The sequence below is a fragment of the Dasypus novemcinctus genome, chromosome 21 (genome assembly GCF_030445035.2).
Source record: "Dasypus novemcinctus isolate mDasNov1 chromosome 21, mDasNov1.1.hap2, whole genome shotgun sequence".
In the NCBI taxonomy this organism is placed as follows: Eukaryota; Metazoa; Chordata; class Mammalia; order Cingulata; family Dasypodidae; genus Dasypus; species Dasypus novemcinctus.
The window spans coordinates 63,733,749-63,795,730 of NC_080693.1; the positions used below are offsets into that span (position 1 = coordinate 63,733,749).

The 61,982-nt window shown below is 39.8% G+C and overlaps 1 protein-coding gene across 2 annotated transcripts; it reads right to left on the reverse strand.

Annotated features, from left to right (window-relative positions):
- Positions 1–1,035: 1,035 nt before the first annotated feature.
- Positions 1,036–60,224, reverse strand: GJC1 (gap junction protein gamma 1). Of its 2 annotated transcripts, none has more exons than XM_023588839.3 (3): positions 60,084–60,224; positions 7,630–7,705; positions 1,036–6,624 (listed from the first exon to the last, which is right to left on the reverse strand). In XM_023588839.3, the coding sequence occupies exon 3, from the start codon at positions 6,602–6,604 to the stop codon at positions 5,414–5,416; it is 1,191 nt and encodes a 396-aa protein (XP_023444607.1). In that variant the 5' UTR covers positions 6,605–6,624; positions 7,630–7,705; positions 60,084–60,224; the 3' UTR covers positions 1,036–5,413. The 2 variants fall into 2 exon arrangements, with proteins under 2 accessions (XP_023444607.1, XP_004458761.1); XM_004458704.4 differs by lacking the exon at positions 60,084–60,224 and adding an exon at positions 59,562–59,714.
- Between the last annotated feature and the right edge of the window lie 1,758 nt (positions 60,225–61,982).

Below are 61,982 nucleotides of genomic sequence, written 5' to 3' on the forward strand. Positions count from 1 at the left end.
AATAGGCTGGTCCATTCAGCCAGAGCAGTCCTGGGGAGCCCTAATCCACTATGAAAAAAGGCATCTTTTGAGCCCAAACCTCTATACGGAAATTTTTCTGCTCATGCATTCCCACTGAGATCAACTTACAGGTGAATATAAGAGAACAGATTTTGGTATCAGGCTCTTTGTATAAACCATTAAGCTCTTGGGCATTATTTTATACAAAGAATGGCATAAAATCCTCAATATGACATTTCCTGGCAGTTGGGTTTTCAATGGGTTTTAAGTTTTGCGAAAAGATGCACAGACCACAAATGAATTGTCTAAACTGTATTTGGAACTGACAAAACATTTGGAACTGACAAAATCTTCTAAGAGACAAGGCCCTGAGCATAGAGGCTGTCTCCACCATAAAGTCTTACATTAAATGTACAGAACAAAATCAGCAACGAGTGATCTTAGGCACTAGAATTGGTAATTCCTTACCTATTCAGCAATATCCAAACTCTGCACACCATACGACACTAGATTACTGGTTAACAGTTGAATTTTACATTAAGTTATCTAAAAAAGTTCAAAGTCCTAGCCAAGCTTTTTCAGTATTAATATGCTAACCATATGTAACAGTACCTGAGGTAGAGACTTCTGTAAAATATTTGCTAAAGAAAACACAATAAAGAAAAACATTATCAATCTTGGAAGCATTATGGCCAAATGTTTTCCCCTGGTTCAACAAAAAGAAATTATTCAACCCTGCAATGAAGAACTCCTTAATTCTTTAGTTTCCAGAGAGATTTTGCACTGGTGTAGAACTTTCTTTTCTTTGGACTCCTGGATTTCAGAATACTATGCATTGCTTCTTTAAAATGCATAATTAACATGGAATATGCATGAACCAAAACCACTAAAATAATATTACTAAAAACTGTTAGGGAAAACAGCAAATAAAATCTTTTAAATGCGCCATGATATGTGGCCAGAATGAGTGACAAGCATACAATTTAACCTAATTATTCTAACACTTGATTGACTACAAATTATTACAGATTTATAATATATAGAGAGGAGTTGAAATTTTATTTCCAAACTGCACTATAAGGTTTGGTTCTTTCATTTTACAGGGTCTTTATTATTTTCAGATGGTTAAGTTGCATGGAATTACATGATTTTTAAAAGGATAACATAAAAGATACCACATAGTTCTTTAGGTTCTCAAAAGAATCAGGATTCCATTTACAAATTCTTAATTTCCAAAAGCAAAATGGCTTTATATATAGGTTTAATTAGATTAATGTCTATTTAATCTAATACCTGGAACCTTTGAGTCAAAACGACCAGCAACTATGTATATTCAACTTCAGGTACTTTTCTTCACAACCAGGAAAGACCTTTCATTTACAAAAAAAGACATTTCTTTAAGTTCAAGTATAATATACTTGGCCTTTTAAAAATGAAAGCTGGCTGGCCAAAAATTTCTTCATTAACTATACAGACGTTATTTTTAGAAGAGGATATTCTTTTAAATGAAACATAGCATAAAGGATAGACATTTTGAAGTTTAATGGGTAAACCACAGGTATGAATAATAGGAATAACATTTAAGTCCATTCTTGGTATAAATCGCTTAGAGCAGAAGTATTTTAAACAATTACCGATTCCTGTGATAAAAAAGCACTGAAGGATATTTTACTATCATTACTCAATTCTTTCAACTATTTTCTTTGAGGCTCCAAGTTCAGATAAAAATGACCAATATACTTGATATTTTATCATTTTTTACCAGAAGCTCTAACTACCTCATAACATCTCTGAGTCAAGTGGCTCCTGAAACCTGGAAAGGAAAGTGATCTGATTTCACACCATAAAGAATTCACAAGAGTTGAGGAACCTAATGCTGACGTTTTCCCCCGTGAAAGATATAGGTGCCTCTCTGAAAGACAGATATGTCTCCCAAATTGTGACAACCGTTTCAGATTATAAAGTTTGTATTTATCAAGTGTAAGTATTCTACAGTTATTATTCAAGGGAAATTCCTAGAAAAACTGGCTTCAAATGAAATAAACTTACGGTTTTAAATGAACAAATATAGAAAGAGGTGAAACTAAGTCATAAGCAAAGACAATGCCACAAAAAGATTATTAACATTTCCTTAGGGAAAAATGGTATGTAACTCTCCTTCAAATTTGAAATAAGAAAGCTTATTCTTTCTACAAACCTCTCCTGAATAACAGATTAAAGAAAGAGCAAGGTGACATTATTAGAATAAATCCAACAGTATGCTAAAGAACATAAACACATTCTTGATCATATCTGGATTCTAGCAATATGATGGACTAAACACTCAACTTCTATTTAGAGGAGAAGCAAATGTCCCTTAACAGAGCATGTCTTATACAGCAATTCAAAACAATGAGAGTTTTTGATAGAAAAAAAATGCTGATAGGGTTTTTACAAATACCTGTAATAAATTCCAGAAAAATAACCAGGAACACTATTTTATAGATTCAAAGTTCAATGGGAAATTGATAGAGCCATTTTCTTAACATTGGTCCACAACATGTAGCTACAAATATTTAAAGGCGGAAAGAAATGTACTAAGAAGGGCTGTGAGAATTGGGAAATCTAGGTCATCATTAAAACTTTACCAAGAAAATAAAAATAGATGTTAAAAAGTATGTGTGCACACAGGAAGGTGACTTATCGACTTTCTTTATACTTTAAGAAGTTGTAGAATTATCCAGACACAAAAGATAACTTTCTCATTACAATAGGCCAAGATGAAGCCCCAGGGGCACTGTATGTAAAAACTAAGTGGGAGCTTCTGGCACCAAATGTCTTTGCCTGGTTCTTCCTGGCATTTCTGCTTGACTTCTACCCTCTCCATCACACTCAAATCCCCAAACTTTCTGCTGGCAAAGTCACTGTTCTTCCTTCAGGCTCAGAATAGACAGACATGAATGTATGTGTATTTTCTGTCCTTCAAGTAAGAAAACTGCTTGAAGCCCTAAATGACACAGGAATTAACTGCTGGTTCTTTATTATAGGTAGGTTAAGTGTTTAAATTTTTTCTTGTTTTCTTAGAATAATTATATGAATTTCCTAATGAAACATTTGTTTTAAAGGCAACTGTGCATTTCTATTAACTTCCATAATTACATGTATACTATTTCCTGAAAATTTCCCTTCAGTCTCACTTGAGTTTACTTTTTGCTTCAGATGTTTAGAGATCTGAAGGAGCCTCTCTAGGCTAAATTTTAAAGATAAAAAAGCAAAATAAATATAAACGGGGAAGCTGGTGTTTCACCAGACCCTGGTGACTGAAGACACAGTCCAGGTGATCCGTGGCCCTTTCCTATCCTTCCCCTGCCTGCCTTTTCCCTCTTCCTCTGGCAGGATGAGGTGTGCAGGCCTGGGTGAAGGACTATGTCCTGGCAACTATGGCAATGCTAATAGTGGGTATAGTGCCTGTGAAGAAGAAAATGAGAGGCTCACTGAAAGACTGAGAAACAAAAATAGAAAAGGCAAATGGGGGATGTAGCTCTCGTTGAGCGCCTGCTTCCCATGTATGAAGTCCTGGGTTCAATCCCCAGTACCTCCTAGAAAAAAGGTAAATGAATGGCTAGAAAATAAGCTTAATTTTTCTACCAAGTTTTTTTGGTGGGTGGGGGGCTTAAAGAAAAAAAAGGGAGTGGTGGTGGAACCCATACAATGTCCTATTATATGATTCTCCTGAATAATGGAGAATTGGCATTTAAAAATGAAGACACAGGGGAAGAGACATGGCTTAAGTGGCTGAGCTTCTGCTTTCCACATAGGAGGCCCTGGGTTTGATCCCTGGTACCTCCTAAAAGCAAAAAGCAAAAACAGCAAGCAAACAAATGAAAAAACCAACTCAGGGGAGCTGATGTGGCCCCGGTCCCCACCCTCCACCAAAAAAAAAGACATTAGAAAAAAAATACAACTTTTGAAATGTCAAAGCATTTGTGGCTTGTAATAGCTTTCTGTTAGAAAGGAGCGAAAACCCCCCCAAAATGCTCCCTGGTAGATGAAGCAAAGGCCCCTTTACATTTTTACTAAGCTTTACTCAGAAGCTTACAAACTATAAGATAAACAACGTAAGTATAATGAACAAGTAAAGCTAAGGCTGAAGATGGCAAAAAAATACTGCAGATTATCAGTGTCACATGAACATTAATGCTTGTCACTGACAAACAGATATGACTATAGGAAATAAATACTGAAATTCTTTTTGGGTCTATTTACAGTCAGAATCCCAGATCAGCTGCCTTCCCAGGCAGAAACGTACACGGGCATACCAAAGTTTCATGGTTAATTATAAAAAGGAATTTGGATTTAGGCCTTTTGCCATTTCTGGGATAAGTAGCTCTGAACTAATTCTTAGCCTACAAGGGAATTTTTGTTTTTCTAATGTTAACAACTTATAAAAACAACATATAAAAAGAAAATATCACAGGCTTATTAAAAACTCAGAGGCAAGATTTGGAGATTTAAGGAAAATCGAACGGGTTCACAACTAAATATTCTGTTAGGGCTCATTTTCCAGACATAGCTTTTGATAGAAGCAGCAGCTTAGTATCAACTCTAAGCTAGATTCTACACACACCGCTACTGGACTGGGAACACGTTTGTCTATTAGTCTTTTGAAAGACCTTAAATTATATACATACCATCAAAACATATACTACCAATGCTTGATATTTAAAGGAATCCTGCAGTGAACCATTTATCTCCTTTGAAAACACAAACAGGTTTTCAAAGATTGTTTACAAATCTGGGCACATGAATGATATTTAAAGATTTCTCAAGTAAAAGAGAAAAGACTCTAAACCTCCTTCTACTGTTAGATTTCTTTCCAAGAATTTAAACTGATTCCTCCACCTCAGTCTCCTTACATAGCTGAAATCTTCTGTTTCATGAGAGGCACTTTAAGTGTAAGGTCTAATAAATCTCTTAGCCAAAGGAAAATTTTGCTCAACAAAGTAATAACACTAGCCTAGAAGGCATACCTATAAGGATTTTTTTTCCTTTAATATAAAAGTGTATAACTACAGCAGTCCAATGTACAAATACAAAAAAATTCTCATACTAAAAAATGTACCATAATACTGTACATAAGAAAACTGTTCAACAAGAATGATTTAAATATATCTGTTCTTTTCCAGATCTGGAAGACATAAAAGTAAAGTTCTGCAACTGTACTATTGCTGAGAACATGTGCCTGGGAACACTGTGTTTCCCTTTCTCTCCCCCTTGTCCCAGCTCCGCCTTCAGCGTCCCCTGAGCTTGGATCATGAGCCAACAGCATCCCTGAAGATAAGCAGGGCCAATGTTTACTCAATGGAAGTCATTATTCAGTGAGCCGCTGCTTACTATAAACTACGAAAAGCACAAGTTTTAAGTCCACCCAAGCTTAAATCCACACAGAGGTCTTCCCATCCCCTGATTTGCTACTGGCACTGCTTTTGTTGGACCCAGCTTTGGATCCCACTTTGGCTTTTTTTTCCCGGGAACCATGGGGGTTGTTTTGGTGACTATAGGCTTGGATTGCTAGATCTAAGCGTTCCTGAGCCATTCTGATTTCCCGCTGCAGAGTCTCCAGGTCGGCTGGGAGGTTCTCCTCGTGGCTGCCATACTGCTGCTCCTGGGCAATGTTGGCCTTGTTTTGCTTGTAGGCGATCTTAGCATTAGACAGTTCGGTGTACTGGATTTGATCTGGTTTGACGGCAATGTTATAGCCAGGAGGAGCAGATGGTGTATTCCAAGTGAAAGGATAATTATAAGCACCCGGATCTTCAGGTTCCCTCCTTTTATTGTTTAATGAGTCTCGAATGGTCCCAAATCCTAAATGAAGCATCTCCCAAATGTTAAGCAATAGGCAAAGGCCTGTAACACCATACATTATCAGAAGGAAGATGGTCTTTTCAGTGGGTCTAGAAATAAAGCAGTCTATCTTATGTGGGCAAGGAAATCTGCTGCACACATAAAATGGGTGGACTTGGAAGCCATACAGAAAATACTGTCCTATCAGAAAACCCACCTCAAACATGGTCCTTGCCAGCAACTGCAGCACATAGATTTTCATAAGCCCATCCTCCCGAATCCGCCGTCGGCCATCATGCTTGGGTTTAGGCTGGCTCTGCTCTTTATTTTCTTTATCGCTTTCTAATTCCATTTCTGGGTACATCATGGGATCCTCTTCATGGTCCTCTTCTGTTTCTTCCAGAGCCCGGTGCTGTTTCCAACGCATTACATAGGGTTTGCTCCTAGCTGCCTTCTTGTCTGCTTCACTGTGCTCCATTTTGGCAATCTTATGAATGGCATAGCCCAGATACATCACTGAGGGCGTTGCCACCAGGATGATCTGGAACACCCAGAAGCGCACATGGGAGAGGGGAGCAAAGGCATCGTAGCAGACGTTCTCACAGCCCGGCTGCTCTGTGTTGCACACAAATTTGCTTTGCTCATCATAATAGATAGACTCTCCTCCTACAGCTGTAAGGACAATCCGGAAGACAATCAAAACAGTGAGCCAAATCTTCCCCACGAATGTGGAGTGGTTGTGGATCTCCTCGAGCAGGCGAGTCAGGAAGCTCCAACTCATGGTGACTCAATTGGTTTGTGCTGATAAAAATGGAAAAATACCAAAGAAAAATCAACAGATGAAAACCTTAAATTCATTTCTTACTTATGATAGCTCCAGGAACTACTTTGCATATTTGAAATCTAACTTCAGGGCTCATACTGAAGTGAATGTTAGAATAGGCAACATCATACTCTATCCTACACTTTGGTCTATTAGCACTTATTTGGGTTTCCAGAGTCACAGCCTGGTCTGCTTTCATATCTTCCCTTGTTTAAAAGATAAAATTGGAGTTACCATTTATTGAGAAGTATTTCTCAGAATGTGGTTTACTGAGTTCTTTACATATACTATTATTTCATGAGACCACCACAATGCTGTGAGATACAGATAATAAAATTAGGCACAGGTGTATAGGTATAGCTATTTGGCCCAGTTACAGAAAGACCAGCACTGAGACCATAACGGAAGCTTGGGCTGGATGCACTGAATTCACTGTGTATAACTTATCTTGTGTATTCCTTAGGAAACTCAAAATTTTGGAAATGTTGACAAAGTGGTAAAGAGAATTAAGGAGATGATACAACTGCAAACTGGCAATGATCAAAAACTAGGAAGACACCCATTCCCTCCTTACCTAGACTGTACAGCATAGCAGATTTTAGGATTCTGGTTTTGCTTAAAAGCCCATAGTAAATACCCTTACAAAAAATAATATAAACTCTTTGTCATATAACAAAATATACAAATTGTATTTATATTTTTAATGGTAGGTGTTAAAAAAAAGGTTTGTTGAATTGAACCCAATCAAAAGGAAAATCCATTTAAACATTTTGAAGAATAGTTTTATTCTAGTAGTCCTATATCTATATTCAGAATCCTGATAAAACCATCTAAATGACATAATGTATATAAAATCCCTAATAAAGTCCCTGACACAAAGTACACTTAGCTTTTCTCCCCCTTCACTTCCTCCCTCTCCCAGTTTACTTCTGTAGATTATAGGTCATTTATCAGTACCACCAAAAAGCTTAAAGACACTTTACCTGTTATCCAGAACTTGTGTTGGCCAAATTTTTCTTGGAGAACTGATATTTTGCTTCCAACTTTTCCAGATTTTCTCTGGGTGGAGGGGGGAAAAAAAAGGTCATACATAAGCTTCCACAGAAAATTGATCACTAAAATGCCATTTTCAGGAAAACGTTTTCTATACCATAGGAATCAATAAGAATGAGATAGAAATAGGCCTGACTTTTGAGTATCACTATTTTCTCCTCTCCATGCATGTGGTAAAATAAACCACTTAACAGTTACCCAAAGATGAAGTTATTGTAGTCTAAGAAAATATGACAGGAAAACAAGTCACTCAGAAAATCCAAAGCAGAGGAACCCACGTCTATAGGAGAAAGCCAAAGGAGAAACATCCTAGCTAATTTAAACGGGGTTACTAAAGGCCTTGTGAAAATCTTCACTCTGCACGCTTTATTCCTGCTGTATTCCATGGAGCAGCCAACTAGTAGTAAGCTGTTTTTTTTTTCAGCTAAAACTCCCAACAGCTGGCTCTCAGTCACTGGGTCACTCCATCTCCACAGAAGGTAATTTACAGATTTTACTGCTCAAAAAGAGTCACAGAAAGAAAACACCTGAATGTCTACTGTGATTAAAAAAATAAAAACTCTAGGATGAATTATTGCTCATTATCAAGTTCTGTCAACCTGGAATAGCTATAGCCAAGACTCACAATATTGTGTCAACTTTGTTCATTTACAATTAGTTTCATAGATAAATTTAAAATAATGATATGTGCTCACAGTAACTTAGCAAAAAGTTTACTTTGTACTTCCTGCATGTTTTTAAAATGACTGCCCTAATTAAAAAAGATTTTTTTTTTTTAAGATACAGGAAAAAAGCCTGAGTAATATCCAAAGGATCAGTGGAGGAAGCAAGAAAAAACTGCAGTCATCTATATGACATGCAGGTGCTAAGATTTACATACATATAATCTGACACAAAGATCTCATCACATGATTTTAAGTAAAACTCCCATTTTCAGCCCAGATCTCCAACTGACCTCACCCTTCTCACTGAAGTACACAGCAGTTAAAAACCTGCAAAACAAGAAGTAAATAATATGCAATCATTTATTTATTTTAAGGTTTATTTTTTATTTATCCCCGCCCCCCCCACTGTCTGCTCTTGTGTCCATTCGCTGTGTGTTCTTCTGTGTCCACTTGCATTCTTGGCAGCACTGGGAATCTGTGTCTCTTTTTGCTGAATCATTTTGATGCATCAGCTCTGTGTGTGTGTGGTGCCACTCCTGAGCAGGCTGCATTTTTTTTGTATAGGGCAGCTCTCCTTGTGGGGCGCACTCCTTGCACGTGGGGCTCCCCTATGCAGGGGACACCCCTGTGTGGCATGGCACTCCTTGAGTGCGGCAACACTGCGCGTGGGGCAGCTTACCACATGGGCTAGGAGGCCCTGGGTTCGAACACTGGACCTCCTATGTGGTAGGTGGACGCTCTATCAGTTGAACCACAACCGCTTCCTGCAATCATTTATTTAAATAGTGATGCAAGTCAGGTTTCTTTTCTTCTTTTTTTTTTTTTTTAAAGATTTTATTTCTTTATTTCTCTCCCCTTCCCCACACCGGTTGTCTGTTCTCTGTGGCTATTTGCTGCGTGTTCTTTGTCCGCTTCTGTTGTTGTCAGCAGCACAGGAATCTGTGTTTCTTATTGTTGCATCATCTTGTCGTGTCAGCTCTCCGTGTGTGCGGCACCATTCCTGGGCAGGCTGCACTTTCTTTCGTGCTCTCCGTATGGGGCGCACTCCTTGCATGTGGGGCTCCCCTACGCGGAGGACAACCCTGTGTGGCACGGCACTCCTTGCGCGCATCAGCACTGCGCATGGGCCAGCTCCACACGGGTCAAGGAGGCCCGGGGTTTGAACCATGGACCTCCCATGTGGTAGACGGATGCCCTAACCAAGTCTGCCTCCAAGTCAGGTTTCTAACACAAAACTCCATAATTATTCACATTCACAAATTTGAGGCTGGTTCAGATATTTCTCAAACCACCACATCTAAAGCTTTTCTCCTGAAGCCTGGAATTCTATTTATCACAGTAAGACAAAAATCATGAAAATGAAACTGTTAGTTGGTTAAAAATCTCATTATTTATATTTCCATCTACAGCATCAACAAATAGATACTTTTTCTTTTTTTTAAAAAATCCTTATTGCTATGAAATAATTTCTCAACAGTTCAGCAACTCATACAATAATGCAACTTTTGGGAAGGATTAAGGATAAACTCTTCAAAGCTTATGGAAGTTCTAAAGCAGCCATTTTAACACAACATGAAGTATGTCTTGTATACTGGTTAAGCTGAAAACCTAGAAAACACTGAGCCCTTAAGAGCCTGGTTTTCCATGGCATTCATAACAACCACAGCGTCCCATACCCATACCCCAAAGAATCTCAGGAATGGGTAGTGCTACAGCTTATGCCTTTGCACAAATGTCTGAAGGTGGGGTGGGATAATGGATAATCTAGTTCTCTGGATACTAGATGCATTTAGATAATTTTATTTCCTTCCTCTTAATAATTTTACTGTAGAAAAAATATTAAAAGAAAGAAAAGCCACAATTATGAGTTCTTGAAAATGTTCTGATGTTCCGTATTACCTTTCAATCTCTGTCCACGAATGAATATTCTATGTGTAAAATGGCATTTGTTTACAAAGCTGTTTAGTAGTGAAAATGAACTTGTTTACTTTATTGTAGTAAAAAACATAACTTGAAATTTATCATTTAAACCATTTTAAATGTACAATTCAGTGACATTAATTACGTTCATAATGTTGTGTAAACATCACCACTATTTCCAAAACTTTTCCATCATCCCAAATAGAAACTCCTTACCCACTGTATTAGTCTGCCAAAGGGGTGCTGATGTAAAGTACTAGAAATCTGTTGTTTTTTATAAAGGGTATTTATTTGGGGTAGAAGCTTACAGTCACAAGGCCCTAAAGAGTCCAACTCAAGGTTGCTTTCTCACCAAAGCCAGTTGCCACATGTTGAAGCAAGATGGTGGCTGATCTCTGCCTGGTCTCTCAGGGCTTCCTGTATCAGTCTCTGGCCTAAGGCTCCTTTATTTCTGGGTCTTCTCAGCTGCTGTTCTCTTCAGCTGCAAACTCTCAGGTGAATGGCTCATCTCTCCCTGGGGCCCAAGGATCAAACATGACAGAGCTCTCTCTCTTCTTGTGTCTTCTTGAGTGACTATGCATTTATATAGGCCCACCAATGGGAAGGGGACTCAACCTGAGTCACACCTTACTGACATGGCTGAATCAAAACACTAATGACAGGTAATTTAATCAAAGACATCTCAGGCGAATCTAATACAACCAAAGGGTATCACACCCTTACAAACATAATCTTTCCCTTTTTTGGGACTCATTAATAATCTCAAACTGCCATACCCGTTAAGCAGTAACTCCCGTCTCTGGTAACCTCTATTCTATTTCCTGTCTTGATGAATTGCCTGTTTTAAATACCTTGAATAAGTGGAATCATATAGTATTTATCATTTTGTGTTTGGCTTATTTCATTTAGCATAATGTTTTCAAAGTTCACCCCTGCTGTAGCACTTATCAGAATTTCATTCCTTTTTATGACTAATAGTCCACTGTATGGATATATTAAATTTTGTTTATCTGTCAGATACTTGGGCTGTTTTTACTTCTTGGCTGTTATGAATATGCTATACAAGTATCTGTTTGAATCCCTGCTTTCAATTCCTTTGAGTATATACCCAGAAGTAGAATTGATGGGTCATATTGTAATTCTATATTTGACTTCTTGAGGAACAAACTGTTTTACACAGGGGCTGCACCATTCCTACCAGCAATGCACAAAGGTTCCAATTCCTCCATATCTGCCCCAACACTTGTAATTTTTGTTTGTATGTTTTAATTAACAGCCAACCTAGTAGGTATGAAATGGTATCTCATTTGTGGTTGTGATTTACATTTCACTAATGACTAATGATGTTGAACATCTTTTTACAGGCTTATTAGACACTTGTATATCTTCTTTGGAGAAATGTGTACCTAAGTCCATTGCCCATTTTTAAATTGGGTTGTGTTTTTTTGTTGTTCAGCCAAAGGGATGCTGATGCAAAATAACAGCAATCTGTTGTTTTTTATAAAGGGTATTTATTTGGGGTAGAAGCTTACAGTCAGTCACAAGGTCCTTAAGAGTCCAACTCAAGGTACCATAAGAGGTACTTTTTCATCCAGAGTCTGGTGCCACGTGTTGGAGCAAGATGGTGGGCAATGTCTACAAGGGTTTGGTCTTCCTTCTTCCTCCCCAAGGCTCCATGGTCCCAGCTTCTTCCAATCTCAGCTGCAGGCTGGGACAAGTCTTGTCTCTTTCCCAGGGTTCATTTCTCTCTGGGCTCAGCTGCTGTGCCCTCTCCACAAGACCAGCTATAAATTGTCAGACGAATGGCTCATCTCTCTTCCCTGAGCCTCTGCTGTATCTAATGAGTCTTCTCTCCTTCCTCACGTATGTGATTCTCTTTGTGTTTACTTCCCAGGTCTCCAATATCAAAACTCCACTGTGATTGCTCTGTCTTATGGCGGGGATTCAACACCCTACTGACGGTGGCCCAAACAAAGTCTAAATCATAATTTAATCAAGTAAGAGTGAAACTTCTGAATCCAATATAATCTAATGTACCCAGTAAAAAAGACCAATTTACAAACATAATTCAATATCTAGTTTTGGAATTCATAAAAAATACCAAACTGCTACACTCTTGGATATTAATCCCTGAACAGATATATAATTTACAAATATCTTCTCCCACTGTTGTCTTTTCACTTTCTTGACAGTATTTTTTTTTTTTTTTAAGATTTATTTTATTTATTTCTCCCGCCCCGTTCCCTCCATTTTCTGCTCTCTGTGCCATTTGCTGTGTGGTCTTCTGTGTCTGCTTGTATTCTCATTAGGCAGCTCTGGGAACTGACCCTGGGACCTTCTGGAGTGGGGGAGAGACAATTACTCTTTTGAGCCACCTCAACTCCCTGTTCTGCTACATCTTATTTTCTGTCCTCTGTTTGACAGTATCATTTTATGCACAAAAGGTTTTAATTTTGATGAAGCTCCATTTATGGCATTTTTTTTTTTGCTACCTGTGCCAATTCAAAGTCATGAAGATTTCCTCCTATGTTTTCTTCTAAGCGTTTTATCATTTTAGCTCTTAACCTTAGGTTTGATCCATTTTGAGTTAATTTTTGTATTTGATATAAAGTAAGGGTCCAACTTCATTCCTTTGCATGCAGAGATCCTGTTTTCCCAGCACCATTTGTTGAAAAGACTCTTCTTTCCCCTGAATGGTCTTGACATCCTTGTCAAAAATTAATTGGCCAGGGAAGTGGACTTGGCCCAATGGATAGGGCATACGCCTACCACATAGGAGGTCCATGGTTCAAACCCCGGGCCTCCTTGACCCGTGTGGAGCTGGCCCATGTGCAGCGCTGATGCGCACAAGGAGTGCCCTGCCACGCAGGGGTGTCCCCCGCATAGGGGAGCCCCACGCGCAAGGAGCGTGCCCCATAAGGAGAGCTGCCTAGTGCAAAAGAAAGTGCAGCCTGCCCAGGAATGGTTCCGCACACACGGAGAGCTGACACAACAAGCTGACGCAACAGAAAGAAACACAGATTCCTGGTGCCGCTGATAAGGATAGAAGTGGTTACAGAAGAACACCCAGTGAAGGGACACAGAGAGCAGACAACTGGGGGTGGGAAGGGGGGAGAGAAATTTAAAAAAAAGAAATCAATTAACCAAATATATGAGTTCATTTCTGGACTCTGAATTATATTCCATTCATCTTTATGTCTATCCTAGGGCAACACACTTCACTGTTTTGATTACTATAGCTTCTTTTGACTTGCTAAGTGAAAAAAAGGTTACAAGAGACAAAGAAGGGCATAATATATTAATACAACATTCATCAAGAAAATGTAAGACTTAAACATATATGTGTTTAACAGAGACCCAAAATATATGAAGCAAAAATAGAATTTAAGAGAGAAATTAGGCAGTTATAAAAAAATAACTGAAGACTTTAATATCTCACTTTCAATAATGGATAGAACAATCAGACAGATAAGTAAGAAAATACAGGACTTGAAGAACACAAACCAATTAGTTCATGCACCCAACAAGAGAATACACATACTTCTCAAGCACATGTGGAATATTTCCCTGGGTGGACCTATATTTGGCCAAATAAATATTAAAACATTTTTAAAAAACTGTAATCATACAAATTTTTTTCTGTTCACAACAGAATGAAACTAAAGAGCAATAACGAAAGGAAACCTGGAGAATTCAGATACACTGAAATTTTAAAAATACTCTGAAACAACCAATGGATCAAAGAAGAAGACATCACAAGAGGAATGAGAAAATGGAGACAAACGAAAAAAATTACTAAAATTTAAAGAATGCAGTGAAAGCAAGGCTAAGAGTGAAATGTATAGCTAAAAAAACGTACATTAAAAAAAGATCTCAAACCAATAATCTAATGGTACACCTTAAGAACTGGAAAAAGAGCAAACTAAAGCCAAAGCTAGCAGAAAGAACAAAATAATAAAGATTGGCATGGACATATAAGAATTAGAGAATAGAAAAACAATACAAAAGCAACAAAACCACAAACTGGTTCTTTGCAAAGATCAAGAAAATTGACAAACCTTTACTAGGACTAAGAAAAAAGAGAAAACAAATAACTAAACTCAGAGACAAAGTGGGTAACCCCTATTACAGAAATAAAAAGAATTTTAAGAAAAGGATTGTAGAATAGTAAGAATTGTATGTTAACAAATTGGACAACCTAGATGAAATGGACAAATTCTTAGAAACAAACTAATAAATCTAACTCAAAATGAAATAGATTGTGTGATCTACATATCTTTAAAAAAAAAACAACAACAAAATGGTGGAAAAACAAAAAAGATGAAATAGAAAATATAAATAGACTTCTAACAAATAAGGAGAGTGACTCAGTAATCAAAAGCCTCCCAACAAAGGAAAGTCCAGAACCTGCTAACACCACTTCCTTTCAAACTCTTCCAAAAAGTCTGAAAAGGGAACACTTCCTAACTCATTCTTTGAGGCCAGCATTACCCTGATACAAAAGCCAGACAAAACAGCACAAGAGGGAAGCAGATGTGACTCAAGAGATTGGGCTTATGCCTACCACATGGGAGATCCTGGGTTCAGTTTCCGGTGCTTCCTGGAGAAGGCAAGCTGGTGGGGCAGGCAGGCGCAGCAAGATAATATGCAACAAGATGATGCAACAAAAGGGACACAAAGAGGAAAGACAATGAGAGACACAATAAACCAGGGAGCTGAGGTGGCTCAGGTGACAGTGCCTCTCTTCCATATAGGAGGTCCAGGGTTCGGTTTCTGATGCCTCCTAAAGAGAAGGCGAGCAGACAGAGAGCACACAGCAAATGGACAAAGAGTAGATAATGACTGCAAACAACGGGGGTGGTGATGGTGGTAAAAAAATAAAAATAAATCTTAAAAAAAAAAACAGCACAAGAAAAGTACAGACCAATGTACCTTATAGTGATATAAAAATTCTCAACAAAATGCTAGGAAACCAAATTCAGCAGGATTATTTCCACCGTGACCAAGTGGCTTTTATCCCAGTAATTGCAAGGGTGGTTCAACATATGAAATATCAATACAATGAACCACATTAATAGAATGAAGGGGGGAAAAAATGATAATCATCCCAATTGATGCAGAAAAAGCATGCGACAAAATCCAACAAATTTTCATGTTAAAAAAACAAAAAACAAAAAAGACTCAAATTAAGAATAGAAGGGAATTTTCTCAATGTGATAAAAGTCACACATGAAAAACCTACAGCTAAAATCATATTCAATGGTAAAAGACTGAAAACTTTCCCCCTAAGAAGAGGAACAAGTCAAAGATGCCTACTTTCACCATTTTTCTTCACAATGTACTGAAAATTCCAGCCAGAGTAATCAAGCAAGAAAATAAAAGGCACCCAAATTAGAAAGGAAGAAACAAAAAACCTGTTAAAGCTAATAAACGCTTTCAGCAAAGCGGCAGGATACAAAATCAACACACAAAAATCAGTTGGTGGGGAGTGGGTGTAGCTCAGTGGTTGAGCACCTGCTTCTCACGTACAAGATCTCGGTTCAATTCCCAGTACCTCCTAAAAACAAAAAAGTCAGTTGGGGGAAATGGATGTGGCTCAAGCAATTGGGCTCCTGTCTACCATATAGGAGGTCCAAGGTCTGATACTCAGGGCCTCCTGGTGAAGGCAAGCTGGCCCATGTGGTAAGCTGGCCCATGCAGAGTGCTGCCGCACAGGAGTGCTGGCCCATGCAGACAGCTGACGCAGCAAGATGACACAACAAAAAGAGACACAGAGGAGAGACAATAAGAGATGCAATGGACCAGGGAATGAGGTGGCACAAGAGAATAATCGCCTCTCTTCTACTCCAGAAGATCCCAGGATCAGTTTCTGGAGATGCCTAATAAGAATACAAGCAGACACAGAAGAACACAAAGCAAATGGACACAGAGAGCAGAGACAATGGAGGGAAGGGGGAGAAATAAATAAATAAATCTTAAAAAAAAAAAATCAGTCAGTACTTCTATACACTAGTAATGAAAAATGTAAAAAGAAAATTTATAATAACATGAAAAAAAACCAAAATATTTCGGAGTTAAGTTTAATCAATGAGGCAAAAAACATGTACACTGAGAAGTACAAAACACTGTTGAAAGAAATGAAAGATCTATTAAGTGGAAAGATATCTCATGTTCATGGATTGGAAGATTTAATAGTGTTGACAACACTACAGAAAAAATCTACAGATTCAATGCAAACTTTACCAAAATCCAAGAGACATTTTTTTTGCAGAAATAGAAATACCCATTCTAAAATTCATATGGAATTTCAAGTGACTCTGAATAACCAAAATAATACTGAAAAAATAACAAAGTTGGAGGACTTATATATCCTGATTTCAAAACTTAATACAAAGCTACAGTAAATCAAAGTGTCTTATATTTGTTTACTACTCATTATTTCTTTTTGAATAAATGATGTAATAAGCAAGTTAACTCTAGTACTTTGTGAAATGGGTAATGGCCAATTTTCTTCCTGAGCTCTTTACTGAGGAGTCAGTAAGTTTTTCATTGATACTCTTCCCTTTCCTCTCCTTCCAAGTGCTATTATTGCTCTCAGTGGAATTCCCTGGGTGATGAGTGTCATATGGGAAACATTTTCAAAACATTCATCCATTCTCTAGGCAACTCATTTCCTCCCAATATACACAGTAGGAATGCATAAACAAATCATCAAGGAAATGGCTGAGTACAATACTCAGCTACTATGTGTGTATAAAGCCATTTCAAGAAGAAAAGTAGAATGAATGGTGAGTTCTATAATTAGTATTTCTAAACAGAATGTGTCATTGCCAAGTACAGTCTCATCGTGGAGGAAAACATGTTCTTTTTATTTCTTTATTTATTTTTCAAATTCTACTCAATTTATTCATTTTTAAAAAAAATATGAGGTCCCCATTCACCCTCACCGCCCCCACCCCACCACTCCCCCCACAGTAATATTCTTCCCCATCATCATGACACATCCATTGCATCTGGTGAGTACATCTTTGGGCATGTTCTTTTTATATTAAAGTTCTGTTCTTAGGAGCCTAAGATTTAGGTCACAGTCCTCCTATAACTTCTCTGCTTCTGCAAACAGATTTGGTTAGAGTACAGCATGAGATTGTGCAATTCACCTGTGGATAGCTCTCATGAAGAAATAAAAAAATCATTTCTGAACCCGATCTACAAATGAAAAAGGACATGAGATGCGATGAGCTGCTGAGGGGAGGCCAAATAATTGAATACTTTGACATTAGGAAAGCCTTAACTGATTTACATGTATTTTTACACTTTTAAAAATGAAGAACTTAAGTCCAGAAAGTTTAATAATTTGCCTAAGGTCATCTACTTATTAAGTGTTACAATATCTTTCTCCAAACACCTGGGCTCTTAACCACATTAGAGATTGAACTATGTAGAGGTTCCATATGAACATAGAAGAGAGAACTGTGTTCCAATATTTGAAATCAGAATTGTAAAAGAAGCTCACAAAGAAAGCTTATATGCAGACTGGATCAAAGTTTAAAAAGCCAAAAACAACCTCCAAAGTTTCTTGGCAATTGGGAAGGAAGGAATAAAACCAGAAAAATTATATCACCAACAAAAATGACTTAATAAGGGTAACTTATCTGGGAATAGAGATTGATAACAGGCTCAGAATCATTTTTTTTTCTTAAGATTAATTTTTATTTATTTCTCTCCTCTTCCTACACCCCCATTGTCTGCTCTCTGTGTCCGTTCACTGTGTGTTCTTCTGTGTCCGCTTGCATTCTTGTCAGGAGGCACTGGGAATCTGTGTCTCTTTTTGTTGCGTCATCTTGTTGTGTCAGCTCTTTGTGTGTGTGGTGCCACTCCTGGGTGGGCTGCGCTTTTTTTGGGTGGGCAGCTCTCCTTGAGGGGCACACTCCTTATACGTGGGGCACCCCTACGCAGGGGGAAGTCCTGCATGGCATGGCATTCCTTGTGCGCAGCAGCACTGTATGTGGGCCAGCTCACCACATGGGCCAGGAGGCCCTGGATACCAAACCCTGGACCTTCTATATGGTAAACCGATGCTCTATCAGTTGAGCCACATTCACATCCCAGAATCTTTTCTTTATAGCACTTACCCCTTACACATTTTATACACACCAAGTCCCTGCCCTCACAGAGCCTACATTCTAGTGGGGGAACTAGGCAGGGACTTTGTTCTTTCATTCCCAGTACCTAAAACCCCAGGACCTGACAATCAGTGGAATCTCAATTAACATGTTAAATAACTAAATTAAATCAAGCATTTCAAAAGGTGTTCACCATGTAGTATATGAAAAATGTAGATTACAAGACAGAATTATTGGGAAGCAGATGTGGCTCAAGCAATTGAGTTCCCGCCTACCACATGGGAGGTCCCAGGTTCGGTTCCTGCTGCCTCCTACGTAAGACAAGAAAGGCGGCGAGTTGGTATGACAGGCTAGCATGGCAAGCTGACACGAGATGATGCAACAAGGAAACATAAAAAAGCAGGGAGCCGAAGTGGCTCAAGTGAATGAGCGCCTCTCTCCCAGGTTTGGTTCCTGGTGCCTCCTAAAGAAATGAGCAGACACAGAGAACACACAACAAATGGACACAGAGAGCAGACAAAGAGCTCAAATAACAAGGGGGGGGGTGCAGAAATAAATTAAATCTTTTAAAAAGAATTATTGCAATTTTGTGAAGATAAATAGAATTTATATATTATAAAACCTAGAAGAAGGAAAAAACCAAACCAGACATTTGATAAAGTCCAGCACTCAGAAAACTAAGAATAGAAGGGAACTTCGTCAACATGATAAAGGCGTACATGAGAAACCCACAGTTAACATCACACTCGATGAAAGACTGAAAGCTTTCCCTCAAAGATCAAGAACAACACAAAGATATTCACAGTCAGCTAATGCTATTCTGGAAATTCTGGACAGAGCAATTAGGCAATAAAAAGAAATAAAAGGGCTAGACAACCAGCAAGATGGCAGCAGAGTAAGGAGCTTCTAGAGTCAGCTCCTGCTACAGGGCAGTTAGTTAGTAAACACCCAAAGCTATCTGGAGCTAGTTGAAGCACCTGTTTGCAGGCTCCAGGAGACCAGAGAAGCATCCTGCAACATTCTTGAAGGAATGGAAGGAAACTGTTGATTTGCAGAGATTTATAAGTAGAGCGTTCCACGCCACAAAGGCCAGTGCCCATCCTCCAATGGAGGCACAAGCCCCCTCGTGAGCTATTCCTCAGCTGGAATTGAAAGCTCCACTTCCCAAAAATGGGGGCGGAAGAGACAGTTGGGCACCAACTTCAGCTACCGATCCGTACATTTGGTGAGCTAAAGTATAATCCTAAGAACAGCTAAAGTTTGAGCCTGTCCAAGTCAGAAAAAGGCCGGTAGCCACCATCCTAACTCTGCACCAGGCACTAGGGGAAGCAGGGAGGACTGAAAATCACAGTGCTGGTAGGGACCGGCTTCTTTCCATCCAGGTCAGATTGCACCTCTAGCATAAGCCCCAGTCCCATCTCCAGCAGGGAGGAAGCTGGGGGGACCTGCGCCAGTCTCTCCAGGAAATTACCAGCCAAGCCACGGAGGCTAGTGATTATCCTACTTAGGCAGCGCGAGCCACCCCAGGAGCTATTCTGTGGCTGGAATTTGAAGCTCTATTTCCCAAAAACGAATAGACAGTTGGCCACTGATTTTGGCTACTAATTAGTACTCAGCTGGCTAAAGTATAACCCTAAGAACAGCCGAGGTTTAAACCTGTCCAAGTCAGAAAGAGGCTGGGAGCTGCTATTTTGACTGCACGACCAGCATGAGGGAAAGCCCAGATGGCTGAAAATCAGTGAGGTAGGAACTGGTTTCTTTCACCCAGATTGGCCTGCAGCCCTGGCCTAGGCTTCAGCCTCTCCTACAGCAGGGAGGAGGCTGGTGGGCCTTGCACCAGCCTATCCAGGTAACCGCAGGTACATTTGGCTGGCACAGACTGAATAATTGGAAGTCTACCAGGGCAACTGTGGTCGTCTTGCAGCTCCATCTCCACCCCAGGCAGGGGAGAGAGGGGTGTGAAGCTTCATCAGTCTCTCTGGGCAACTACAGTCTAGGCCTGCACAACTTGGATTACTCCACACAGATGTGATTCTGCCTCTATCCCTGGCAAAGGAGAAAGCTGGGAGAAGCTTCACAAGTCCCTGGAGCAATGAGCGCAGTACTTGAGCCTCCATAGCTTATAGCACCAACTACTTGCTTGGCTCCTACTGCACAACCAGCAAGGGATAAAGGGCAAGAAGCCCTAAACTAAATAGAAAAATTGCACCCAGAATAAACATTCTAGTAAGCCAGATGTGAAGACACCAACAAAAAATTACAATCCACACCAAGAAATGGAAGATATGGCCCAGTTAAAGGAACAAGATAAGTTTCCAGAATACAAAAAGGAGTTGAGACAATTAATTACAGATGTTCAAACAAATCTCCTTAATACTTTCAATGACATGGCTAAAGAGATTAAGGATATTAAGAAGACACGGGGAAAGCAGATTTGACCCAACAGATAGGTTGTCTGCCTACCATATGGGAGGAACAGGGTTCAGACCCAGGGCCTCCTAACCCATGTGATGAGCTGGCCCACACGTAGTGCTGATGCCCGCAAGCAGTGCCCTACCACGTAGGGGAGTCCCACGCACAGGGAATGCGCCCTGTAGGGAGAGCTGCCCAGTGTGAAGAAAGTGCAGCCTGCCCAGGAATGGCGCTGCACACACGGAGAGTTGACGCAGCAAGATGTCACAACAAAAAGAAACACAGATTCTGGGTTCTGCTGACAAGAATATAAGCAGACACAGAAGAACACAGTGAATGGACACAGAGAGCAGACAACTGGGTGGGGGCGGTTCTGGGAAGGGGCAAGAAATAAATAAAAAATAAATCTTAAAAAAAAAAAAAAGACATGGGGTGAGCACAAACAAGAATTTGAAAGCATACATAGAAAAATAGCAGATCTTATGGGAATGAAAGGCACAATAAATTGAAAACAAAACACTGGAATCATGTAATAGCAGATTATTTGAGGAGGCAGAAGAAAGGATTGGTAAACTTGATGAAATGGTCTCTGAAAAGTGAACATACAAAACAGATGAAGAATGGAAAACATTGACCAAGGTCTCAGGGAACTAAATGATAGCAAAAGACGTGCAAACATACATGTCATGAGAAGGGAAAAGGGATAGAAGGAATATTTGAAGAAATAATGATAGAAAATTTCCCAGCCCTACTGAAGGACATAGATATCTATGTCCAAGAAGTACAGCATACTCCCATCTGAAAAAATCCAAATAGATGAACTCCAAGACACATACTCATCAGAATGGCAAATGCCAAAGAAAGACAAAGAGAGAATTCTGAGAACAGTAAGAGAAAAGCAATGCATAACATATAAGGGATACCCAATAAGACTAAGTGCTGATTTCTCACCAGAAACCATGGAGGCAAGAAGACAGTAGTAAGATATACTTAAGACACTACAAGAAAAAAATTTTCAACCAAGAATCTCATATCCGGGAAGACTGTCTTTCAAAAATGAAGGCAAGAGAAGTAGCTGTGGCTCCATTAGTTGAGCTCCTGCCTACCATACGGGAGGCCCTGGGTTTGCATCCCAGGGTCTCCTTGTGAAGGCAAGCTAGCCCATGCGCCACAGAGAGCTGACGGCCCATGCACGACAGAAAGCTGGCGCAGCAAGATGACACAGCAAAGGGAGACAAGCAGATACAGAAAAATAAACAAACAAACAAAAAACACACAGCAAATGGACAAAGAGAAGAGAGAGCCAAGAATGGAACAAGCTGCAGGGGGAGAGGGGGAGTAAATAAATAAATAAATCTTTTTTAAAAAGTCATGGCAGGGAACAGATCTGACTCAAGCAGTTGAGCGCCTGCTTCCCACATGGGAGGTATCAGGTTCAGTTCCCAGTGCCTCCAAAAAAAAAAAAATGAAGGCAAGATTAGAACATTCACAGATAAACAGAAACAGAGAATTTCTAACCAAGAGACCAGATTTTCAGGAAATACTAAAGGCTGTGCTAGAGCCTGTAAGAAAAGACAGGAGACAGAGGACTGGAAGAGAGTCTAGAAATGAAGATTAGGGAAACGGACTTTGGCCCAGTGGTTAGGGCGTCCGTCTACCATATGGGAGGTCCGCGGTTCAAACCCCGGGCCTCCTTGACCCGTGTGGAGCTGGCCAGGTGCAGTGCTGATGCGCACAAGGAGTGCCCTGCCACGCAGGGGTGTCCCCTGCGTGGGGGAGCCCCACGCGCAAGGAGTGCGCCCGTGAGGAAAGCTGCCAAGCGTGAAAAGAAAGAGCAGCCTGCCCAGAAATGGCGCCGCCCACACTTCCCGTGCCGCTGACGACAACGGAAGCAGACAAACAGAAGCGGACAAAGAAACAAGACGCAGCAAATAGACACCAAGAACAGACAACCGGGGGGGGGGGGGGAATTAAATAAATAAATAAATCTTTAAAAAAAATAAATAAAGAAAAAGAAATGACGATTATATCAACAAGAGTAACTAAAAGTGTCAAAGGAGTGGTGAAAATAAAATATGACAGATAAAACTCAATTAGTCAGGAATAAACCAACTTAACCAATGCCGTACAGCACTTGTATTCAGAAAACTGCAACTCAATGTTAAAAGAAATAAAAAAAGGCCTAAATAACTGGAAGAATATTCCATGCTCATGGATTGGAAGACCAAATACCATTAAGATGACAATTCTGGGAAGCGGACTTGGCCCAATGCATAAGGAGTCTACCCACCACATGGGAGGTCCACGGTTCAAACCCTGGGCCTCATTGACCCATGTGCAGCTGGCCCATGCACAGTGCTGATGTGGGCAAGGAGTGTCCTGCCATGCAAGGGTGTTCCCTGCATAGGGGAGCCCCACATGCAAGGAGTGCGCCCTGTAAGGAGAGCCGCCCAGCACGAAAGAAAGTGTAGCCTGCCCAAGAACAGCATCGCACACTGATACAACAAGATACAACAAAAAGAAACACAGATTCCCGGTGCCGCTGATAAGGATAGAAGCGGTCACAGAAGAACACACAGCGAATGGACACAGCGAGCAGACAACTGGGGGGGGGGGGAAGGGAGAGAAATAAATAAAAAATAAATCTTAAAAAAAAAAAGTCAATTCTATTCAAATTTGATATACAGATTCAACGCAATCCCAATAAAAATTCTACCAGCATTAAAAAAAAATCGAAAACACAATCATCTAATTTATTTGGAAGGGTAAGGGGGTCCTGAATAGCCAGAAACATCATACAAAGGAAAAGCAAACCCTCATCTCCAGAATTTAAATCATATTACCTAGTTATAGTGTTAAAAACAGCATGGTACTGGCATAAAGACAGACACATAGACCAATGAAACCAAACTGATGGTTCAGAAACAGACCCTCACATGTATGGTCAAGTGATTTTTGACTAGCCTGTCAAACCCACACAGCACAGGCAGAAAAGTCCATTCAACAAGTGGTGCTGAAAGAACTGGATATTCATAGCCAAAAGGAAAGAGGACCCCTATCTCACACCTTATTCAAAATAATAATAGGGTGGGTTGGGCGTAAAACACACTAAATGTAAGATAAGGACTATGATTAGTAGTAAAATTTTGAGAATATTCTTTCATAAGTCGTAACAAATGTCTCATGACAATGCAAGATGTTGGTGGAGGGTTGATGTATGGGGAGCCCTGTATGATGTTATGCATGTTTGCTTTTTAAGTTCACAACTTTCACTATATACTTGTTTATGTATGTTCATATATAAATGATATAAATATAATAATAATAGGGTTGGTTGGGGGAAAGATACTTTAGTTAGTAATATTTTGACAATGCTCTTTAATCTTTAGTTAAAAAGGTTTAACAACAATGTAAGTTATTGGTGGTAGGTGAGTTATGAGAGTCCTGTATGATGTTATATATGTTTGTTTTGTAAGTTCACAACTATTACTATATACTTAATGTTCATGTACATTTATGTATGAGTGATATACTTCAATAAATTAATTTTTTAAAGTAAAAAAAAAATTCTACCAGCATTTTTTAAAAATTGAAAACATGATACAGGCAGAACAGTCAATTCAACAAATGGTGCTGAAAGAATTGGATATCCATAGCCAGAAGAAGGAAAGAGGACCCCTATCTCATCCCTTAACCAAAAATCAAAATGGATCAAAAACCTAAAAATAAAAACAAGAACCATAAAGCTTCTAGAACAAATTGTAGGAAAATAGCTTCAAGACCTGGCGGTAAGTGGTGGATTCTTAAAGAAGCTAAGAGGAGGACTGAGATGGACTACTGATGTTTAATGTATGTAGAAGTTTTAACTAGCTTTACTGTGGAAGTGTGGAAATGTATAGAGTGGATGGTAACAAATAGTAACAGCTAGTTTATAACTGGGGATGTGGCTGAAAATGGTAGTCTAGGGATGTAAATGCCAACTGACAGAATGCTAGAGAATAATCTAGAAACTGAATAGCACAGTAAACCAAGAGGTGGATGAGAATTGTGGTTGATGGTACAGATGCAAGAGTGTCCTTTGTGAGCTAGAGCAAATGTACATCACTATTGCAGGGTGATGGGAATGTGGAGAATCATGGGAAAATATAGCTGGAGTGACCTATGGACTGTGGTCAGGAGTAGTAATATTCCTGCATCTATGCAAAAGATGTACTGTGTTTATAGTGAGGCAGTATAGAAAATGTGAGTCATATGTACACTATGCACATGGTAACAATCAGATGATATTATCTTATCTGTAGTAAATGCTCCACCATAGTGTGTGTGTTGATAGAGGAGTGCTGTTTGGGAATTCTGCACATGTGCACGATTGTTTTGTAAGTTTACAATTTCCGTCATAAAAATATATTTATAAAATAATAATAGGGTGGTTGGGGGGAAAATACACCAAATATAAGATAAGGACTATGATTAGTAGTAAGATTCTGACAATATTCTTTCATAATTTGTAATACAACAATGCAAGGTATTGGTGGAGGGTTGATATATGGGACCCCTGTATGATGTTATGCATGTCTGCTTTATAAGTTCACAACTTACACTATACACTTATTGTTTATGTATGTTCATATATAAATGATATAAAGATAATAATAGGGTGGGTTGGGGGAAAAATACTTTGGTTAGTAGTAATATTTTGACAATGCTCTTTAATCATTAAAAATGTTTAGCAACAAGGCAAGGTATTGGTGGTAGGGTGAGGTATGAGAGTCCTGTATGATGTTATATACGTTTGTCTTGCAAGTTCACAACTATTACTAAACACTTATTGTTTTATTACTTTTATACACTTATTGTTTATGTATGTTTATGTATGAATGATATACTTCAATACATTTTTTTTAAAAAAAGAATTAAAAGGAATCCAAATTGGAAAGAAGAATAAAACTCCCCCTATTTGCAACTGACATGATCCTATATGCAGAAAATTATAAAGAATCTACAAGAAAGCTACTAGAGCTAATTAACAAAATTCAGCAAAGTGTCAGGATACAAGGTCAACACACAAAAATCAGTGCTATTTCTATATACTAGCAATAGGCAGTTAAGGGACCACATAATCAAGAAAAAGGCTACTTAAAAAGCCAGTCAGCACTCCTAGGGTATATTCCCTGGTCCTGGTTCCAGAGGGAGCAGAGTAACCCTCATGCACATAAACGCCTGGCCCAATATGTCTGGTGGTGGCCTGAGGAACATGCCATCTCAGAATCTGTTCTGTATGTAGAAGGCAGCTTACTGGGGAGCTCTCCTACAGAATGTTGTAGGAGATCAGTCAAATGGGTGCCTAGAGCAAGGGATTGTTGGCTGTAGAATATACAGTACAGTTTTTGGAACCATGAGGCAACTTTCCTGGGAAGAAAGGCCATGCTTATCAGTGTAAACGGAATTATCAGGCCCACAAGCACATGGACCAAGACAAGACATTTGCTCAGAAAGGATCTGGATAACCCCTAAGCTTTAGCTTTGAACTATGGGTAAGTTCTGAAGGACAGCACTTGCAAAGGTCAGTCTGCACCCTGGACAACTAACAAAACAATGATGATGGACCAGCCCCATCCCAAAAGCAAGTTTCTTCAACTGCAAGCAAAACAATTCCATTCCTTTGCCCCATAATATCTACATCCCTTCTCAACCTGAAGCACTCAAGAGTGGACATCACCCAAAATACCTCAAGACTGAAGAATGAGCAAAAATAAGGGGGGAGTATAATTACTGATTAAAAAGGATTTATTGGCAAGCGGATGTGGCTCAACTGATAAAGCATCCGCCTACCACATGGAAGTCCACGGTTCAAACCCAGGGCCTCCTGGTCCATGTGATGAGCTGGCCCACGCACAGCGCTGCCACATGCACGGAGTGCCATGCCACACAGGAGTGCCCCCCGCATAGGGGAGCCCAACACGCAAGGAGTGTGCCCTATATTGAGCCACCCCGTGCAGAAAAAGCACAGCCCGCCATAAGTGGCACTGCACACACGGAGAGCTGACACAGCATGATGCTAACAAAAAGAGACACAGATATCCCGTGCCGATGAGAATGTAAGCAGACACAGAACACACAGCGAATGGACACAGAGCAGAGAACGGGGCGGCAGGGGGTTGGGGGGGGTGATAAATAAAATATATCTTAGGGGAATAAAAAGGATTTACTGTTATAATAGCTATTATCTTGTGTTCACTGAGTAATCTCTAACACTGATATAAAACGTATCTACGTATAGGGAAGAGGATGTGGCTCAAACAATTGGGCTCCCATCTACCATATAGAAGGGTCCAGAGTTCAATGCCCAGGACCTCCTGGTGAAGGCAAGCTGGCCTGTGTGGTGAGCTGGCCCACGTGGAGAACTGACGCAGCAAGACTGACACAACAAAAAAAGACACAGAAGAGAGACAATAAGAGACACAGCAGATCAAGGAACTGAGGTGACGCAAGAGAATGACTGCCTCTCTCCCAGTCTGGAAGGTCCCAGGGTCAGTGCCTGGACCTGCCTAATGAGAATACAAGCAGACTCAGAAGAACACACAGTATTTAAAATAAAATAAAATAAAAAGAGAGAGAAAGAAAAAGAAAGAGAATGAGAAAAAAAAGAACACAGTAAATGGACACAGAAAGCAGATGGGGGGAGGGATAAATAAATATTTTTTAAAAAATCTATGCATAGCTTTCAAAAAAAAGTCTGCAAAGGTTGGAAAAATCTTTTTCTTCCTTCCCTAGCATTCAAGGAGCTCTCTTAATAAATAACTGGATAAAACCTTTAAGAAAACAGGACTCAGAGTCTAAATTCCAAAGATGATGGATGATTAAAATTTCAAATGTTCAGATTTCAACAAAAGACTACTTACTTAAGCATACAAAGAAACAGAACGTGAGAAAATCAAAGCATTAGATATTATCAAAGAGGAGGACCAGTCCTGGGATATGCCAAAGAATTTAAAAGAAATGGTCTTAAGTATGCTCAAAGAGCTAAAGGAAAACATTGACAAAGAACTAAAGGAAATCAGGAAAACAAGAGATAAACACAAAGAGAATATCGAGAGAGAGATGGAAATTATAAAAGGAAGCAGACAGAGATGAAGACCACAGTAACAGAAATTTTAAAAATTGCTAGAGGGGTTCAACAGCATATTGAAGCTGGCAGAAGAATCATGAAATATGAAAATGGTTAAAATTGCATATATAAGACTGTTTTTCATTGAAACTAAACAAACATGTTAATTCTACAAGATGCTAATATTTAAAAAAACAAACCACATTATGTTAAGTGAAAGAAATCAGATACAAAGAACTACATATTGTACGATTTCATTTATATAAAATGTAAATAGAAATCAATTTATAAAAGATGAAATTAGATTAAGTGGTTATATAGGGGTGGGGAAGGATTGAGAGGTAACTGCTAAGGCATGTGGAGTTTTTCCTTTTGGAGTAATGAAATTGTTCTAAAATTTTTTGTGGTGATGAATGTACAACATTGTGATGATATTAAAAGCCACTGATTATACACTTTGAATAGATCGTGTGGTATGTGAATGTATCTCAGTAAAACTGCTTAAAAAATAAACGTGCAAGAATAGTCAGAAATAGCAGCCTATAAGGGCAGGAGAAGCATAGAGAGACTGAGAGGTGAAGAATTTTCCTGTTTGTCTGCTTTTTGTTTATTATTGAAATAATGAAAATGCTCTAATAATGACTGAAGTGATGACTGTACAACTATGTGGTTACACTAAATACCACTGAATGTACACTTTGGATGGAACTGTATGTTTTATTAATACGTACCAATAAAGTCGACTTGTTAAAAAAAAAAAAGAATAAATCAGTGAATCTGAAGTTAAAACAAAGGAAATCATCCAGACTGAGGAGCAGAAGGAAAAACAAACAAAGAAAAGTGAACTGAGGAACTGTGAGGAACTGTGGGACATCATCAAGCATACGAACATATGTACTGTGGGAGTTCCAAGAGAAGGAAGTAAAGGGTAGAGAGAATAGCCAAAGAAATAATGGCTGAAAATGCCCCAAATTTAACAAAAGACAGGAATATACATATCCAAGACACTCAATGAACTCTAAACAGGAGAAACCCAAAATGACGCATGCCAAGGTATATTATAAACTATCAAATGTCAAAAATAGAGAATTCTGAAAGCCTCAGGAGAAAAGCAATGTATCACATACAAGAGAGTGTCAGTAAGAGTAAATGCTGATTTCTTATTGCAGACCATGGAAGCAAGAAGGTAGAGGGATGACATATTTAAAGTGCAGAAAACAAAAAAGAATTCTATATCTGGTAGAACTCTTTCAAAAATGAGGGCAAGAGTAAAGCTATCACAGATAAGCAAAAGCTGAAAGAGTTCATCACCACTAGACCAGCCCTAAATGAGATGCTAAAGTGAGTTTTGCAGGTTCAAAGTTAAGGCCAACAAACAATAAATATAAACTGCATTAAGAAATAAAGATGTTCTATAAGGGTAATGATGTGTAAATATCAATGCCAGTACTAATATTGTATTTTTGGTTTGTAACTCTGTGTTTTACTTCCTATAGGATCTAAAAGGAAAACACAAAAAATTTAATGATAAATCAGTGGTTTTGGACTCATAATATATAATCATGTAATTTGTGACAAGAACCACATAAAGGTGGGGAGATGGATGGTATAGGAACACAGTTTGTGTACTATTGGAGTTAGTTAAGTATCAAAGCAAATGAGATTGTTACAGATTTAGGATGTTAAATTTAAGCCCCATGATAACTATGAAAAAAAATAGCAGAGAATATATAAGTTCACAGAGACAGAAAACAGAATACAGGTTGCTAGGGGTGGGGACCAGAGAATGTGGAGTTAATGCATAATGGAAGCAGGGTTTTTTTTTTTGTGGAGATGGGAAAGTTTTAGTAATGGAAGGTGATGAGGGTATCCCAACATAATAAAAATGATTAATCCCACTGAATGGTATGAATGGTTGAGATAGAAGTTTTTGTTGTATGACGTTCCCACAATTAAACAAAGAGGGAAGCGGATGTGGCTCAACTGATTGGTCTCCAGTCTACCATATGGGTGGCACTGAGTTTGCTTCCTAGGGCCTCCTTGTGCAGACAAGCTGGCCCGCACCCACAGAGAGCTGATGGCCCATGCCCATGGAGAGCTGGTGCAGCAAGATGTCGCAACAAAGGGAGAAAAGCAGACACAGAACGTGCAGCGAATGGACAGAGAGAGCAGATAGCAAGCAAGTTGCAAGGTAAGGGAATAAATAAATAAATCTTTAAAACATAAAAAAAGAAGAAAGAACAACTTAAGAGACAATGACAATTAAAGGTAATACATGTCCCGGATAGTATAGCATCTAACATTGGAGGAGAGAAGGCTAAAAAGGACATTACTAGGACATATGAAAAACTGGAATACGGACTGTAAACTTTATATCAAGGTTAAATTTCTTGATCTTGATAACTTCACTTAAGGTGAATGCCTAAGTAAATATCTGTGTTCTTAGGATATACACATGTAGTATTTAGTGTTCAAGGATGTATTCAACCTATACTAAAATATTCAGAAAAGGAATTGATAAAAAGTCAGACAGATGGACTGACAGAATGATACGACAAATGTGGCAAAATGTTAAAGTTGGTGTATCTGGGGAGATAGTACGCTCGACTTCTCTTTATGAGGTTTGTATTATTTTTTAACTGTCCTTTAAAATCTGAAAGTATCTCAAAATAAGTGTTTTTTTTTAAAGTGAGATAATAAATGCTTGTTGTTTAAGACAACAATAACAATAACAAAAATCCACAATGAGGGAAGCGGACTTGGCCAGTGGATAGGGCGTCCATCTACCACATGGGAGGTCCGCGGTTCAAACCCCGGGCCTCCTTGACTGGTGTGGAGCTGGCCCAAGCGCAGTGCTGATGCATGCAAAGGAGTGCCCTGCCACGCAGGGGAGCCCCCTGTGTAGCGGAGCCCCACGCACAAGGAGTGCGCCCTGTAAGGAGAGCTGCCCAGAGCGAAAGAAAAGTACAGCCTGCCCAGGAATGGAGCCACACATACGGAGAGTTGACACAGCAAGATGACGCAACAAAAAAGAGAAACACAGATTCCAGTGCCGCTGACAACGGAAGTGGACAAAAAGAACAACACATAGCAAACGGACACAGAGAACAGATAACTGGGGCCGGGGGTGGGGGGAAGGGGAGAGAAAAAAAAAATCCACAATGAGATGCCACTTCATATCTACTAGGATAGCCATAATCAAAAAGACAGACAGTAACAAGTGTTGACAACCATGTAGAGAAATTGGAACACTGCTGATGGGAATGTAAAATGGTGCAGCCACTTTGGAAAACAGCCCAAACAGCCTGGTGGGTTTTTTTTTTTGGTGGTTTCTTAAAAGGCTAAATATAGCTACCACATGACCCAGCAATTCCATTTCTAGGTATTTACTCAAGAGAATGAAAAACACATTCACATAAAAACTTGTACACAAATGTTCATAGCATTACTCGTAATGGCCAAAAAGTAGAAATAACCCAAATATCCACCAACTAAAAGATAAACAAAACGTGCTATATCCATAAATTGAACTATTAAGCAAGGAAAAGAATTAAGTACTGATACATGCTACAATACAGATGAACCTTACACTGAATGAAAGAAATTAGACACAAAGTCAGATCTTATGATTCCATTTATATGAAATGTCCAGAATACACAGATCCATAGAGACAGGAAGTAGATTAGTGGTTCCCAGGGGCAGGGGGATAAGGAGTGACTAGTAACGTCTGACTTGTACATCATAAGGATGAATTTTATGGTATATGAATTATATCTCAATCATTAAAAAAATTTTTTTTTGAGATATACCTTTTCTCCCTTAACATTGGCAAAAATCCAAAAGTTGGGGATGCTGCGGAGAAAGAGGCATTATCATACACTGTTGGTAGGAATGATGCAACCTCGGATAGCATTTTGGCAACATCTAACAAAATTTAAAATGCATCTCCTCTTTGATCCGATATTCTCACTTATGAAAACTGCACCAAGAAATATTTGTATGTATGGGAAGTGGACATGGCTCAACTGATAAGAACGTCCACCTACCATATGGGAGGTCCAGGGTTTGATATCCAGGGCCTCCTGACCCATGTGGTGAGCTGGCCCATGAACAGTGCTGCTGCGCTCGAGGAGTGCTGTACCATGCAGGGGTGCCCCTGCATAGGGGTGCCCCACGTGCAAGGAGTATGCCCCACAATGAGAGCCACCCTGTGTGAAAAAGCACAGCCCACCCAGGAGTGGTGCCGCACCCACATATAGCTTACACAGCAAGATGATACAACAAAAAAGAGACGCAGTTTCCTAATGCTGATAGACAATGCAAGCAGACACAGAAGAACACATAGTATGGACATAGAAAGCAGACAATGGAGGGGAAGGGAGAGAGATAAAACTTAAAAAAAGAAAAAAAAGAAAAAAGTATTTGTATGTATACAAGATTTACTGCTGTAGCACTGTTTCTATAAAAAATTCAAATATTCATTATCAGGGGAATGGCTAAATATACAATAGTATATCTACACTACTACAAAGATATGACTGTAAAAAATAATGAGGAATAGTCTTGTAATAGAAAGGTATTCAAGACATTTAAGTGAAAACAAAAAGGTATAAAAGTGTATAACATATGTATTTTTTATATAAGAAAGAAAACTTTTTGCTTGTATTTGCATGAAGAAACACAGGATACTTTAAAATTTTTAATTTATTATTTTTCATTTGTTTCAACCTTTTAAAAAGTTTAATCCATATCTATACTCTGTTGACAACTAACTCCACTCCCCTTCAGATTGTGGGCAATTTTTCTCACAGAACAATCACTTTTTCCATTTATTCAATTATAAATAATCACTTGAATGGTATAAATGTTCTTGTCCTTTTTGGCAATCATAACAAAATTATTTATTTGACTATTATGAGCAACCTTGATGATGACCTGATTCTTATCTCCACTTTTTAATCAAATCAATTTACTGACATATATTAATAAAGAATACAATCCATTCAAAGGGTACACTCAATGGTATTTGGTATAATCATAGTTGTGACTCATCACTTCAATCATTATTAGAACATTTTCATTATTCCAATAATAATAATAAACACGAGAAAAACAAAAAAACCCTCATCTCTCAATCTCTCTCTGCTTCCTCTGCTGTACGCAGATGCTAATCTGTTTCCATCTCTCTAGTTTATTTGTATTTGTATTTTATATAAATGGTGTAGCAGTTTGACATAAAATTATGAATTCCAAAAATAGATACTGGATTATGTTTGTAATCTGGTCTGTACCTGGGCGTGATTAAGTTATGACTGGTGCTTTGATTGGGCCACGTCCTTAGGGTGTTGAGTCCCCACCCTTGGGAACTCACAGATAAAAGGCATGGCAAAGAATAGAGTTGAGGGCTTTTGATGATAGAGTTTGATGTTGAAGCTGGAGGGGGAGGGGGAGGGGGAGTTGTTCGCCTGATAGTCTTCTGCTGACCTTGTGCAAAGAGGGAAAGCTTAGAGAGCCTCACAGTCTACAGATGACCTTGTGGAGAAAACAGAGGTTCTGAGCCCAGAGGAACCCAGGAAGCCTGAACCCTCATAGACATCCGCAGCCATCTTGCTCCAACACATGAAAATAAACTTCGGTGAGGGAAGTTAATTTATGCTTTATGGCCTGGTATCTGTAAACTCCTACCCCAAATAAATACCCTTTATAAAAACCAACCAATTTCAGTATTTTGGATCAGCACCCCTTTGGCTGACTAATACAGAGGGGTTTAAACATATGTAGTATTTTGTGTCTAGTTTCTTTCACTTAATATATTTCCTTATTTTTTTTACCCTTAATGGGAAATTATGAATATATTACTATATACTACAGTCCATGATTTGCTTTGGTTGTATTTTTGCTGAACATCTTGTTACATTAACAAACATTGGTTCAGTTTCAAAGAAACACAGTCTTATATATGCAATATTACCCATACTCATATTTCATGAGGTCTGACTATGCTATAAAGTCCCACATAATATTTTTTTACCTTTCTTTCTAGTAATATACATGACCTTAGACTTTCCCTTTCAACCACTGTTCTATCAATACATAATAGCACTGCTAGTTACAAACACTGTAATGTGCTTTCACCATTTCTATTTATTTCCAAAGATTTAAAGACAATGCTTTTACCAATTCTGTACAAACTAACTCTCAGTTTTCCATTCTCTAACCTCATTCTGTTTTCTGGTGACCCATATTCTAGTTATTAACCCCCTGAGTTTACGTAATATATTTCGTTCATAATAGAGCAATCGTACATTATGTGTCCTTTTGTGTCTGGCTTGCTTCACTTAACATAATATCCGCCAGGTTCATCCATGTCATCATATGCTTCACAACTTCATTTCTTCTTACAGCTGCATAATATTCCATCTTGTGTATAAACCACGATTTGTTTATCCATGCATCGGTGGATGGACACCTGGGTTGTTTCATCTTTCAGCAACTGTGAACAACTGTTGCTATGAACACTGGTGTGACAATGTCTGCTCTACACGGAAGTGTTCCAGGTACATACCTGGTAGTGGTATTGATAGGTCAAGTGACAAATCTATATGCGACTTCTCGGAAACTGACAAACAGTCCTCCACAGTGGCTGTACCATTCTACATTCCCACCAACAGTTAATAAGCATTTCTACCTCTCCACATCCTCTCCAACACAGTTTTCTGACTTTTTAATAGTGGCCATTCTAAGGTGTGAAAAGATATCTCATTGTAGCTTTGATTTGTATTTCCTTAATCGCCAGTGATGTTGAACATTTTCATGTGGGTTTTTTTGCTCTTTTTATTTTTTCTCTGGACAAATGTCATGTCTTTTGCCCATTTTTTAATTGGGTCATTTGTCTTTTTATTGTTGAGTTGCAGCATTTCTCTATATATCATGGATATTAAACCATTAATGAATATGTGATTTCCAAGTATTTTCTCCCATTGAATTGGCTGCCTTTTCACTTTTTTTGACAAAGTCCTTTGAGTTGCAAAAATGTGTAATTTTGAGGAGGTACCATTTATCTATTTTTATCTTTTGTGGCACATGTTTTGGGTATAATATTCAAGAAACCACCACTTATAGCACAAGATCTTGAAGATGTTTTCCTACACTTTCTTCTAGTAGTGTTATAGTCCTGGCTTTTACATTTAGTTTTTGATTTTTTTTTCTTTTTTTTTTTGAGATACCAGGGGCTAGGGATTGAACTCAGGACCTTGTATGTGTTGCCGGCATGCAACCACTGAGCCACATTGGCCTCCCTGAGATGGTTTTGTTTTTGCTTGTTATGTGTTTTTGTTTTTATAGGAGGCACCAGAAATTAAACCCAGGACCTTCCATGTAGGAAGTGGGCACTCAAACCACTTGAGTCACATCTGCTCTCTCCTTGATCCATTTTGAGTTGATTGTTGTATAGGGAGTGAGACTGGGTCCTCTTTCTTTAGGTTATGGGGAAACAGTTCTTCTAGCACTAGTTGTTGAAGAGATTGTTTTGTCCCAGGAGGTAACATGTACGTGGTAGGTTTGTCAAAAACCAGTTGGCCATAGTGGTGAGGTTTTATTTCTGGACTCCCAATTCTATTCCACTGATCCATGTGTCTATCTTTATGCCAATACAAAGATGTTTTGACCAATGTAGCTTTGTAGTATGTTTCAAGGTCAGGCAGTGAAAGTCCTCCCATATCGCTCTTCATTTTCAGGATGTCTTTGGCTATTTGGGTGCCCTCTTCCTTCCAAATAAATTGTTAATTCCCTTTCTATTTCTGTAAAGTAGGCTGTTAGAATTCTGATTGTCAATGCACTGAATTTATAAATCAGTTTGGGCAGGACTAACATCTTCATGATATTTAATCCTGCAATCCATGAATACAGAATGTCTTTCTCCACTTGTTTATGTCTTCTTGGATTTCTTTTAGGATCATTTGTAGTTTAACTGAATATAGGTCCTGCACATCTTTTTGGTTAAAATTGATTTCTAGTTATTTGTGTACTTTTTCTGGTATTGTAAATGGAATTTTTTTCTGACTTCCTCCTCAAATTGTTCAGTACCAGTGTACAGAAACATTATTGATTCCTGAACGTTGATCTTGCCATTTTGCTGAATTTATTAGCTCAAGTAGCTTTGTCGTAGACATTTCAGAACTCTCTAAATATAGGGTCATGTCATTTGTGAATCGTGAGAGTTTTAGTCACTTCATCTTTTCCTATTTTTTTCTTAACTAATTGCTATAGATAAAACTTCTAGCACAATGTTTATTAACAGTGGTGGCAGTGGACATCCTTGTCTTATTCCTGATCTTAGAGGGAAAGCTTTCAGCCTTTCCCCATTGAGTACGATGTTGGCTATGGGTTTTTCATATATGCCCTTGTTATATTTAGGAATTTTCCTTCCATTCCTATCTTTTGAAGTATTTTTATCAAGAAAATTATGCTGGATTTTGTCAAATGCCTTTTCTGCACTGACGGCGATGATCATGTGTTTTTTTTCCCCTTTCAATTTGTTAATGTGGTGTATTACGTTAATTCATTTTCTTATGTTGAACCACATTTGCATACTAGGATAAATTCCACTTGGTGGTGGTGTATAATTTTTTTTCTATGCTGTTGGATTCTATTAATATTTGCAAGTATTTTGCTGAGGATTTTTGCACCAATGTTCATTAGAGAGATTAGTCTGTACTTTTCTTTCTTGTAGTATCTTTATCTGGCTTTGGTATTGGGGTTGTGCTGGGTAATTTTCCCTCCTCTTCAGCTTTTTGAAAGTGTTTAAACATGATTGGTGGTAATTTTTCTCAAAATGCTTGGTAGAATTCATCTGTAGAGCCATCTGGTCCTGGACTTTACTCTGTTGGGAGATTTTTTATAATAGATTCAATATCTTTAAATATGATTGGTTTGTTGAGTTCTTACTTTTCTTGTAGACTCAACATAAGTTGTTTGAGTGTTTCTATGAACTTGTCCATTTCATCTAGGTTGTCTAATTTGTTGGCATACAGTTTAATATCCTCTTTTGATCCTTTTAATTTTTATGGGGTCATTGATAACTTTCCCCTTTCATTTCTGATTTTATTTATTTACATCTTCTTTTTTTTGTTTTGGTTAGTCTAGCTTAAGGGCTTATCAATTTTATTGATCTTCTCAGAGAACTAACTTTTGGTTTTGTTTATTTTCTCTTTTTCCCCCTGCCTCAATTTCATTTATTTCTACTCTAATTTTTATTATTTCTTTCCTTATGCTTGCTTTGGGATTGGTTTGCTGTTCTTTCTTTAGTTCCTTCAGGTACTGAGTTAGGTCTTTGCTCTTTCTTCTTTTTTAATATAGGCATTTAGGGCTATACATTTCCCTCTCAGTACTGCCTTTGCTGTATCCCATAAGTTTCTTTTTAAGTTTAAATTCCACTTTATTGTATTCTTTTTCACCCAGAATGTTGTATTTCTTCGGTCTTTAAAAGACTTAGTTCCTTACATGGGCTTTGGTGAAGGTCGTGGAGCACCACCCGCAGATCTACCATAAGTTTTGATAAGTTGTGCTCTTGTTTTCATCAAGATACCTACATATAAACCTACTAGTTTCTCTTACAATTTCTTCTTTGACTTACTGATTGTTTAGGAGTGTGTTGTTTAGTCTCCACACATTCGCAAATTTTCCCTTTTCCTATCTATTATTGATTTCCAGCTTCATTCCATTATGATCTGAGGAGGTTCTTTGTATCATTTCAATCTTTTTATATTTATTGATACCTGTACTTTGTGACCCAACATGTGGTCTATCCTGGAGAAAGATCCACGAGCACTTGAAAAGAATATACAACCTATTGATTGGGGATGCAGTGTTCTGCACATGTCTGTTAGGGCTAGCTCATTTACCATAATGTTAAAGTTCTTTGTTTCCTTGTTCATCTTCTAATTGTTCTATCTAATGACGAGTAGTGTGTCGAAGTCTCCAGCTATTATTGTAGAGGTGTCTATTTCTCTCTTCTGCCCAAGTTTGCCTCATACACCGTGATTAGGTATGACTCTTCTATCATCCTGGTGGATTGTTCCTTTTATTAATACATAATTGTCTTTTTTTTTTTTTTAAGATTTATTTTTATTTATTTATTTAATTCCCCTCCCCCGGTTGTCTGTTTTCTGTGTCTTTTTGCTGCGTCTTGTTTCTTTGTCCGCTTCTGTTGTCGTCAGCGGCATGGGAAGTGTGGGCGGCGCCATTCCTCGGCAGGCTGCTCCCTCCTGCGCGCTGGGTGGCTCTCCTTACGGGTGCACTCCTTGCGCGTGGGGCTCCCCTACGCGGGGGACACCCTTGCGTGGCACAGCACTCCTTGCACGCATCAGCACTGCGCATGGGCCAGCTCCACACGGGTCAAGGAGGCCCGGGGCTTGAACCACGGGCCTCCCATGTGGTAGACGGACGCCCTAACCACTGGGCCAAAGTCCGTTTCCCCATAATTGTCTTCTCATAACTTTTTTGCATTTAAAGTCTGTTCTGTCTGATATTAGCCTAAGTACCCTAGCTCTTTTTTTGGTTACTGTTTGAGTGGAATATCTTTTTCCACCCTTTCACTTACAGCCAGTTTTTATCCCTGCGCCGAAGGTGAGTCTCTGGGAGGCAGCATATGGATGGCTCGTGTTTTTATCCATTCTGTCAGCCTATATCTTGATTGGGGAGTTTAATTCATTCTCATTCAATGATATTACTGTAAATGCATTTTTATTTCTACCATTTTATTATTTGGCTTTCATACGTGATTATTATTATTTTTTTTTAGATTTATTTATTTATTTTAATTCCCCCCCTCCCCTGGTTGTCTGTTCTTGGTGTCTATTTGCTGCGTCTTGTTTCTTTGTCTTGTTTCTTTGTCCGCTTCTGTTGTCGTCAGCGGCACGGGAAGTGTGGGCGGCGCCATTCCTGGGCAGGCTGCACTTTCATTTCACGCTGGGCGGCTCTCCTTACGGGGCGCACTCCTTGCGCGTGGGGCTCCCCCACGCGGGGGACACCCTTGCGTGGCACGGCACTCCTTGCGCGCATCAGCACTGCGCATGGCCAGCTCCACATGGGTCAAGGAGGCCCGGGGTTTGAACCGCGGACCTCCCATATGGTAGACGGACGCCCTAACCACTGGGCCAAAGTCCGTTTCCCCGTGATTATTTTTGTCTGTCTTTTTACTATTTTGGTTATCCTTTCTGCTAGTCTTCCCTTCTATACTCTCCTGCAAGCCTCTCACTCCTGTCCTTTTCTTTTGGGCTGTAAGATCCTCTTTTAATGCTTCCTGCAAAGGTGGATTTTTTTTTTTTAGGACGTACCAGGGATTGAATCCAGGACCTTGTACATGGGAAGGTGGGAAGTAAGCGTTCAATCACTAAGCCACATTGGTTCCCCTAAGTTGCTTTTATCATTTGTTTGCTTGTTGTTTTAGCAGGCACTGGAACCGAATCTGGGACCTCTCACGTGGGAAGCAGGCACCCAAATGCTTAAGCCACATCTGCTCCCTCCAACGTATTTTTTATCTCACCTATTGGCTTTCATTTATTTATTTTTCTATTCAGATTTTCAAATTCTTCTTTGCGTTGACCCAGTGTCTTCTTCAGGTCCTTTATCTCTTTATCCATATTGTCTTTCAATTTGTTAGTTTGATTTAGGAGATTTGTATGAACCTTGCTGATTAGTAGTCTCAAATCCTGTGTCTCATTTGGGGCTTTGATATATTCTTTGCTTGGGTCGTATCTTCCATTTTGACTTCCTTCAAGTTAAAAAAATCACATTTAAGTTTATCCTGATTTATTCCATAAACTTTCAAATTTCATTTGTTGTTGTCCTCCAAACCCTCTTTCCCTGACATCCTCATGGTTTGCACCCTCACTTCATGTACTTCATATACACCTCCCTCCAGATGTTACTTCCCGTGCAGAGGCCTTCCTTGACCACTTAAGACAATTATATCACCTCTATTCCCTTACTCTGCTTATTTCCATTCAAAAACCGTAATAGTGTTCATTTGCTCATTATCTGCAATTTAAGTTAAGGTTTTGTTCTTGCATCCCTTGCACCTAAAACAATGACCGCACCTCAGTAGTAATCAGTAACTATTCACACTAAGTGATTTAGTAAATTTGGATCTTTGCTCATAATATTTCCTCCACTTTAAAATGCCTTTCCATAATTCTCTACCTGGCAAATTTTTCATTCTTTAAGATTTAGCTCAAAGGTCACTTTATGTTTCCTTCACCTCCGAATTAATATCTCTAGAAAGTCCAAAACAATTTTTCATCCCACCAATGTTAGCACTTAGTCTAATAAATCAAGATTATCTGTTTCTTCAGTTGGAATGATTTCCTTGAGGGTAAAGCCCATGTTTTAAAATCTCTGAGCCCCCAGCACCAAGTAAGCTGCTCAGGATACAAAAGGTACTCAATAAATGGGTGCTATATTGAAACTAACTTCAATGTAACACAGGAAGAAAATATAAAACATTCACCAATACAACCATATTACAAGGGCAGAATACAATGAATGACATAAAAGTAAAAAACGTAAATAGGGAAAGAGACTAAGTTAATTACTATGGGTTAAAATGTATAAGGTTTACTGAAGAATGCAAGTGGGTCTCTACTGAAGTGGCAAAGCAGAGGCCAGGTCGATAGGTACACTGAAAAAAATGGGTGAGTGAAAAGTTGTACAAGTCGTCCCTTAGACAAGAACATAAAGGAGGGTGTCTGGTAAGTAGCTGGAAAGAACACTAAAACAGTTTGCAGAGGGCCTGAAATAGCATACTGAAGAACCTGAAATTAAAGCATGTAAATAAATGGGAAGTCACTGAGGTTTTGGAGCAATGTCCCTCAAATGTGGTCCAGAGATCAATATCATTAGAATTATCCAGAGTACATGCTTAAAATGTTGATTCCTATGTCTTAACTGATACTCCCAGGCCTAATGAATCAGAATTTAACCATTCTTCTATGTTTAGACATTTAAGTTGCTTATGTTTTATTATACTTATATCTTTGCACATAACTCCAATTACAAATTTTGATAAATTTCTAAAAGAATTGGCGGGTGAAGAATTCTGCAGATTTTGAAAAATGTTCATGTTAGTAGAAAAACTCAACTTCTCTGCCTGCTAATTCTCCAAAAATTCTAAGGCTTTTGACATATATTACCAAAACCCATACCAAAAACCTGTACTAGTATTTATATTTGTACTGAAAGAGTATGAGAATGCCAATTTCCCCACTCCCTCACCAATGACTTTATTACATTTTTTAAGAAACAAAGCTTAGACTAATCTGAATTTTTTTTTAGGTGGTACCGGGATTGAACCCAGAATCTTGTACATGGGAAAACAGGCACTCAACCATTTGAGCTACATCCGCTCCCCTAATCTGAATTTAAACTATAATATTCACACACGCAATAAGTATAAACTTACCATGAAGAAGCCGGCAATTTAGTAAATTTATAAGAGATTTAGAAACACTAAAAAAACAAAACAAAACCCTATAGCTGTATTCACAAGGTATTTAATGTACAGTTGGTTATATTAGAAAGGAAATCTGGAATAGTTAAAGTTTAAACATAATACATTTTATAGTGCATTACCTATTCCACAGGGAATTGTTATACTCTCCAGTTTACATGGTTCATTTTTTCCATTACACCCTCTTTTACTATAATGGTCATCAAAAACTGTTAGTCAAAAAATAAAATAACAGGGAAACGGACTTTGGCCCAGTGGTTAGGGCGTCCGTCTACCATATGGGAGGTCTGCGGTTCAAACCCCGGGCCTCCTTGACCCGTGTGGAGCTGGCCATGCGCAGTGCTGATGCGCGCAAGGAGTGCCGTGCCACGCAAGGGTGTCCCCCGCGTGAGAGCCCCACGCGCAAGGAGTGCGCCCGTGAGGAAAGCCGCCCAGCGTGAAAAGAAAGAGCAGCCTGCCCAGGAATGGCACCGCCCACACTTCCCGTGCCGCTGACGACAACAGAAGCGGACAAAGAAACAAGACGCAGCAAATAGACACCAAGAACAGACAACCAGGGGAGGGGGGGAAATTAAATAAATAAATAAATCTTAAAAAATAAAATAAAATAAAATAAAATAAAATAACATTTTCATATGTCATTGGAAAAGCCACTCTCTCTAATAGGGTCATATAAAAAAAAGTTCTCCAAGTTTCAGATCAACAACATAACCTGGCCTATAAATTTTTAGTGCTTGCTGAACAATAAAAATCAGTAAACTAAAATTTCTAAAAAGTAGTGCTATTTTAAATGTTTTGCAAATGCAATAATTAAGTCTAAATGGGTCAGAGTTAAGTTTTCATCTATTAAAAAAAAGGATGAGAAGACAAAGATAGATACAGAAGATCGCACAGGAAATGGGCACAGATAGCAAAAAAAGCTGGGTGGGGGGGAAGGGAAGAAAAAAAAAACAACTACAATAGGTAGGCACCCTCAATAAAGGCAATACACTTTATTGAAGTGTAACTGACATATAATAATCTGCACATGTTTAAAGTAGTCAGTTTAAGGAGAGAAAAGCCTTCAACAAGAATTAAAGCCTCATGGTTCTGGGCTGAAGGGTGCTCCCAGAGTCCTTCGTACTATAATCATATATTCTGAACAGGTTTGGGTAGACCTTTTTGTTTTTAAGTTGTTTTATTTATTTAAAAAAACAGTTTTTGTAGACTATTTTAAAATCTTAATTTCTTTTCTAAGCAAGAAAAAAAGTCCAGGGTAAACAAAAACGTACATTCTAGAAAAGTGATTCACAATCCTCATTCTATGAAACAGAGAAAGAGCAAGTACTAGACTAGGAACCAAGAGGTTCTAATCCCAGATCTGATCCAGACACTTTAGGAATAAATTATTTCTTTCCAGTTCTTCATTTGTGAAATAGACTATCAGATTAGAGTACTTCTAAGGTCCCTTCCCCATCACTAATATGTGATGAAAATTACCTCGGGGCAGAGTCAAAATCATAAAACCACCAACAAATGATATAGAATGCAGAACTCTAGGGAGGAAAGAAGTTAGTATTAAGAGCAGTTAAATTATACAAAAAGAAGAGGTCCAATTTTCAAAAGAGCATTTCCCAAATAGTCATCCCTGATAATTCGTGGCAGTGCTAAACTAAAAAATTTCAAAGGTGATTCACCATGATTCCAAATCTAAGAACTATTTGGGCATCCCAGATCATGTTCCAAGCAATCCATTAAGAATCCCATTAGTGGGATTCGGATTTGGCTCAATAAATAGAGCATCCGCCTTACTACATGGGAGGTCCAAGGTTCAAACCCAGGGCCTCCTGACCCATGTGGTGAAGCTAGCCCATGCAGTACTGATGTGCACAAGGAGTGCCCTGCCATACAGAGGTGTCCCCCATGTAGGGGAGCCCCACACCCAAGGAGTGTGCCCCGTAAGGAGAGCCACAATGCACAAAAAAAGTGCAGCCTGCCCAGGAATGGCACAGCACACATGAAGAGCTGATGCAGCAAGACGACGCAACAAAAAGAGACACAGATTCCCAGTGCCATTGACCAGAGTACAAGCAGACATAGAAGAACACACAGCTAATGGACACAGAGAGCAGACAGCTGGGGGAGGGGCGCGGGGGAGGGGAGAGAAAGAAATAAAAAACAAATCTTTAAAAAAAAAAAAAGAATCCCGTTAGTGACACATTCCTCAATGACAGTTTTATGTGTAGAGACAAGAACTCAATTAAACGGTTTACAACAGAGTGTTGTTTAACTGTAACGTTTTAAGTAGAAGTTAATTCTGCATGAGTGATAATAGATGTTTAATAACTAGCTAGTGACAATTTCGAAGCAAAAGCATTATGGCAGCTAATCAGCAAATAGTAATTTATGTTTTACAAACATGAAAACAACTTGCTTTCAAAGGCACACCTGGCTATGGACAATATTTGAGAGTCACAAAATATAATTTGCTGTGAATCAAATTATAATAACCTAATGGAGAGAAAATATTTTGAACCTTGGCTCTATCAACCAACAAGGAAACAAAACACACCACTGAGAGCTGAAGTGTCAATCTGTGCTGGCAAAAAGCCATTCTATTTGCATATAAGAACCTTCAGGAACCAGCTGGAGAAATATGGAGAAACCTGGGATAATGTATTCATTCACTATGTATTGTAAGTGATATTGTCTTCACACAAAAGGGACAGTATTGATACAATTGTCCAAAACTGCCTAACTTTACATCAAACCAGCTGTTCTGCAAAATGCAAAGTCTAGGCAAATGAACATCTCTAGGACAAAATAAAAACAAATGTTAAATATTTCCAATATGACTAGGTTCATAATACGAAACTTCCCAAAACATACACTAATAGTACAACCTTTCTGGAAGTTATCTTGGCAGTATTTAACAAGAACTTTATAAAATGTTTATGACCTTTGATCTCACATCTATGAATTTATACTAAATAAATGCCCAAGAAAAGGATACTTTTAAATAACTTATAAGCTCTATGATGGAATATTGCACAACTATTCATAAATTTTTTATTTTAATCTATTTTAGAACAAAGATAACAAAATTCAAACATTTCTAATTATATAGCGATAACTATATAGTGGTTGGTTGCCTAGGCCTGAGAGGCAGAGGGGCAAACAGGGAGTGACTGCTAATGGGTATGGGGTTTCTTTAATGTGTGGAGAATGAAAAATGTTCTTAAATGAGATTGTGGTGATAGTTGTACAACTCCAAATATACTAAAAACATTAAGTTGTATACTATAATTGGGTGAACTGTATGGTGTGTGAATTATTTTGCAATAAAGCTGTTTTTTGTTCTTTATTTTTCTTCCCCTCCCCCACCCCAGTTTTTGCTGTGCCCACTAACTGTGTGATCTTCTGTACCTATTTTTCTTTTTCACTTCTCTTCTCGTTCTCCTCTAGGATTTCCCGGGATTCAATCCTGTGGACCTCTGATGTGGACAGAGGTTCCCTGCCAATTGCGCCACCTCAGTTCCTGGTCTCTGCTGTGCTTCACCTTGACTCTCCACTTCATCTCTCTTCTTGCGTCATCATCTTGCTGCGTAACTCACATGTGTGGGCACTGGCTCACCACGCAGGCACTCTTGGCTTGCTGTGCGGGCACTCGGCTTGCCACAGGGGCACTGGCTTGCAATGCGAGCACTGGCTCACCAGATAGGCACTCGCGTGGGCATTCGGCCACCATGCAGGCACGCTTTTTCTTCTTCTTTTTAACCAGGAGGCCCCAGGAATTGAACCGGATCCTCCCATACAGTAGGTGAAGGCCTTATCACTTGAGCCACATCTGCTTCCCAATAAAGCTGTTTTTAAAAGAATACTTCAATCTGGATTTTTATATGAAATCTGATTTTTTGGCAAAATTTTGATTTAAGTACAAGATACATACAGAAAAATACACAAACATAAGTGTACAGCTCAACGAAATTTCATAAATGAAACATATGTATGTCAACAGCATGGAGATTAAGATAAAAACATTACCAGGCGCCCACAGTCACTATCATGCCCCTTACTACCCAATGGAAACCACCACCTTGACTTAAAGCAGCACAGGTTATTTTAACCCAGGGCCAACCTTGGCACTCTCGATGTTTTGGGTAATTCTTTGTCGTGGGGGAGTATCCCCTATGCATAGCTTGATGTTTTGCCACAACCCTTGCCTCTACCAGTAGATGCCAGTAGCACCCCAACCCAAGTTGTGATAACTAAAAATATCTCCAGACATTGCCAAATGTTCCTTGGGGCACAAAATCACATACACACACACCCAGCACAACTCATTTAACTTGTTTTTGAACTTTATATAAACGAAGTAATATAAAACGGACTTATATGAACTATCTTGTGCTGGAATCAAAGAATATATATACTCTTGTGCCTGGCTTCTTCTGGTTAACATCTGTTGAGGTCACCTATCTTGTTGCATTTAGCTCTAGTTTGTTCATTTCTCTTTGCTTTACTATATTGCCATTGTGCGACTGTATCAATTTATCCAGTCTAATGCTGATGGGCATTAGCAGTTTCCAATTTGAGGCCATTATGAATTCAATTAGGAACATTCCACATACATCTTTTGGTGAACATATGTTAGTTATTCACTGAACACCAAGAAACATAACTGGTAGGTCACTGGGGCAGTTTGATATTATTTATGAACGCCAAAAAGAGAGATTATGTTTGTAAACAGGTCTGTTCCTTTAGGTGTGATCCCCTTTGATTGTATTAGATTCAGCCCAGATATCCTTGATTAAATTATGTTAAGATTAGAACTCTGACCACATAAATAGGGCGTGACTCAGGATTGAGTCCCCACCCCCTTGGTGGGCTATATAAATGGACACTCACTCAAAAAGACACACAGAAGATACATGAGAAAAAAGAAAGAGCTTCATAAATGCCAGAGGAAAGAATTTTGTCATGACATGGAAGATGAGAGAACTTTGATCCTGTGGCCCCAGGAAGAGAGATGAGCCCTATGCCAGCCTATAGCTGAGATAGGAAGAAGCAGGACCCAGGGAGCCTTAAGGAAGAAGGAGGAAGACACTAGGCAGAGAATGCCCACCATCTTGCTTCAACATGTGGTAACTGACTTGCATGAGAAAGTACCTCTTTTAGTATCTTGAGTTGGACTCTTTAGGGCCTTGTAACTGTAAGCTTTTACCCCAAATAAATACCTTTCATGAAAGGTATTTTGTAAAGATTTCTGATATGCTGCATCAGTACCCCTTTGGCTAATACAGTCATATAGTATGCATATAGCAACTTTAATAGATCAGTATTTTTCTAAAGTGGCTACATCAATTTACAGTCCTACCTACCTCATTGGTTTTTTTTAAGCTGGCAACTAATTGGGAAGAAAACATTTAAACAATACTGAGTCAAATATCTTGTGAGCCAAATAAGACCCATTCAAAATAATATTTCATTATGTGGGAAAATGTTCATATGTAAAATGATTTATAAAAAAAACACCCCACAATATATCTGAATCAGAATATATGAAAACGTTAATAGGTAGACGGTATCTCTTATATATACTTTTCAGTATTTTCTACAACAAACTTTAATAATAGTTTTGGGTCCCAGGATCAGTTCCCGGTGCCACCTAAAGAGAATACAAGCAGACACAAAAGAATGCACAGTGAATGGACATAGACAGCAGACAATGAGGGGGTGGAGTGGGGGGAGAAATAAATCTTTCTAAAAAATAATGGTTTTGGCAAGCTTTACTAAAAAGCAACAAAAGCCCTGACAAATTTAAAAAGTAGATTGTGCATAAAAACCATATTTGCACATGCTCAGAAAGATCTAATTAAGGAGTGGATATATAACAAAGTAAATATCATACCCAAGCCTTGCTATAGCTTAGCTCCTGGTATTTACACTATGAAACTATCTCAGAGAACCTTTGGTTCAGTCTACTTTAAAACCTTGGATATGGGGGATCCAAGAGACAATTTACATAAAATTTCACTCTAGAGTAAAACACAGGTTAGTGAGGCTAGATAATTCTTAATTTGTAAAAAGTTTTAAAACCTTCATATTTTATCCAAAATGTTGAGGGCTGTTTTTTTTTTCATACTTAAAAATGAGCAGCCAAAATGTAAGCCTTTGATGACCACAAGGGAACATTACACAGCTAAAGGCAAAAGTTCCTAGTATGGATGTACCAGTAATGACTGTGTTATCAACTTCTCATCTATTTTATTTTATTTTATTTTTTTAAAGATTTATTTATTTCTCTCCCCTTCCTCCTAGCCCCGGTTGTCTGTTCTCTGTGTCTATTTGCTGCGTCTTCTTCTTTGTCCGCTTCTGTTGTTGTCAGCGGCACGGGAATCTGTTTCTTTTTGTTGCGTCATCTTGTGTCAGCTCTCCATGTGAGCGGCGCCATTCTTAGGCAGGCTGCACTTTGTTTTGCACTGAGTGGCTCTCCTTATGCGGCGCACTCCTTGTACGTGGGACTCCCCTGTGTAGCATGGTACTCCTTGTGCGCATCATCACTGCGCATGGGCCAGCTCCACACAGGTCAAGGAGGCCCGGGGTTTGAACCATGGACTTCCCATGTGGTAGACAGATGCCCTAACCACTGGGCCAAGTCCGCTTCCCTTCTCATCTATTTTAAAGATGACAGTGCTCTCATCCCCTCTCTTACAGTGCGGCTTAGTATCACAATGCTGCTTTCATTCTCTTAGAGATCCACTACAAAATGGCCCAGAAGAAACACAGAAAATTAATATTTCCAATATTCCCTTGAATTACACAGCTGTTACCACTGCAGCCTACTGGTTATTGAATGTCTGCTATTGCATAATTAGGAGTTACCATTATTTAAGAAATCGATTATTAAAACAGCTATCAAAAACTTAATAGTCTTGGGGCACAGATGTGGTTCAAGTGATAGAGCTTTCACCTACCATATGAGAAGACCTGGGTTTGATCCCTGGGGCCTCCTGGTAAAAAAGAAGAAGAGAAAGCATGCCTGCATAGCAAGCAAGTGCCCATATAGTGAACCGGTGAGCACAAGTGCCTGCATGGTAAGCCAGTGCCTGTGCAAGTGAGTCACGCAACAAGATGACAACACAACAAAAGAGAGACAAGGGGAGAGTCAAGGTGAAGCACAGCAGAAACCAGGAACTGAGGAGATACACTTGACAGGGAATCTCTCTCCACATCATGAGTCTCCAGGATCAAATCCCTGTGAATCCTAGAGGAGAGAAAATAAGAAGACAATAGAGACAGCAAAAACAGGAAGGGGGGTGGGGGGAGGGGAAGGGGGGAAAAATCTTTTTAAAAAACCCAAAACTTAACAGCATCCACAACAAGTGAATTCTATTAAATGTTTACTTGATGTGTGAAAAAGTTTAAAAAACTCATACTTCCTGCTCTAATCATGGTTTCATGGCTCTCCTTCATATAAAAATTCTACTGCTCTAAGAATATGCCTATGAGACTCAGTAAAAACACAAAAGATCCTATCATCCTGAAGAAATAGTAATAATTTATAGCCCTAGATGATTTTTTTAGGTGGTAATGGGGATTGAACCCAGGACCTCATATATGGGAGGCAGGCAATCAATCCCTGAGATACATCTGTTCTCCTAGTTTTATTTATTTCTCCCCACCCCCTCATTGTTTGCACTTGCTGTATCTCTTCATCTTCTGTTTCTTTAGGAGGCATCAGGAACCAAACCTGGGACCTCCGATGCCAGAGGGAGGTGCCTAATTGCTTGAGCCATCTCTGCTCTATGCTTTATTGTGCCCCTCATTGTCTTTCCTCCCCACGTCTCTTGTTGCATCATCTCACTGCACCTGCCCATTGCTTCAGCTCCCTGTCTTCTTTGGGAGGAACCAGGAATCTCTGCTCCCTGCTTTGTTGTGTACCTCATCATGCTTTTTCTTCTTGGGTCTCTTGTTGTGCCAGCTCGCTGTCATCTTTAGGAGGCAGTGGGATACAAACCAGTGACCTCCCACGTGGTAGGCAGGAGCCCAGTCACCTGAGCCACATCCACTTCCCTATAAGATATTATTATGCAATACACAGGTAATAACTGCATGGATTCTAAAGTTTCCTTGCAATTAGTCTACAGAAGCCCACTGTTTGACACCACAGTATGAGACTACTATCCTCATTTTACTGAAGAGGATACTAAAGATAAGGATGACTTACTTGGGAAACAGATGTGGCTCAAGTAGCGGAGTGCCCACTTACCATATAGGAGGTGGTCACAGGTTTGGTTCCTGTTGCCTCCTAAATAAGAAGTGCAAGACAGCGAGTTGATGTGAAGGGCTGGTGCAGCAAGCTGACAAGAGATGACACAATGAGAGACACAGGCAAGGAGCAGAGGTGACTCAAATGACTGGGCACCTCCCTCCTTCAAGGGAGGTCCTGGGTTCAGTTTCTGGTGTCTCTTAAAAAGCAGCAGACACAGAGAGCACACAATGAACAGACAAAGAAAGCAGACATTGAGTGCAAACAATGAGGGGTGGGGGTGAGAAATAAATAAATTGAATAAATCTTAAAAAAAAAAAAGACTGACTTAAGATGACAAAACTACAAATCCTAGAATCTAACTCAGGAGCTAAATTATCTTTTTGCTACATCACATGGGTTTAGCATTTCATTTCATTTTAAGGTCATGTAGAAAATCAATGAAAAAGGTGATAGTTGGGAAGCAGACTTGGCCCAATGGATAGGGCATCCACCTACCACATGGCAGGTCCAATGTTCAAACCCAGGAACTCCCTGACCCATGTGGAGCTGGCCCACGAGCAGCGCTGATGCGTGCAAGGAGTGCTGTGCCACACAGGGATGACCCTCGCGTAGGGGAGCCCCACGTGCAATGAGTGCACCCTGTAAGGAGAGCTGCCCAGCACGAAAGAAAGTATAGCCTGCCCAAGAATGGCACCGCACACACGGAGAGCTGACACAAGATGATGCAATAAAAAGAAATACAGATTCCCGGTGCCGCTGATAAGGATAGAAGCAGTCAAAGAACACCCAGTGAATGGACACAGAGAGCAGACAACTAGGGGCGGGGCGCGGGGAGGGGCGAGAAATAAGTAAAAAAAATAAATCTTAAAAAAAAAAAAAAAAAAGGTGATGGTGACATACAAGCAATATAAACTGTTTGCAATTAACTGAAGAAAGGAGGCCATTTACAATAGCAACAAATAGATGAAATATTTAGGAATAAGCCAAATAAGAAATGTGCGAAATTGAAATGAACACTTAAAAATACTACCAAGGGACATTAAAGATTTAAGTAACATTCTATGTTCTTGAATAGGAAAGCTATCGTAAGATACTAGTTCTCCTGAAATTAATCTAAAATTTAATGTAATCTTAATTTCTTAAAATGTGAAGAGGCTTTCCTTGGAACCAGACAAACCAATTTTAAAGTTAACCCAAAAATAAATAAATAATGAAGCAGATGTAGCTCAGTGGCTGAGTGCCTGCTTCCCACATAAAAGGTCACCGGTACCTCCTAAAAAAAAAAAAAAAAAGTCAATGAAATGCAATACTCAAGTACACAACTACGAACTTCAGCCTTAATGTATAAATACAGAAAATGTCCCCAGTTTTTCAAGACATTAACTAGACTGACCCTTGCCTCAACAAATGGAAAAAAAATATTAGAACTAGATACAATATGTCAAAGAAAAAAAAAATCTAATCTTCAATTTCTTTATTCCAACTGATAGCTTGTCTTAAGCCTCCAGCAATGCTCATCTTTCTGGCAGGCGAGACTTACCCCTGCTGTATACACTATACTATAGGTAACCACTGTATTTTTGGTCTATTTAAAACTGCTGAAGATTGACCAGACCATGGCTACCAGTAAGTTTACATCAATAAGTATTTACTGAAGACTAGCACAATAGTGATATATAAGACCAATAATGCAGAAAAACTCATACAATAACAAGGTTTCTAGTCAGAAGCACAAAAGCTTTGTCAAGGTATTTCACTACAATTAGCAAGTATAAATAAAAAAGAAATGAGGGAAGCAGATGTGGCTCAACCAATTGGGCTCCCATCTACCATGTGGGAGGCCCTGGGTTGGCTTCCCAGGGCCTCCTTGTGAAGGCAGGCTTGCCCACGCCTGTGGACAGCTGCCACAGCAAGATGAACCAACAAAGGGAGACAAGCGAACACAGAAGAAATGTGCAGTGAATGGACACAGAGAGGAGAGAGCAAGCAAGCCGCAAGGGGGGAGAATAAATAAAATAAATCTTAAAAAAAAAAAATGAGAAGGCACACAGAAAATGAATACATAAATGAACTATAAACTAAGTGCTAGATATTTGGGTATCAAAGATAGATACTGCTCCTCACTTATTCAGGGCTTTAAAGAAAAGGCAACAGAAGTTCAGACAAATGACATGATTAAATCTGTGTTTTATAAAGACAACTCTGTTGCTATGAGAACAATGAACTGGTGGGATTCAAAATAAGATGGGGGGGGAGCGGATCTGGCTCAACTGATAGAGCGTCCCCCTACCACATGGGAGGTCCAGGGTTCAAACCCAGGGCCTCCTGATCCGTGTGGTGAGCTGGCTCACAGGCAGCGCTAATGCATGCAAGAAGTGCCATACCATGCAGGAGTGTCCATTGCATAGGGGAGCCCCACACACAAGGAGTGCACCCTGTAAGGAGAGCCACCCTGTGCGAAAAAAGCCTGCCCAGGTGTGGCACCACATACATGGAGAGCTGACGCAGCAAGATGACGCAACAAAAAGAGACACAGATTCACGGTGCGCTGACAAGAATCCAAGCGGACAAAGAAGAAGACACACAGTGAATGGACACAGAGAGCAGACAACCGGGGCAGGGGGAGGGGGCGGAATGGGAGAGAAATAAAAAAGAAATCCTAAAAAAAAAAAAATTGGATGGGAGCATACTGCTTAGGGATATATATACATATGAAGTAAAAATAGAAATGCAACAGAATTAAGGAGAAAGAAAGGAAGACTTTTTTAGAAATGACGATAATCTTAGGAAGAAGTGGCCTAAACTAGGATAGGGAAACTAAAGGTGGGGAGTAATATATTCAAGCAGGTGATTACCTCTGGTAAGAAGATCCACAGTGGCGTTGGGGAATGCAATCAGGTATGTAAACACAGAAGACTTCAACTGTACTGGACACATTTAATTTCTTAAACTGCAAGGCCGGCATACAAGTATTCAATGTATTCTTCTTTACTACTTTTTCTGTCTTTAATATCCTATAATACATTTCTTACAAAATGAACAAGGGGGAAGTGGATATGGCTCAAGCAGCTGGGCACCCCCCTACCACATGGAAGGCCATGGGTTTGGTTCCTGCTGCCTCCGAAAGAAGATGGTGAGTTAGCGGACACGAAGGCTGGTGTGACCGGCTGGCACAGCAAGCTGACGCAATGAGATGACACAATGAGAAAACATAATGAGAGAACAACCAGCAGGAACAGCAGTGGCTCAAGCCATTGGGTGCCACAGAGAGGTCACGGGTTTGGTTCCTGGTGCCTCCCCCACCTTTTTAAAAGATTTATCCTGCCCTGCCCCCGCTGCCTCCCATTGTTGTGTGCTCTCTGTGTTCATTTGCTGTGTGTTCTCTGTCTGCTTATCTTCTCTTTAGACAGCCCGGGAAGCAATCCTGGAACCATATGGAGTGGGAGATACATGCTCAATCTCTTGTGCCACCTCAGCATCCTGGTCTGCTGCATCTCTTATTGTCTCTCCTCTGTGTCTCTTTTTGTGGTGTCATCTTGCTGTGCCAGCTCTCCACTTGGGCCAGCTTGCCTTCACCAGGAGACCCAGGAATCGAACCCTGGACCTGCCATATGGTTGACGGGAGCCTAATCACTTGAGTCACATCTGCATTCCTCTTGATGTCTCCTAAAAAGAAGACAAGCACACAATGTAGACACAGAGAGAGCAGGCAGCAAGTACAAATAAGAGGGGGAGAAAGAAATAAATCTTAAAAAAAAAAGAATGAAGGAAGACTTTTCTGAAATGACAATAATCTTAGGAAGAAGTGGCCTAAACTAGGATGGGGAGACTAAAGGTGGGAAGTAATCTTAAGAGTAAGTAGTTGATGGGGCCACTTAGCGAGACAGGGAACACTGATGAAGTTTTAGGTTTGGAGCCAAGAGTTTTCAGGTTGATAACTCAATCTGAAGTGCTTCTGAGTATCTAAATGGAGATACTGAAGACCAGCTGTGTTCAGAAAAGAGGTCTGGTCTAGAGATAGAAATCTGAGTCTTCTAAATGACTGAAGTCAACGAAAGGACTTAAGATTACAGTGAGTAAAGTTTAAGACTAACGACTAAGGCTTAAAAAAGAAAGTCAATTAAAGATTTGGTTGTGCAGCATTTCTGTGAATCAGTTTATCTGTAAAATGTGGATTATTAAAATACTCCCTAAGGCTCTTAATGGGCTAAATGAGTTAGTTCATGTAGAGCACTTAGAACAATGCCTGATATGTAGTAAATGTTAGCTATTTCCATATTATCATCACATATACTTGTTCTCTTGTTCTTTCTTTTATCAAAACCAGCTCCCAGAAATCCAGTGTTTATTGACTTCATCAGAACTTGTTTTTCTAATAGGGGGTATTCTCAAATTTTAAAATTCTGGTAAGAGAGGAATTTTGAGGGGCAGGAGAGTCTTAGTACTCATTTAACAAGATTAAAGCTGCATAAGAAAATAGAGGAATGAAATTCAGTCTTTGAGAAGTACGTGAAGAGATGGGGATGGAGGAAAATTATTTGTTATCTTTGAATTACATAACCATTTCATACAATGGATTATTATGCAGCTATAAGAAGAAATGAAGTCATGAAGCATATGACACCATAGATGAACCTGGAAGACATGTTGAGTGAAGCAAGCCAGTCACAAAAGGACATACTGTATGACTGAGCTTCTACAAACTAAATACACTGTGTAACCTCACTGAATTAATAACTTGAATATGGATCACCAGAAAATAGAATGAGGTTAGAAAATAGAAAGCTGAGGGTTAACTTGTGCAGAATTGGTAAAAAGAATGTGTGTTAATCTTTGTAAATGAATAGAAAAGGTTAAAGTACAACATAATGTTTGTAATTAGCAATACTATTATATAGGTATGGCAGCGGTTTAAAGGAAAGTCTAAGTTTACGCATATTACTGAAAGGACAGCTAAAAAAATATAACAGAACTATATAGCCTGGTAAAACTGCATGGGTAAAATTACATATATAACACCATTTTTCTTTGAAACTGAATATATTTTAATACTACAAGATGTTAATAACAGACAAAAAAATTACGCTAAGTGAAAGAAACTAGACACAAAGCACTGCATATTGCATGATTCCATTTATATAAAATGTAAATATAGGTCAATTTATAAAATGAAATTAGATTAGTGGTTATGTAGGGCTGGAAAATGGTAGAGGAATTGAGAGGTGACTGCTAAAGGGTGTGGGGACTTCCTTTTGGAATAATGAAACTTTTAAAATTTTTTGTGGTTATGAGTGCACAACATTGTGACTATATTAAAACCCATTGATGATATACTTTGGACAGATTGTATAGTATATGATTGTATCTCAATAAAACTGCTTAAACATAAATCAATAACTGTGCAAAAATAGCCAGAAATAATATGTAAGGCAGGGGAAGCAGAGATTGCAAGGTGAAGAACTTTGTTTGACTGTTTATTATTATTAATTGAAATAAAGAAAATGCTCTAATAATGACTCAAATAATGAATGCACAACTATGATTATACCAAATACCACTGACTGTACACTTTGGATGAACTGTATGCTTTATTAATATGTATCAATAAAATTGGTTTAAAAAAAAAAAAGCCATTTCATGGCATGAACAAGAAGGCTCCGTTGTCTCTATTTTGAATACTTGCCATCAGTCAAGTCTATAGTGTATCATCTTTTTTTTTTTGTTTATTTTTTTTTCTATAGTGTATCATCTTTAACCATGTTCCTTTCACTTTTACTTATAAATAACTTACAATCAGATAATCTCATTAACATAAATACATTATCCACAAGGCCCAACTCCTCTTCACTTGGAAAATTTCCAAAAGCAATTTTATAACTCAGTAAGTTCAGTTAAACTGATAAATCCTCCAAAGATATAGATGAAAATAATCTTTATAACTATGTGAAAGTGTAATACAATTTAGAGATTTAAAGATAAGAACAGGAAAAGCAGACTTGGCCCAATGCATAGGGTGTCCGCCTACCATATGGGAGGTCCGCGGTTCAAACCCCAGGCCTCCTTGACCCCTGTGGAGCTGGCTCACGCACAGTGCTGATGCGCACAAGGAGTGCCATGCCACACAAGGGTGTCCCCCACGTAGGGGAGCCCCACGCGCAAGGAGTGCACCCCGTAAGGAGAGCCGCCCAGCGCGAAAGAAAGTGCAGCCTGTCCAGGAATGGCGCTGCACACACGGAGAGCTGACACAACAAGATGATGCAACAAAAAAGAAACACAGACTCCCGGTGCCACTGATAAGGACAGAAGCGGTCACAGAAGAACACATAGCGAATGAACACAGAGAGCAGACAACTGGGGGCGGGGATAAATAAATAAATAAGAACAGGGATATATGAAGCTTATTCCATTTCTATAGAAGAGGGAAAAAAAACAAAATTTACTGATTTACTCTAGAATTCTATACTTTTTTGTTTCATAAATAATTTCCATTTGGCTAAACTCTTAGCATGATAACCATGAACATTTTGAGAGCAAAAACCATGTAGAATTCATCTTTGTATCTTCAGTATTACAGTTCAGTGCCTGATATATAAGAAGGACTTGATAGCAGAGTAGATGTAGTTTAGGTTGAGCCTTTGCTGTGCATTTACGAGGTCCTGGGTTCAATTCCCAGTAACTCCTAAAAAATAAAAATAAACAAGAAGTATTTGATGAAAAAGAGTTCACAGACTAGGAAGGGGATGTAGCTCAAGTGACTGGGCTCCTGTCTACCATATGGGAGGCCCAGGGTTCAATTCCTGGGGCCTCCTGGTGAAGGCAAGCTGGCCTACGCAGGAGTGCTGGCACCGCACGAAAAGCTAGCCCGAATAGAGAGCTAGTACAGCAAGATGACCCAACAAAAAGAGACACAGAGGAGAGACAAAAGAGATGTAGCACAGGGGGCTGAAGTGGCACAAGAGACTGAGCTCCTCTATCCCACTCCAGAAGGTCCCAGGGTTGGTTCCCAGTGCCACCTACAGAGAAGACAAGCACACACAGAAGAATGCACAGCAAATGGACAAGCAAGCAGACAACGAGGGGCAGGGGAGAGAAATAAATAAATCTTTATTTTTTAAGATTTATTTTTATTTATTTCTCTCCCCTTCCCCCCGACCCCCCGCCCCAGTTGTCTGTTCTCTGTGTCCATTTGCTGCGTGTTCTTCTTTTTGTCCGCTTCTGTTGTTGTCAGTGCACAGGAATCTGTGTCTCTTTTTGTTGTGTCATCTTGCTGTGTCAGCTCTCCATGCATGTGGCGCCATTCCTGGGCATGCTGAACTTTCTTTCGCACTGGGCGGCTCTCCTTACGGGGCGTACTCCTTGTGCATGGGGATCCCCTACACGGGGGACACCCCTGCGTGGCACGGCACTCCTTGCGCTCATCAGCACTGCGTGTGGGCCAGTTCCACAGGGGTCAAGGAGGCCCGGGGTTTGAACCGTGGACCTCCCATGTAGTAGACGGATGCCCTATCCATTGGGCCAAGTCCACTTCCCTAAATAAATCTTAAAAAAAAAAAAAAAAAAAAAATTCACTGAATAAATGGGCATCAAAACTCTTTTGTCCAAATTGTACTGGTGCTAAACCAAGAGAGCCCAGAACAAGCTGTAAGTAAGGGCTCAACTCATTCCACAGAGATCTTGTCCTTGTCTTGAGAAAAACCCTTTGTACACATTGCACAGATCTGAATCATAAAGGCTTACTGTCAAGGATATATGCCAGTACCGACTAACTGGTCACTCATTCTTGAGCTGTGGAAAATAGCAATGCTTAGAGTAAGAGTAAGACAATACGTTTGAAAAGGTCCTTACTTCCACACAAGCTAAATGATGAACTTGTTAGTTATACTGTGTTTGGAAATCAATTGTTGGCTATGAGCTAATATTAACACTTCAGAACTGTTTTCTATGTCTAACTTTCAGGTTAATGGATATCAGCCAAACTCTATTTTCTCATACTAAGTTTCAAAGGAAAGGGCTTCAAAAGCAAAAAGTAATCACTACCCCTTTTTTGTCTAAATTTTTATCAGTAGACGTTTTTGACAGGAGCCACACTGTTAATATAAAAAAAGTATGAATTCAGAAATGTTAAGTAATTATATCCCCAGTACAACTTAGCTATCCGGATTCATTTTTAAAAGGGGGAAGAGGGGTGACCTATCTCGTTAATTCTGAATTGTGAACAAACTTCAAATAAAAACAAGTCTTCAGAATATGTTCAGAAAGTTTTTGAAGTTCATCACTCCCTAAAATGGGCATGAAGCAAATGCTAGGTACTTATTAAGAGACTGATGCTCTGAATTTTAATTAACTTATATTTTAGGATACAAATTATTGAATTGGTAAGTGAGCCTGGAGCTAATTGGGGTAGGGAGTAGTAATGAGAGACAACCCTGCATCCCCTCCCTTTGGCTGGCTTATGCAAATATAATATTTTTTAAAAATTATTAAGGACTAACAGCACTAAAAAAGTGAGACTTATGCTGGAGATAGGCTAACTTCTTAAATCCTTTGGATTAAAGACAAACTCAATTCCACCTCTGTGAACAGAACAGAGAGAAAGTTACTGGGTCCTCTGCTTCTTTTTAAGAGAATTGTGATCACCTAGAGAAGGTAGAAAGAGACTAAAGTCAACCTAAAACAAAGTTAAAAGTGTCCACCTTTGAAAAGAATGCTTGAAATGTTTTTGGAAAATGGAGTAACGGCTGAAAACAAGTTGTATATAGTATTTAACCATTACCAATTAGGATAAATTTTAAAAGGTGAATTTCCATATAACTTCTATTCTCTTCAAAATGCCCTTTTTCTAACCCTCTCTGCTTAGAAAGATCAGGAGAAGACTAAGATTTGTATGCCTGAAATTTTTACCTCTTACCCAAGAGAGTTAGTTTGCATTTCTTTAATTCTGCCATTACATAGCACTTAAGAAATGAAAGCAAATGCAGTATACAACTCTACGCTAAATTCCAAAAATAACCAGCAAATTTAACCACAATTCACAATATTTTTAGACAGGAGCCATGAAATTAAGTTTATTTTTTGCATTCTTATTCTGAACAGCCTCTTTAGGGGGAAAAGAATTTGATCCCTAAATTACATTATTAGTCCTTTTTTTCTATAGATATTAATGTACTGGAGACATGCTGTTCTCTGCTTAACAGGAAATTAAAATTCCTTTCATTTATATACTTTAAATTTTTATAGCGCTATCACAGAATCACTTGAACGTATACACAACACAAACGTATAATACTTTTAGCCTTATCAGGCTTACAGGATAACATTTATCCAGAACAATCTATTCTAACTTGATTTACTCTATTCCACAAAGTATAGCAGTGATACTAATAAAGCGTTAGCACAATGAAATCTGTACCCACAGTTCTTAATGAACAAGAATTCCTTCAAATGATAAAATTAAACCCGCCCACTTCCGAAGGTAAGAGTAATCCCAACCTTTTAAACAATCGTGAAACACACACACACACACACACACACACAAACCACCAACTCTAAACCACACTTTCACGTAAATCTTTTCAACTCAAAGCTCCAAACGCAGCCGCTAACCACACAAGCGCCTACAATCACAGCGTTAGCGCTGCCAGATTTTTGAATCTGGCGACTTAAGGGAAAAAAGAACCCTCCAAAGTTTCACAAAAGAGGGGGGTGGATCATTTTAAGTAAAGAAAACGTGTTATCAACAGGCGGCTTCCCCAATCTCCCCACCCCCGCACACACTTTTCCCCCTTTCAGCCCTCGAACTAAATCGTCTGTAAAACATCCCCCGGAGGAGCGAGTCCTGACGGGGAGGTGTTACGAGAAAGAGTAAAACAAACCTGCACGCCGCTAGGAGAGATGTCAGTGGCCGAGTGCCGGGGAGACAAAGACCAGCCTGCGAGGCGACCAGGCGGCAAGGGGCGGCCCCGGCGCGTCCCTGCGCCCCTAACTGCCCGGAGGAGTTGCGAGCACCGCCAGAGCGCCGCCAAAGTGCGTGCCGAGGGTCCTCCGGGCTCCCGGCCGGCCGCGGGTCCCACCGCCCGCGCAGCAGCCGCGGCCCGGGCCCGCCCCCAAGCCGTTTTCCTTCCAATTTGGGAACCGCGCGCCTAGGGACAAAGGGGGAGGGCGCGCCGGGGGCGGCGGCGGGACGCGGACAGCGACGCCCCTCCGGGCTCGGCGGGAAACCCTCGGGGGCGCCCCTCTACCTCTCTCCAAACCGCAGCCGCACTCTCCCCCGGATCCCCGTTCTCCACGGCCCCTCTGCGGGCTCCCCACAAGTTCTCCCGCCTCCCCCTCGGACCCCGCCTCTCTCCCCCGCCCCTGCCCGCTTCTCCTCAGCCAGCCCTGCGTCCGCCCCTCACCGGGCGGCGGGTTCCCCCGGAGCCGCCTCCTCCGCCGGGCCTCGGCCCGTCCCGCCGGCGGCCGCCTCATGTGCCCCGCGTCGCCATCGCCTTCGCCGCCGCCCTCGCCTCTCCTCCTCCTTCGCCTTCGCCTCAGTCTCCAGCCAAGGCTGAAGCCGCTCCCGCCGCCCGGACCTGCGGGGCGGCGCCTGCGCACTACACGCCGTGGTGGGGGCGGGGGCGGGGGCGTCCTGCCGCGGCCTGGGAGCGGGGGGCGCGCGGCACGTGGCGCTCGGGTGGGAGGGGTCGTCCCGGGGCGCGCGGGCGGCGGCGCGAGCTCCCAACTTTCTGCGGTCCGGTCAGTGCGCACTACGGAACGGTCTCGGATGCGGCGGAGGCGCGGCGCTCGCGGGACCCCTCCGCTGGGATACCGGACGGGAGGTGGGCGCGAACCCGCCTGCTGACAACCATTCTTCGGGGTGGTTCTCGAGCCAGGAATCTGCCTCAGGCACGCCTCAATTTGAGCGCGTGACAGTTTACCCCGGGATAGTCCAAATGAGCCCCGGAGTTATCGTCTGTGCGTTCGTCCAAAGCCTTGGTCCAGTGTAACGCGAGATGCTGATGCCCCTTTCCGGATTGTGCCCCAAAGTTACTCTAGGATCCTACGGGCCCTCGGTGGGTCAGCGAACCAAACTTTTTTTGAGTCATAGCTTTTAGAAGCTTTCTAGATGCTTTGGCGGTCCTGAATTTCTCCGATTAGAAAAGCCGTAAGAGGCCATTTCCTCTTAAACCCTTGCTTCCAGCAGGATCCCATCCAAAGGATTTTCTAGAAATCTTGTATGCATAGGAATCTCCCCGTCTGGTAGGAAACAGAAAACTCCCTAAATGCTTTCGGTAGAGTGAGAGCTTGCAAAACAAAGGAAGACCGTCCAGCTAAGGAGACCGGAGTATACTTTGTAGTGTTTGGAGAGCTTCTCTGATTCTGAACCATGAAACCATTACAACATAAAAGAATAGCCTTTTATTTTCTCTTTTTGACCAGAGAGGAAATTAGCTCTAAACTGAAATGACCTGCTGAAATGACCCGCGGCAAGGCATACAACATAACAGAACCCAAGCCAGGACTAAACGGCTAGTCCAGAAGTTGAAATATTGAGGCTGGGCATCTGGCCCACAGACAAGTTTGTTTGGCTAGGAAGTGTTTTCCGAATATAGGAGTTAATTGACAAATTTTTAAAATCCGAATTTCTGGTTTCTCTTTTAGAGATCAAAACATTTGCTCACTTTGGGCTCCTGTTTTCACGTGGCAGCTACTTCTGAGTAACATTTGTTTATCAGCCAGGCACTGTTCCACTCAGCTGCTTGAAAATTTTTTTTTAATTTTTATTTTTTAAAGGAGGTACCAGAGATTGAACCCAGGACCTTGAACTTGGGAAGCAGCCACTCAACCACTGAACTCATTGCTCCCCCAAATTGTTTTCATTACCTGCTTAATCTCTGTGGGTATTAAAGTTCTCCACCCACTATCTTTGCCATGCCCCTGTCTCTCCCCAATCTCACAGTACCTGTCTACAGATGTACTTAAAATGATAAATGTGAAGGCCCTGTAAATAAGTGAAAATGTGAAGAAAGACTATGTTAACTAAAATAAAGCAGGAGACAATATCATTGTGCATGCTGATTAAAATATTAAAACTCTCACTTTCTACTAGTGCAAGTGTAAATTGGTACCAATCACTCTGGAAAACTGTTTGGCAGTATCTCAAAGCTGAACCTATGAATACCCTTTGAACACAGAAATTCCACAGAAATGTATACAAATAATGTTCAACAAGATACTTGTTTTAGAACATTCATCGCAGCACCGTTTGTAATAGACAAAAAACTGGAAACTACTCAAATGCCCCTCAACCTACAACA

What these genes read in the sequence shown, in the direction of transcription:
- GJC1 (XM_023588839.3), bottom strand. Translation starts at nt 6,604, where the DNA reads ATGAGTTGGAGCTTCCTGACTCGCCTGCTCGAGGAGATCCACAACCAC.